The 72,089-nt window shown below is 32.6% G+C and overlaps 1 protein-coding gene and 1 long non-coding RNA gene across 2 annotated transcripts; one reads left to right on the forward strand and one right to left on the reverse strand.

Moving 5' to 3' along the window:
- The first annotated feature begins 1,790 nt into the window (after window positions 1-1,790).
- Window positions 1,791-4,538, forward strand: LOC134719577 (uncharacterized). Its single transcript, XM_063582571.1, has 2 exons — window positions 1,791-2,029; window positions 3,993-4,538. The coding sequence occupies exons 1-2, from the start codon at window positions 1,943-1,945 to the stop codon at window positions 4,449-4,451; spliced, it is 546 nt and encodes a 181-aa protein (XP_063438641.1). The 5' UTR covers window positions 1,791-1,942; the 3' UTR covers window positions 4,452-4,538.
- A 35,126-nt stretch (window positions 4,539-39,664) lies between these two features.
- Window positions 39,665-51,115, reverse strand: LOC134718758 (uncharacterized). The gene is made up of 2 exons (XR_010107435.1): window positions 50,467-51,115; window positions 39,665-41,509 (listed from the first exon to the last, which is right to left on the reverse strand). It is a non-coding gene; the product is annotated as an uncharacterized LOC134718758 (long non-coding RNA).
- Between the last annotated feature and the right edge of the window lie 20,974 nt (window positions 51,116-72,089).

Consider the following 72,089-nt stretch of genomic DNA (forward strand, 5'->3'; position numbering starts at 1 on the left):
CATGACAAAAGCAACTAGAGGCCCTACAAGCACGAGTCGCTCATCTAGGTCTAGGTATGTCTTCGACAATGTGGAGAAGAATAGAATTCATGACAAAAGCAACTAGAGGCCCTACAAGCACATGTCGCTCACCTAGGTCTATGTGTATCTTCGACAATGTGGACCAGAAAAGAATTCATGACAAAAGCAACTAGAGGCCCTACAAACACGCGTCGCTCACCTAGGTCTATTCGACAATGTGGACTAAAAAAGAATTCATGACAAAAGCAATAAGAGGCCCTACAAGCACGTACGCTCACCTAGTCTTATGTGTATCTTCGACAATGTGGACTAGAATAGAATTCATGACAAAAGCAATAATAGGCTCTACAAGCACGTGCGCTCACCTAGTCTTATGTGTATCTTCGACAATGTGGACTAGAATAGAATTCGTGACAAAAGCAATAAGAGGCCCTACAAGCACGTGCGCTCACCTAGGTCCATGTGTATCTTCGACAATGTGGACTAGAAAAGAATTCATGACAAAAGCAACTAGAGGCCCAACAAGCACGAGTCGCTCATCTAGGTCTAGGTATGTCTTCGACAATGTGGAGTAGAATAGAATTCATGACAAAAGCAACTAGAGGCCCTACAAGCACATGTCGCTCACCTAGGTCTATGTGTATCTTCGACAATGTGGACTAGAATAGAATTCATGACAAAAGCAACTAGAGGCCCTACACGCTCGTGTCGCTCGCCTAGGTCTATGTGTATCTTCGACAATGAGGACCAGAAAAGAATTCATGACAAAAGCAATAAGAGGCCCTACAAGCACGTGTCGATCACCTAGGTCTATTCGACAATTTAAACTAGAATAGAATTCATGATAAAAATATTTCTCGTTGAACTTATATAAAAAAGGAAGATGTGGTACAATGTACATGCATGAGTGCCAATGAGACAACTCTCCGTCCAAATAATAATTTATAAAAGTAAACCGTTATAGGTCAAGGTCCGGTCTTCAACATGGAGCCTCATTTTTTTTGTCCCCCAAACAAAAAAAGGCATTAAAATTATCATTTAAGAGCTATAACTCTTTCAAAGATTCTACTAAATGTTTCGACAAAAATTTGAAGTAAATAAATTTCCGATAACATGTATAGATAAAATTCTGAATATATATGGGGAATGTGTCAAAAAGACAAACAACCCGACCGTAGAACAGACAACAGCAGAAGGTCGCCAATAGGTCTTCAATGCAGCGAGAAACTCCCGCATCCGGAGTATTTATACTAGTTCAGTGATAATAGACGGCATACTAAATTCCAAATTATACACAAGAAACTAGATTAAAAATCATACATGTATAGTTCTTCTCAAATTGTTAAGTTAAGGTGGTACCCAACACTTTCACTAAAATTAATTTGGCTCTTTTAATTTTCATAAAATTTTGTCAAAGTAAATTAACAAAAATATAAAAATTTCAAAAATTTTGAACCAACCGTTTTGTCAAAAAAATACACTGGTTACATGTATATAGCAGTTTGACAAACACCAATGTTGATCATTGAGAAGCTTCATATTCCCTTTATTACAACACAACGTAATTAAAACGTTAAGCTGACTTTACAGAATTATCTTCCTGTAGTGTTAGGTACCAACTGAAAGAGAGTCACATTTAACATTCAGGAAATGAACAGGAAATGATGCCGTAATAATTATAGGTGGCCAAGTATTTGTTTACATTTACATGCAATGCAACACTTATATAACCACGTAAATGTGAAATGGAGGGTGGTAGGACGACAATACCTTTCTTGTACGTCACATTATGTCATACAAATAATAATTACATGTATTTATTACATATCATATCAATCAATGATAATTAATAAGTATTAAACAAAACTACAAGTACAACAAACTAAAGAAGGATACACAACGGAATACACCAAAATCTGGGATGGCTGTGAGGAAATATTTTACTGTTTGTGCAATCATATTTGTTGTTGGATTTGAGTTTGCTACGGCTGCGTTTATTCCAGACAAGGTAATTTTATATATTTTTTTATTTGTAATGAGATCAACTAATTATTCAAGCAAAAAATATGGGAGCTATCAGAGATATGTCTCTGGTGCTATCAAGACATGTCTTTTTTCAAAAGAAATTACAAAAAGTAAAAATACAGATCTGGTAATCTATTGGTATGATTTTTTTTTTACATAAATAAAGTATGATCACGCCGGTATTCGATTCCGTGTAAGAGTCCCGAGGAGCAATTATATACAAGTCCGCAAACAGCAAGGAGTCCAATTTTGATCCGGTTCGCCAAGTCCTATGTAATAGTTATTTTTGGATGGAATTAAATGTTATGAGAAAATTTGTCTATGGTACTGGACAGGACAAAACTTTTCTCATGCCAAGTATTTCTTTTTTTATTTCAAAGAAAGATAGATTCTGCACAACTTTGAACAGTGCAAATTTAAAAAAGACTAATAGGGTAAATCAATGATGGTATTACAACTATAAGAGATGATAGAACATACCGCTTCATGGGAATCGGATCTACATTTTACTTCCTGACCGTTTAAAGTATCTAAAAAATGGTTCGAACGATCTCTCCGCGGATTTCGGTTTGGGATACCTTATGTGATGAAATTTTACTACAAAAAAGTTGTAAATGTCAGTACTTACATTGACCGATGGCAAACTGAATAGATTAAACTTGCTACAACAATTTTCTTGATTAATTCTTCCATATGAACAAATAATCGAGTCACAAACTGATGCTTATAAATACAGAAACCATTTAAAACTCGATAAGTCCGGGAAGTGAAACTTAGAACGCATTGCAAAAAAGACCATGAAAAGACAAAAAAATCTTAACTGTCATGATGAATGCCATTCGGCAATCCTCGGTAGAATCCGCTACTCTCGTTAGATGAGGGTACGGAATTGGCCGAGTTGAGACGAATGGATGAATGTTTGAGATCATTCTTATTGCAAAATCGCCTGTTTTTATTGTTTTGCATCCGATTATTTAATATGAACTGAAACGATGGGTTAAAATTTATACTGATTGTATAAGTAAGAATTTGATAGGGGGAAACTTGGATCAATCAGAAAACTAGAAACGAATTTCGAACTCCACATGCAATCACTTATACTCAGCGTATTCCCATACAAGCAATTATTATAATAGAAAAAAATAAGTCCCACACTAAAATCCGTAACATCTAAGGGTTACAAAAAATGTATCCCTGTAAAAGTAGGTCCGAGACCACAATTATTTCTTAGTGCATTTCTTTTAGAAGATAAATGAAAATTAAAAAAATCCGACCTGCGCTTTTTCAATGAAATTTTTACAGTGATTTGTACTGCTTTTTGGACAAGTTATTCAAAATGATAGAAAACTTCATCGGCTCTAACTCAAAATATGGACAATTTTATGTTTAGGGCCTCGTGAAATCTTTTGACAGCTTCCGAAGTGCTAATTTTAAACCTGTTTCAGCCGGATCACATCACTTCTATCCTTTCAAATTCTGGACTTAAACGTTTTTACAGTGTAATGTCACCCCCTCCTTATTTGCAATTTGAGGCATTAAACATGGAGAAATAAATTTGGAAGGGATATAAAAATTAATGGCAAGTAACCCACTGTCAACACTAGGGACTATATTTAGGGACGACAATTGTGGTCTCGGACCAGTAAATAGATATAAAAAAAAGAGGCATGAGTGCCAATGAGACAACTCTCCATCCATGTTCAATTTTTCAAAAGAAAAAACATTTTAACACGGAGCCTTGGCTCACATCGAACAGTAAGCTATAAAAGTCTCAAAAATGACTAGTGTTAAACCATTCAAACGGGAAAACCAACGCGCTTATCTATATATAAAAAAGAGAAACACTTATGAACCACATCAACAATCGACAACTACTGAACATCAGGTTCCATTATGTACATTATAAATGAAAAAAATATTTATGTATTTTTTTAATTCAATTTCAGGATTTTCTTCAAATGCAAGATCATCACATGCCAAACTACAAGAATATATTTGAACAATACACAGGCCTAGCTGATGGACCTGATAACAGTTTATTAAGAGTATATGTTCGTCCGAATACTCAGATTGTCTACAGGAACGAGCGGAACGAGCGGCACGGAAGACTCAACTCCGAATCATTTGGAGATCAGAGACTACCGAGAAATAGATGGCAATCGCATGAAGATACTGACAGTTTTACAAAACATTATGATCATAGCATTATCAAGCCAAATAAAATAACAGAGCGTAGAGATAACACATTTCAAACAGTTGTTTCAGAAATGGAAAATCAGTTCAAGAAAAGTTCTAAGTCAATATTTTCCAAGGCTAATGACTTATTTTCTGATCAAACCACTGAAAAACGAGTATACGGAATCAAAGATTTTGTGCATGACTTTTTAAAGATTGTTTCAAACTAATCTGTTGTTAAAGTTGAAAATGTAAATTATTTATATTTTTACATAAATTATTTATTTCTGATAAATAAACGTATACTTAAATCTTCAGTTATTATATCGATAAAATGGATAATAGAAATATGTATTACTTTCCTCTATAAAAGTAAATGTATGTGGTACGATTGCTAGTCAGACAATTTGAACTACAAATACCCACCGACACAGACCATGTAAATTTAAAATTTTCGAAATGAGAAAATGCCAAAGACAACAAAACAGCCTTATTTATGCAATAATAATAATAACAAATAATATTGACAGCAACCAACAGCAAGTCAACATACTTGCAACTTACTTTGTTTATACTGCAATAACATATAATGATACTTGCCTTGGGTACACAGGCAAAATTTGCTCACATAAATTTCACATGAATCTCACATCGTCAATCGAGCTTATACATAAAACTCACGTGAAAATTTTCATGTGAATTTCACGCAAATTGAGTTTCACGTGAACCTGATGTGAAATTTTTCACATGAATTTCACGTGAAATTTACAACAACAAAAATTGATATTTTTCATGATCTAAATTAAATTTGAAAATTTTGATGTTATTTGAAATACTCTATTTTTAAAATTCATGTGAATTTCACATACACATTTTTCACGTGATCTTCATGTGAAATTCACATGAGTTTCACATTAGATTCACATGAAACTCACAAAAACTAATTTCACGTGAGTTTCACGTATAAGCTCGTTTGAGGTGAAATTCATGTGAATTTCACGTGAAATTAATGTGAGTGAAATTTGCCTGTAGATTTGTCAATAGAACATCAGCAACCAATGCAAAAAGCACCATACATCGATATGCCAATGCACACGTACGAATGTACACATGCTATTAGTTGCGGGACCGTAGCTCATAGGTCTGCAAATAGACAAAAAAAGAGATAAGGACCTATGAGTGAGGTACGGTTCCGCAGCTAACATGATATAGTCTCAAACAGTATAGATAAAAAAGAGGAAGGATATCCCAAAGGAAGATTTAAAACTCATAAGTCAAACAAAACACATATCAATAAGACGAAGGCAAAACATATTTTATTAAAGAAATCGTTAGGGAGCTACCATTTGATTTTTAGGGGGTGGGGGTGGGGGGCTAGGATGAAATTTGAAAAAAATAGGCAGGACAGGAGTTTTGAGTAAAAAAAAAAGTCAGGATGACAATTTATGTAAAAAAAGTCAGGATAAACTAAATAAATGGTAGCTCCCCTATATATATATATAAGTACAAGAAAGAGACATAAATACGAAATATACAAAAGATTCAATAATTGGGATTAGGAAACAACAGCCGTGCTCTTATATAAATCCGTCTTCCTAAGTTCAAAAATATAATTACAAGCTATGAATACATGCTAAATAGCAAAAGAATAAAATGTAACAAATACAGTCAATGATTACAATAACAAAAGCAAAGTGCATAAGAAAAAATATATAGTTAAAGAAATTGCAGTCTACATATAACTACACTAAAAACTATGAAACCAGAACACCACAAAAACATGAAGTGAAGTCAGGTGCTCCGGATGGGCACACATCTTCACGTGAAACATCCACTGTGTTGCTCATTATGAGGTGTTCATTCTCATTCGGTGATTTGACAACCGAAGAAGGAAGGACGACGGTCGGTCAATGTATGAAGGCTCCGATTTAATTAAACGTTCGTAGTAATGACTTCAATTCCATAATAGACAACAATATATGAATAACACATAGCTGAGAGGGTGATAGAGCAGATTGGTACCCCGAGAAAACATTGTCAACCGCGGCGAAGCCAAGGTTGACATTGCTTTTTCAAGGGGTACCTATCTGCTCTATCACCCTCTCAGCTATGTGTTATTTAATTTATTATACTGAACGTCCTACCATTTTTGTCTTTTACGGATTAATTTTATTTCAAAAGGATTTTCTATGAGGTCACTTACATTACAACGTTACGAGTATTAGAAAAAAAAAAATTAATCCAGATGTTTTTTTTAATTTTATTTTGACAGTTAAATGATAAAATTTAAGCCAAAACGTAAAACTTAAGCATTGTATTCAACTACTTGATGTAAATTCGATCCATTGTCCTTTAAATTGTCGATTTTTGATTGGTTTAGACGGGAGGGTAACATTAAAAAAAATTGTCACCCTCTCAGCCATGTGATAGAGTAAATTGACACCTTCATATTAGCCAATCAAAATATGGCATTTTAACGTGAAGTATAATAAAGTAATATATCTAATGAGGGTATCCTTTTTTTGGGACAGACTTGTGACTATTGAGTAAAGTTTTCCAATTCTGTAGAGCTCAACCCTATTATATGGGCGTTTTATAATAAAAGCGTAACTTTCAGACCTAAAAAAATGGAAAATCAACTTGGCTAAAATTTAATTTCAAGTGTTATTTTGAATACCTCTGTCATAGACCTGTTTGTAAACAAAAAGTGCAATCTTAAATAATCTTTAAAATGATATTATTTTCATAATGTGTGTACTGTTTCGTAGGGGACTAAAACGAAACTGTTTCTAAACACACATATTTTTGCAATTTTAAATGTTTCCTATAGACATTCCAGTTAGTTTACTTTATATACTAGAAAAATCTCATTTTTTTCTGAATTGGAGAACCATTTTTGATCGATAAAGATTAGACAGTACTTCACATATGAAGGTACAACTCATGTTACGTAGTGGACATTTTGATGCGTTTCGTAGTTGACAAAACCGTTTCGAAGTGGACAAAAAGTTTCGTAGTTGACATCAACCATATTCTATGTTAATACACACATAATAAAAATTAACTGAAACTAACCCTTGTTATTTGTTTAGCACGAATATAATTGAAAAAAGAGTAAAAAAAGACTGCGTGGTAGAGGTAGACTAGTGTCCACTACGAAACGTTTTCCTCCCATACTTGTTTCGTAGGTGACCGTTTCGTAGGGGACATGTTCACATGTTTTATTTTTTCCCCACAATCCCTATATTGCAATAGTAGCAAGACTGATTGTATTAATCAAAACATACATTGTATATTAAGCTGTACACTGATTTTTTTTTCATGATTTTAAAACCAGATACTGAAGGAGATTTGACCCGTTTCGTAGTGGACATTAACAAAAATACGGTATCACTCTGGTCCATTTGATGTGCTCATTTTCCCTTACCAGCAATTTTATTGCCGTTATAAAAGCATCACTTCTTTTAAAACACCTTAATGTTTATATCTCTTGCAAGCAAAAATTACATTGATTTTATAAAACTGTTTATTAGCAAATTTTAATGATTTAGTTTCGTTGTGGACATTTTGTCAGGGACACACCTTCTGAAATTAAAAATCCTATGTAAAAAGCTGTTTATTAAAATATGTTGGCTCTAAACATACTTTTGAAATATTAAAGAACTTATATTAAGTATACATAACATTAATTTTATTTCTACATCTTTTTACGATATTTTAAAGTATGAATGTTGAACAGGCGGTCTAGGGACATGTCATTTTGGTTGTTTTGGACCATTCAGGAATCATTATCTTATCAATCACTCTAAAAAATAAACTCTTTCTTTGCTTAAAATTTTAAAATCTTATTCAATGTACTGACTGCACAAAAAAATACTTGCAAAGATCAGACACATTTTTTTATAAGTGGCTGGGACAAGAAAGTACGTTTTTATTGACAAAAACCCATATAATACAATCCTAAATTAATGCGAAAATTTTATAGAGAAAAGAACTAGATATTTATGACAATAATAATGAAATGACACCTCAGTATAGGACAAAAATTAAATACTAGTTGTCAGTTTAAAAAATAAATATTCGTTCTAGCTATAGGTACTTTAGGACGAAGACGTTTACAAAGTACAACCTATTAGATCTCTTTTATATCTTTTTTTTTAAATAGATTATTTGTTTGCAATAACAAATCCCATCTTTTCGATATGGAGACTTGTGCTAATAGAATAGTCTCCCTTTGCCCACTATGAATTATATTTCGTTTTTTTCTTTAGTCTGCAGACGGCTTTATTAGTCAACATAATGCTTTTGTATATATATATATTAGTGTTTCGTTGCGTTGTCCGTTTTTAAGCTAACTAAATATAAGTTTAAGTATTTGATTTATCAACTAACAAATGTGAAAAACTATCAATAAAACAAGATTTTGGCAAAAAAAAAAAAAAAAATAAGTTTAAGTATTTTTGAACGTAAAATGATCGGCAGTATTAATGCCACTGGTGGTTGACGTTTCGTCTCCGAGGGTACCACCAGCCCAGTAATCAGCATCTCGGTGTTGACACGAATATCAATTTATTATATAGTCATTTTTATAAATTTCATGTTGCCAAAACTTTGCTTGATGACAAATTATGTTTTAAGGAATCCTGTAACATACAAAACATTAAGTTCTACGAGAGAAAGATTAATCAATGAGATAGTGTCGAACTAATGTATCTAAATAACAGAAAACAAAATTTAAGTATGTTTAAATTGGAATAAAAAATTGTTTAACGAGATATTTCATTTAATTCCAAAGGGACAAATATCTTCCTACGATCTGTTATAAAAGTACATTTCGCCACATTGACATACTTTTATTTAGATAGTCATTAACATTGTGTTTCGTCGAACTGGTGTTATTAATATTAGAAGCAACATTGGTGTAGACTGTAATGCATACAACATGTACATTCTGAAGGTCATTGAAAAAAGAAAATTTAAACATATTTGTCTGCGCAGTATGGTATCGATTGGTTTGGCGGTTTTTTTAATTGCATTGTTGTTCTTGAAGCTGAAGAATGTAGTTTGTAAATTTCAATTTGATAAATGTAGTTTGTAAATTTCAATTTGTTAAATGTAGTTTGTAAATTTCAATTTGTTAAATGTAGTTTGTAAATTTCAATTTGTTAAATGTAGTTTGTAAATTTCAATTTGTTAAAAGGAGTTTGATAAATCAAATATATCACATCTTTTAATGTCTATTACATGGTATTCCTTCTAACTATTTTGAAACATTATTGGGTCGTGGTGTCATTGAAATAGACCGGACCAATTGATTATGTGTGTTAACTAAACATCCAGTAATGCCAGTAATAATGGTATCCGAAGAATATGAATACACAAAGTATCATTACTAATGTCGTGGCGTTGTCTTTGTTGTATGTTTAGATCAGTGTACTGTCATAGCGTTGTCTATGTTGTGTTTTGCAGATTAGTGTTTGTCATTGCGTTGTCTATGCTGTATTTGGTAAACTTGTATTTGTCATGGTGTTGTTCATGTAGTAATTGACATGGTGTTGTCTGTGTAAGATTTGTCATGGTGTTGTATTTGTAGTGTGTGTAATGTCGTTGTCTATGTAGTGTATTTCATGGCGTTGTCTATGTAGTGTTTGTCGTGGCGTTGTCTATGTTTTATTTTGTAGATAAGAGTTTGTCATAGAGTTGTCAATGCTATATTTGGCAGACGTTTGTTTGTCATTGCTCGTTGTCTATGTTGTATTTTTTAGATTAGTGTTTGCAATGGCGTTAATTATGTAGTATATAAAATTAGTAGACAGGAATTTGTCATGGCGTTCTCCATGTTGCATTTTGTAGTCTTGTGTTTTGTCATGACGTTGTCTTATTTGTATTTTAGAGACTAGTGTTTGTCATGGCGTAGTCTATGTTGTATTTTGTAGACTAGTGTTTGTCATAGAGTTGTCTTTGTTATATTTGGTAGACGTTTGTTTGTCATGGTGCGTTGTCTATGTTGTATTTTGTAAATTAGTATTTGTCATGGCGTTAATTATGTAGTATTTTAAATTTGTAGACAGTAATTTGTCATGGAGTTCTCGATGTTACATTTTATAGTCTTGTGTTTTGTCATGACGTTTTCTATATTGTATTTTGTAGACTAGTATTTGTCATGGCACTGTTTATGTTTTATTTTAGAGACTAGTGTTTGTCATGGCGTAGTCTATGTTGTATTGTGTAGACTAGTGTTTGTCATAGAGTTGTCTTAGTTATATTTATTTGGTAGACGTTCGTGTGTAATGGCGCGTTGTCTATGTTGCATTTTGTAGATTATTGTTTGTCATGGCGTTAATTATGTAGTATTTTAAATTTGTAGACAGTAATCTGTCATGGCGTTCTCGATGTTACATTTTATAGTCTTGTGTTTTGTCATGACGTTGTAAAATTTGTATTTTAAAGACTAGTGTTTGTCATGACGTTGTCAATGTTGCATTTTTGTAGACAAGTATTTATCAAGGCGTTGTCTATTTTGTACTTTCTACATTTTACACTAGTATTTGTCATGGCGTTGTCTATGTTGTATTTTGTAGACCATTGTTTGCCATGGCGTTGTCTGTGTTGTATTTTGTAGACTGATGGTTGTCTTGACGTTATCTATGTTGAACCTTGTAGACAAGTGTTTGGCATTGGGTGGTAAATGTTGTATTTCGTAGACTTGTGTTTGCTATGGCGTTGTCTATGTTGTATTTTGTAGACTATTGTTTGTCGGGGCGTTGTCTATGTTATATTTTGTAGACTCGTGTTTGTCATGGCGTTGTCTATGTTGTATGTTGTAGACTATTGTTTGTCGTGGCGTTGTTTATGTTGTATTTTAGAGACTCGTGTTTGTCATGGAGTTGTTGATGTTGTATTTTGTAGACTAGTATTTGTCATGGAGTTGTTGATGTTGTATTTTGTAGACTCGTGTTTGTCATGGAGTTGTTGATGTTGTATTTTAGAGACTAGTGTTTGTCATGGAGTTGTTGATGTTGTATTTTGTAGACTCGTGTTTGTCATGGAGTTGTTGATGTTGTATTTTGTAGACTAGTATTTGTCATGGAGTTGTTGATGTTGTATTTTGTAGACTCGTGTTTGTCATGGAGTTGTTGATGTTGTATTTTAGAGACTAGTGTTTGTCATGGAGTTGTTGATGTTGTATTTTGTAGACTATTGTTTGTCATGGAGTTGTTGATGTTGTATTTTGTAGACTCGTGTTTGTCATGGAGTTGTTGATGTTGTATTTTGTAGACTAGTGTTTGTCATGGAGTTGTTGATGTTGTATTCTGTAGACTCGTGTTTGTCATGGAGTTGTTGATGTTGTATTTTTTAGACTAGTGTTTGTCATGGAGTTGTTGATGTTGTATTTTGTAGACTCGTGTTTGTCATGGAGTTGTTGATGTTGTATTTTGTAGACTATTGTTTGTCATGGCGTTGTATGTTTTGTATTTTGTAGACAATTTTTTTTTTTTGATTTCGTTGTCTATATTGTTTTGTATACATTTGTTTTTGTCATGTTATTGTCTCTGTTGTATTTTGTAGACTAGTGTTTGTCATGGTGGTGTCTGTGCTGTATTTTGTAGACCAGTGTTGGTCATGTCGTTGTTAATGCTTAATTTTTGTAGGCTTGTGTGCACTAAGACATTCTGAATATAGTTCACATTGGCACTAATATTGATTTTGTCATTAGCAAATTAAAACATAACTAAATTTCATTATCTTTTGAGGCGAGATGTATAGGGGACACAGCCACGTTAACTTTTATTTCTATAGAAGTCGCTCTTCACTATACTACTACCTGTCGATACATTTATTTTTGGCATTGCACAAGTCATGTCCTCTTTGACTATTAATGACGTTAAAATACTAAATCTCTGTGATGTGTTTTAGTCGATTTTAGTCTCTGATGCATGATTTTTTACTATTAATTGGTTTTGGCTTTTAACTAGCTGTCAGTAACTGCGAGTACTCTCAAATCGTATGTTCTTGTCAATTCGACCTGTTGATACTGTTTATAATGCTTTTTTGTCATTTTTTATTTATATGGATCTTGGCTGTATACCAGCTTTGATTATTTGTAATATCTTCAATTTTTCACTTATTCTTACAACATTTGTATAAACTTCAAGATTATAAAAAACCGGTTTTTTTCTAAAGTGAACATTGATTGGTTAAATATTTCTCAGTGTGTTTGAATTTTTTTGTTAGCCTTTTGGTCATGAATGTTTGTCTCTAATATTTAATTAACTGTGCATTTGTATTCAGATATCGCAGATCAAATTTATTCGTTCATTGTGTATTCATACGTTTTTTGATTGAGTTAAGTCTGCCAATTGATATTTTATCGTATGTTTTTATATGTTGTGATGTTATGCTATTGTTTCAGAAAAAGGGAGAAGGTTTTGGGCCCATTAAAACGTTTAATCCCGCTGCAAATGTTTGCACCTGTCCTAAGTCAGGAATCTGATGTACAGTAGTTGTCGTTTGTTTATGTAATATATTCGTGTTTCTCGTTTCTCGTTTTGTTTATATAGATGAGACCGTTGGTTTTCCCGTTTGAATGGTTTTACACTAGTAATTTTGGGGCCCTTTATAGCTTGTTGTTCGGTGTGAGCCAAGGCTCCGTTTTGAAGGCCGTACTTTAACCTATAATGGTTTAATTTTTAAATTGTTATTTGGATGGAGAGTTGTCTCATTGGCACTCACACCACATCTTCCTTTATCTACTAAGACATTGTCTATTTAGTAATTTGTAAACTGGTGTTTATCATGGCGGTCAACGGTCAGTTGGTCTTCCGTTTATAAGTTAAACCTTGATCTTTGTTTTATCCGCCTCTTTTATGTATCATATATTAAATCATTCTAAGGGATTTCGGCGTTCAATTATTGCATTACATGTACAGTAGTTTCTTCCAAGTATAAATGCCTATTATATGTATAAATTATTCTATTGAAGGCCGTACTTTAACCTATAATGGTTTACTTTTTAAATTGTTATTTGGACGGAGAGTTGTCTCATTGGCACTCACACCACATCTTCCTATATCTATATAAAGTTTTGTTAGTGTTAATTACCTTATTAATGATGCGGCGAAAATAACAAAAGACTCGCAGGTGATGTTCGAGAGAAAGTACGTTTATAGATTATTGTATCATGAAAATCTTAAGATACCTTGCTTTTCCTTATTGTACATCAGACGCTCGTTTCGTCTACCAATGAAAGACTTATCACTGATCTCATCAGTGACGCTCGAATAAAAAAAAGAAATAAAATGTTTATTCTTAGCACAGCCCACAACTTCTGCTGAATATTAAACTAGAAATAGTCATTCATGGGGAATTAATTCCCAGCAAACTCACCGGGAAAGAAAATGGATCTATAACATTTACAAAGCCATTTATCTGATTTATAGACAATAGTGTTTTTAAAAGTCAATTTCCGTTAATTTACTTCATTGGTCGTTGACATCTCAGCAAGATGTAATCTAAACCGTAAAAGTCTTAGTCATAGCAGATCTTTTTAAATAAATCAGATTTTTATATGAGAAAAAACGTTTTGGTGATTAAAAGTCAGACGCCAATTATTTGCCATGTTATACAAGAACTGAAGGAAGGTCCTTGTCCTGTTTTAATAGTTCAGAAAATGCCAATGGCAAATTTTAATATCCATACATATCTGTATATATAATGCATGATCCTTCTATCAAGTTTAACTGTATAAAAAGATAAAAATTCAAGGTTGTTTTCCTTACGTAATAGTTGACAGTTCTATGAGGAGCCTGATTGGGAAAAGGGATGGGAGGGAGTCTCATCATGCTTCACGTGTTTATTTTTTAGTCAATCACGATCGGTGCAAAGAAAATAAATTTATATGATGATCACAGATCACGAAAATATAAAAAAAAATATAGAAAAACGGATCACGAATGTGAAAATGCGCCGATCACAAAGATCAAAATAACCCATCAGGCCCCTCTTCTATAGAGCATTTATTTATGGTATTGGCAGTGTGAACAGTTGAAGATCATAGCTGATAGACTTCATCATGGTTATTCATGTAAGGTTTTGTTTATTTTCCCAGAAAGCGATAATAAAACAGAATTAATTGTTTTCTGAGTATTTAAGATCATTGAATGTACCGAAATGCTTGATTCTTGTTTTTGATATTATTTCAAGGAGAAGTGGAAGGAATTTTGCGTTAAGCTGAAATATATCAAATTAATGGCTAGAAATCAAATATTTAAAAAATTCCCAGGAGACAAATGGCTTTACATGGTTCTTTATAAAAGTTTATTTCATTTAATAACGCAACATTTGTTGTACTTTTAGGAAATGTTGGTAGTTCATATTATATAATATTCCAAGTAATAAATCATTAATAACGCATTTGAATTGGACAAAAAAACACCGCTTCTGGAAAACTTGCCATTTTAGAATTTATTTGACCATTCTATTTTATAGACATTATACTACATCATATACCATGATAATATTTCACGAAATAAACCATTGATAGGGCATTTGAACATAATATAACACTGCTTTAGGTATACCTGACATTATAACATTTATTTTATCATTCGATATTACATGTATACTACATCATTATCTTATAATATTTAAAAAAAACCGTTAATAAAGCATATGAGTTTTACATGATAATTAAGAAAAAATTCATGGGGGCTTGAATATATCGTTATTTTACCACGGGTTGGCCCTTTATGACAAAATTTTACCCTGAGCGATAGCGAGGGGTAAAATATCGGCATAAAGGGACAACCCGTGGTAAAATCTAGATATATTCAAGCCCCCATGAATTATTTCGATTCTAATAGGACAAATACGGCAATTGTTTTGGATCGAAGCGCTCTAGGTGGAGGCCATTATTTGCCGTTCTCACAAATTAACTCACTTTTAGATTGGCGTAAAAGAACGGAGCAAACAGAAAAAGTGACATGCTCAAACTATTCACAAAACTTATTTAGATAGATTTGGATGAATTTAAATGATAATTAACTTATATGTCTTCTGTGTATACAAAAATGGGCGTATACCACATTTTAGCATCGTTTGTTGGCGTTTCCTTGTTGTGATGATTTTCGTTATCAGAAGCGTGTATTTTCCCGTAAAATGCTAAAATTATAACGTCATCATTCTATGACGTCGGGTATTTCATTCATAAAAAAACATATGACGTGGGAGTACGATCGGAACAGCCAATGCAATATATTCATATTTTACCACGGGTGTGTACTCAAAGCGTTTGAAGGACGTCATGTTAGAATACTCATTTTAGTATACCTGATATTTTAGAATTTGTCAAACCATTTGTTTACCACCACTTTCAGCCCTCTGCGCCTTATCATTTTGGTATTGGTTGATTGAGTCAGTCTACCCGAGCTAAACACCAATCTTTAGCTTAATTCTGGCAATTCTATATATAATGTATATCGAATTCAATTAAACTCATCATAGATACCAGGACTAAATTTAGTATATACGCCAGACGCGCGTTTCGTCTACAAAAAATCAAATCAAATACGTCTTCATTTTCATCCATTCGATTCATTTTTTTTTCCAGTTTCGAATTAATTTCCATTTCTCATTTTAAATTTGTTAGTTTATTTCATTCAACCTTTATTGTTTAAATAAGAGAAAGACAAAGGATCTGCTATATCTATTCATGACACAAAATCAGTAAATGCACAACAACAACAAAATATAACACACACACAAAAGGCAAAGGAACCGCACGTTCGTTACTGTTCTTCGTCTCAAAGCCTGTGTTTCTTATGTAATTCACATTCAGGTTGCTTGTAGAACGTATATTTAGTTCTTTTCTGCATGAGTCTAATTAAATGTTTAACAACATATTATGAGTACAATTAGTTTATACTTAACTTAACATAAATTAAAAAAATATATAGACAGACAGATGTATAATTGAATATACATAAAAAAAAAGGATATATATCTAAATTGTATACAGGCACCATTCCAAATAGCAAATATATGTTACAAATCAAGTGCGATTCAACTTAAGGTGGACTGATACCCAACACTTGCACTAAAATTAATTTGGCTGGTTTTATTTCCATAAAATTTTGTCTATGTACTTACTTTGACCCTTTAACAAAAATATTAAAAAATCAAAAATGTTGAACCAACCGTTTTGTCAGAAAAAATACACTTTGACAAACATCAATAATGATCATTGGGAAGCTTAATATTCCTTTTACAACACAACGTAATAAAAACGTTTAGTTGACTTTACAGAGTTGGTTCCCTGTAGTGTAAGGTGCCACCTTAAAAGCAGTCATTTTTTAGCTTCAGTGCTTGAACTATATGTTTTCCTAGTAAATGATTATAAGGCAAGTGGAATAAAAACGCATCAATCGATGTCATTGCTATTAATTCGCTTTAATCCATGGTTCTTTATCAGATTGAGTACTAACAGTGAACAAATTTCAATGATATTTGTCTAATTAACAATATTTGCTTGTCATTTTGAAATAAAATCGTGTTGTTTGTATGTTGGTGAGATATGTTAGATGATTACCAGCAGTGTATGATAACACTATTTAAAGGTTCTAATTGGTTATATAAATAGCGATCACAGTTATCAACCTACATGTATCTGATCGATGACTGGTTACCATTAACTGGTTACCAAGGATGTGTTGTAAATACAGAAAAGTAAAGAATATAAAGATATGAGGGTTCTACATCTTAGAATCAATTGCCTTACTAGACAAATTGGAAGATCTAGGATAAGACTTACCCCCCCCCCCAAAAAAAAACCAAAAAAAAAACCAAAAAAAAAACTGAAGATCTAGGATAAGACGTAACCCCCCTCCACTCCACACCCCCCCCCCCCCAAAAAAAAACCAACAAGTTAAATGAAATAAAAAGCTTCTCACGAAAGCCTTCATAAAAAAAAAATCGGAGCCTAGGTATTTTCTACATGTTCTGGTGTTGATATCGATGTACATGTTTAAATTGTAGGCTATTGTAGTTAACATACAAACAAAGAGATTAGAACAGTGTCAGAAGTCTATTGAAATCTCATTGATAGCATATTAATGAAGGTGTTAAGGCAGCAACCATTTGATTTTCTAAGGGGGGGGGGGGGCTATGATCTTTTTGGTAAAAAAAGCTTGTTTCCAGTTTTTGGTGAAAAAAATTAATTTGTTTTGGACCCAGAGAAAAAAAAATGTTTGTTTCACCCTCAGCTGCCACTATATGTAATGCTAAAATTGAAAGAAAAAAATGTTTTCGATTTGTCGCTAAAAATCAATGGTTGCTGTCTAAGTAATATGTTACAAATGAACAATTAATGTGTACATGTGAATACATGGAATAAGGCCAGATTTAGTCGAAAGTTCAACAACATAGTCAGAACATTTCAAAATCAGACATATACAAGAGAAAATTTTGATTACTAAGGAAATTGAAGCTTCTTAACTGATGAAAGAAGATTCCGATAATCTTTCATGTAAGTTAATGTCTGATTAAGCGTAAACTTTGTTTTCAAAGTGTAATAAAATGAATGTTATTTCTTATTTATGAGTTTTTAAATCGTTATAAAGTTACTTCGTTCACAAACGGTTATAGAAAAAAATATAGATATGACAGACGTCAGAAGAATAATATCGACACGTCATTTCTCTACAGGATCAAGATGGCATTGACATGTGTCAGTTTTCTACAAATATAAAATAAGTATATCAACGACTGACATCAGAAGAAAAATAGCGACATGTGTCAATTCTCTACAAAATGAAGATAGAATTCGAAATGACACGTCAAAAGAATAATATCGATATGCCATTTCTCCTTAAAATAAAAATATCAACGATAGACGCCAGAAGACAAATATCGACATGTGTCATTTCTCTACAAAATAAAGATAGCAATGACAAATGTCAGAAGAAAAATATCGACATGTGTCATTTCTCTACAAAATAAAGATAGCAATGAAATATGTCAGAAGAAAAATATCCACATACATGTATTTCATTTCTCTTCAGAATAAAAATATCAACGATAGACGGCGGAAGAATAATATCAACAAGTGCTATTTCTCTACAGAATAAAGATAGCAATGGCAGACATCAGATAAAAAATATCGATATATGTCGTTTCTCTACCAAAAAAAATAAATAATAATGACAGACATCAAAAGAAAAATATCGAGGTGTCATTTCTTTACACAAAAAAAAATAGGAAATGATATCAAGATGTGAAATTTGTATTCAAATAAATTTATATTTCTCTACAGAATAAAATTACATGGCGGCAATGACAGACGTCAGAAGGATATCGACATGTGTGTCAAACGTTCTTCTTGTCAATGTTTCATTGGTGACTTTTGCCAACAAGCTTTTCGTAACAATATCGATTTTTCACAATATTAAAATGTCAAGCCACAATTTTACTACTACTTCTGATTCATATCATGCAATTTGTTTTTATGGTAAAGTTGCATAATATTCCAATGGCGTATAATATCAAGAGATTATTGGTCTCTGTATTTGATGTTTTCTGTCTATTTCATAGAATATCAAGTTTCAAGATTTACAATGTTGAATCATTCATTAGGGTCTGAAATGGCGGCGTTCTGCTATTTTCTAGACCAATTTTTCTCTATGATTCTTTATAAATAAACATAAAAATATTTCCTATTTTAAATTTCTGTCTTCTTTTTTCTCGTCTAAATTATCCCCTTTTTGAAACCCTCATCCAGACATACAGATATTTACATGATTTAGTAACCTTTTTAATTATTAACGTTAATACTTCGATACATTATTCACAAAGAAAATGCAAGACGACGTGGCTAACAAAATAGTAACCCGCGGAAAATGTTGCATTGTGGGTATGTTGCTTTAGATGAGATAAAAGCTCGCGCAAATTGATGCAATGTAAGTATGTTTTGCCGGGTGAGATAAAAACACGTGTAAAATGTTGCATTGTGGTAAGATTGTTTTAGATGGGATACACGTGTGTTAGGAGTGATCGATTACCTTTCAAAACTAAGTTAACACACCACTGTCTATCCTTAAACCAAGTCAAATTAAGAGCATGCATTGTACCCATATATTCCAAAGTGAATGATTTCTTTCATCATAAAATCATGCAAGAGATTGTCAACCTCAGAGGCGGATCTAGAGGGGGCAGAGGTCCCGGGTCCCCCCTTTTTGGGAAAAAAAATGGTTATTTATATAGAAAATCACTAAAGCATGACTGGAGCGGGCCCCCTCTTAGGCAGTCAGTAGGCCCCAACTTATGAACATTTCTGGATCCTCCACTGAACTTCAACGTAGGGGCTCAGGGTCAACGGGTTAAAACCCAAATAGAAGAAGCCTACGACTCTCTTATAAATTTTATATATATCATATATATATATATTTTCGTCAGTACATCGATATATTTCTTTTTTCTCATGTGGAGATAAATTATATTAAGTAAGAAGTAAAAGAAAACAATTACCGTGAGTTGATGAATATTAACCGAAGTCGCGACTTTGATGTCAGGACTCGTCATTTACTACAAAGTGGCTCGTTAGGTAGGCAGCCTTATGGAAAATATAATTAGTGTTTCAGTGTACTAGGCAATTTTGATGTTTTTCGCATCATGGGTATTACCATTAATCAACATTTAATCAGTAAAAGGAAAATAAGTGACTCGTTCTGTAATGTTAACGCACGTTAATGGTAAATGCTATCAATAAATTTCTGACTTTTGCCTTAGCTTTAAATGTATTGCTTGTCTAGATTAAGAAAACATCTGACTATATAGAAAAGAAGATATGGTATGATTGCCAAATGACACAGATATTAACAACTATAGGTCACCTTACGGCCTTCAACAATGAGCAAATCCCATAGCTCAAAGTCAGCTATGAAAAGCCCTAAAAATGACAATGTAAAAAAAATTAAAAGAGAAAACGAACGGCCTAATTTGTGTACCAAAAAATGAACGAATTTCAAAAACAAATGTGTAAGGGAGCTTCCATGGGATGAAATTTGATAAAAAATAGGCAGGACAGGAGTTTTGAGTAAAAAAAAGGCAGGATGAGACACTTGCAAAAAAAAAAGTCAGGACGACAATTTAGGTAAAAAAAGTCAGGATAAACTAACAAAAAAAAAAGGCAGGACCGAACAGAGTGAAAAATAAAAAGGCAGGACAGAGATTACAGCTATAAAAAAAAAGGCAGGACAAAATTTTTCATCACAGAATGTGGAGGGATTAAATATGTTAGCAGGATCAGACTATTTCATAAAATCTAAATATATGTATGCTGATTCAGCGACACAAAGTCATTCACGTGTCAATCAATGTACTCATTTATGCTATAAATATGTATATTAAATATGAAATATGAAAACAAACAGATGAGTTGATTACCCTAATTCTCAACAAAGATCCTTAGATTATACAATGTTAATAAATATTTTGCTATAAATGATAATAAATATTATCAATTATTTACGATCTTCAACATTTAGCTGATAATATTGTAATAAAATGTAATAAAAATGGTTAATTGTTAATAATCTTATCGCATGGGAGATATAAAATACACATTGTGTAAATCAGCATGGATCAGCAAGTTAAAGTTATATCATGGTGTATTGATATTAGAATAAGGGGTATGTGGTAAGATAGCCAATAATGAGAGCACGTACCACTAGAGACAACGCGGGTATAAGGAACTAACGTTATGAAGATCACCGATTGGTTTATCTACAATGAGCTAAACTTATACCGTATAGTCACCTATAGAATATCATGCCATGTACAATTGTTAAATTATTCAAACGGGAAATATAATGGCTTGATTTATATTAAGTCAAATTTAATAAACGAAAAACAATATGACAGACAGAAACCAACGACAACCACTGAATTACATACTCTTGGTGCTTTCTGCAGATAAGTCATATTAAATATCCTTTATTAAATATACTTTGTTATTTGCAGTATACCTCATAGTCAAATGTGGGAGTGCTTAATTGCTTTGTTTTTTATTGGGTTCTTTTTGTATTATATTTTTTTTTTTTTTTTTTTTTTTTTTACATTGACATTTCTCCGCACAAACTACTAATGCCTCATGTTTGTCTTTTCAAAGTGAAGATACACTTACCGGGTGCACTTGAGTCATTTTCAACATAGTTTTCATTGAATAATAATACATTGCTACTATTTTGCTGAGTGTATTTTCTGTGGTATATTATTTTATTTTATTATTTTTATAACACCTGTTACATATCTTTTACTGTGTGTGTATTGCATATGTTATTGTTTATAATAATATTGTCTGTATCATATGCCCTCCTGGGGCCCTAATTTAGTAAATAAAAATATTCTATTCTATTCTATTCATACTGTAAACCAACTTATTTTCGCGGATACTTTATTTCGCGTTTTACCCTTTCTTGACTTCTTCTCGGCTATTTAATTTCGCGATTTTCTGATTTACTTGATGAAGTTTAATAAGGAAAGATCCAAGGTTTACATATTCGCGATGATTTATATTCGCGTTATTTTTCTACTCGCGAAAGTCGCGAAAATAAATCGCTCGCGAATATAAGTTGGTTTATAGTACCTTTGACTTTGACATGCGTAATACTTAGCCGAATGTAGTGTAACGTGTTTGGCTTATAAACTATCTATTCGTATCTGTTTTCAACGAATCTGAGATACTCCAATATCAGTCTTTTAATTAATTTAAAACATAACTACAGTACTGTCAACTTGGAAGTTTTACTAAAAACCACGAGATAAACCTTTAAACTTAAAGAAACAACAAAGTTATACACAGTTAGTTTTGTTTATAAAATGACTCTAAAAACTATAACCCCAATTAACCTTAATCCGAGGTCCAAACTGATTTGCTAAACACAATTGTAACCTTTGAAAAACTATAACATGAACAAGTTTCAAAACCATAAGTTCCAGAGACACCTAGTTCTGCGACACCTACTGACAGTTTCCGGGACACCTAGATCTGCGACACCTACTGACCTAGTCTCCGGGACACCTAGATCTGCGACACCTACTGACAGTTTCCGGGACACCTAGATCTGCGACACCTACTGACCTAGTCTCCGGAACACCTAAAACACATACATTTGGTCTCCGAAGCACATAGTTCCTAAGACAACTAGTACAGAAGCACCGAAGTCACCAAACTATTACAAACTACCTGTTTGAGGGACTGCAACCATTTCCGTGTTACTGTTCCCAAACAACCCGGTAGCTTCTACCCATCGTAAAGATTTCTCAACCGCTTGCTTCAAACCACAATTTTTCAACTCGAAGTTATTGGTTAACTAACTTCTCAGTTAATCCTTCTTAGTTTGCTGGTATTCTCTTTCTGATGCTTAAACATCAATATCCAAATAACACATGAACGAACTTGCACAATATATAGCTGTCTTTATATTTATATTATATTGTTATCATTTTGCGTAGCCGGTTATTACAATATTACAGTCATTTCTTATTATTTAATTCTGAATTCCATTTCAAACCGCAAAAAAACATGAAAAAACGTTGATGAAGTCACGGTCACATGACTAAATTATGTCTGTAACAAAATAAGGTCAGCCAATCAAAAGAGGCGTTACATCTAAAATTAAATGATAATATATTGTTATTATTTTGTTGACGTGTTTAATTCCTGTAGTGTTTCCTTATTATACGTGTTACATATATATTGTCTGTGTATTGCGTATGTAATTAATTATGATGATACTGTTTGTATGCTTTATGTCATTCTAGTGCCTTAAGCTGTTTTATTCTATATGCTCAAAGCGCTGTCCACGAAGCGAGCACCCTAGTGCCTTAATTTGGTGTTATATACTATATACCAATAGCGCTGTCCACAAAGCGAGCATCCTAGTGCCTTAATTTTGTGTACTATTCTATATACGAATAGCGCTGTCAACGAAGCGAGCACCGAAACAAACAATGAGTCAAATACAATGTATTATAAGTCTCTAGTCACATATAGCAACCAATGATAAAGAGATGGGTTTCCGTATAGTTTCGTTATTGTATCGATAAAGCGGGTAATTTATTGTGGATTGAGATTATGGATTACAAATGAATTGAACTACAAATATGTACATGTATTATGCTTAAACTGTATTTTTTTCACAGATTCAAGATTTAAGATTTGTTGGAAGTAATCACGTCCATGAGGTATTGGGTGGCTGTTGGTTCTAGATTGCAGACTATCGGGTGTAATTGCTGGATACGTATTGGATGGCTGTTGGTTCTAGATTTCAGACTATCAGGTGTAATTGCTGGATACGTATTGGGTGGTTGTTGGTTCTAGATTGCAGACTTTTAGGTGTAATTACTGGATACGTATTAGGTGGCTGTTGGTTCTAGATTACAGACTATCAGGTGTTATTACTGGATACGTATTGTATGGCTGTTGGTTCTAGATTGCAGACTATCAGGTGTAATTGCTGGATACGTATTGGGTGGCTGTTGGTTCTAGATTACAGACTATCAGGTGTTATTACTGGATACGTATTGGATGGCTGTTGGTTCTAGATTGCAGACTATCAGGTGTAATTACTGGATACGTATTGGGTGGCTGTTGGTTCTAGATTGCAGACTATCAGGTGTAATTGCTGGATACGTATTGGGTGGTTGTTGGTTCTAGATTGCAGACTTTTAGGTGTAATTACTGGATACGTATTGGGTGGCTGTTGTTTCAAGATTGCAGACTATCGGGTGTAATTACTGGATACGTATTGGGTGGCTGTTGTTTCTAGATTGCAGAATATCGGGTGTAATTGCTGGATACGTATTTGTTGGCTGTTGGTTCTAGATTGCAGACTTTTATGTGTAATTACTGGATACGTATTGGGTGGCTGTTGGTTCTAGATTTCAGACTGTCAGGTGTAATTACTGGATATGTATTTGGTGGATGTTGGTTCTAGATTGCAGACTATCAGGTGTAATTACTGGATACGTATTGGGTGGCTGTTGGTTCTAGATTGCAGACTTTCGGGTGTAATTGCTGGATACGTATTTGGTGGCTGTTGGTTCTAGATTGCAAACTATCAGGTGTTAGAAAATCAATCAACCGCCTATTTCCACAGTATATATTTATAAAAATCAGTATGAATCCAGTTAAGGATGTTCGCTTGTCATGTTTTGGACTTTTTGTCAGATCCTCTGATTTCATCCATTTGAATGCCTTAAAAAGTTTTGCCAATTGACCCCCAGTTTTCTTTTTATAAATCTTTTGCACGTATTATTATAAGCCATTTGTGAAAGTCTTATAAAATCTTGCTAATATTTAAATACTTTTTTAGAACCTTAACTTGTCAATAACAAAGTTATGAAAAATCAAGAGAGACCATTTTCCCGCCTCAATTTCAATGTCTTATATCTCGAAAACAAGCACATTGACCTCTATATTTTTTTTTGCTTTTTTGCCTCCTTGACTAATCCCTATCAATATATACTAGTTTTATAAAATGGTATGTATTATGAAACTGAGTTAGCAAACTTCCTTAAATACGAACAGAGGTGATTAAGATATTTTTTTTCATTTCTAACAGCCCCTTCGTGATGTGTTGAACAGGTCACAGTGTTGTGTTTTCACTTGAAGACTTTAAACATATCGACATTTATAAAGATATCGTGATCCTATAGCTACAGTGGAGATCAGTTCTAATCTCTCATGAGAACTGTCAGAATAATCTGTCATAGAACTGTTCTAACCTGTCCTAGAACAGTTCTAGCTAGAACAGTTCTACCCCAGAACTGTTCTAGGTAGAACTGTCAGGATCAGTTCTAGGTAGAACTGACTAAATCAGTTCTAGGTAGAACTGTCAGGATCAGTTCTAGGGTAGAACTGTCTAAAACTGTTCTAGGTAGAACTGACCAAATCAGTTCTAACTGTAGAACTGACCAAATCAGTCCGGACTGAAGAACAGTTCTAAATGACGTCACTGCAGAAAGGGCACTTTAGAATTTAGAAGAAAAAATCAGTTCCAATTACTTTACTTTATATGATAGCGGATTTTTCTATATTTTTACTGATCAAAATTTACATGTACAAATATCGAAGTGGATAGGAGGTTATCCAACTTATCGGAGAAATATTTTTATAACATTGCAAATGAAACATCATTGTTTACGTTTCTTCGTTCCCCGTTTTTAACAGTCTCTTCATAAATATAACTCTGCATTTAATTCATGGAAATTTAATCTGAATTTACCTTGTTTGCCTTGGATTTACATTCATGATTTAGGATTCTGTTTTGACAAATGTTCAAACGAAAATTGTACAGTGGATGGATTATGGGATTATTGAAATCAGTGTTGTTAAACGTAAAAAAAACTATGTACATTTGCATTAGCTCGTTGCCAAACTTATCCATAACGATTATGAATAATATCTGGGAGTCCTGAAAGTCTGAAAAATATACTCGATCTGAACATAAATGAAATATTTGCCACTGGACGTAAGGCTACAAACAAAACCAATCATTGTCCTTCTCCTATATTTTAAAAGTATAGTCAGTATACTATTCCAAGAAGAGAACTTCTCATACATGTACATGTACTTTTCATTTTAAAATAAAGTATATGAATCAGTCATGTGAGTGTTGGATTATGCCTTTAAATAGTTTTGTTTAAAAAAAACATCATGAACTACTGACTTAAAAAGTCACTTTTGTGACGGTTCAATATTTAATAATTTAAATTTTGTTATCAACACCCATAGACATAAGTTAGTCATGTGAACGTAACATCATCAAAGTTTTTTTATGGTTTGCCAAGGTTTAAACATTTTGTTAAAATGAAATTTAGAATTAAATTATAAGAAATGACTGTAATATTTTTTCTGTCTATTCGAAATAACGTAAAAAATGTGGTGCACACTGTTAAAAAAACCGCTACGCGCATTTATCAGTGTGCACCAAATTTTTTATGTTATTTCTTCATAGACAGAAAAAATATTACAGTCATTCCTTAAATAGTAATATTATCGATACAGAGAGGAAATAATGGCGCTCTAAAATGATGTGGATAAAATTTGGTGTCCTCTTTATCATACAATATCTGTCCTGACTTAGAAATATTATTGGTTTACAATGAAGCCATATATATTGGCATGATAAAGAATATATAGATATAGGAAGATCATGAAGATGTGGTGTGAGCGCCAATGAGACAACTCTCCATCCAAATAACAATTTAAAAATAAGTAAACCATTATAGGTCAATGTACGCCCTTCAACACTGGGTCTTGGCTCACACCGAAAACAACAAGCTATAAAAGGTCCCATATGTTCAGTTTTGGTTGATGCGGTCAAATAATTTTGTTATTAAAATGACTCAGTCTGATATATTGAAACTTCTGAAATTTGTTTACAATTCAATATTTTGAATAAAAAGAGGACACGCTGTCATTTGAATTATACAATCCATCGTGATCGGTTGTTGTCTGCTCTTTGGTTGGGTTGTTGTTGCCCAGACACATATTTTTGTTTTGTTCCATGAGTCAGTCTGAGGTATGAAAACTAGCTGATGTTTGTTTCTGATGGATATTTTGAATAAAAGTAGGAAATGATGGCACTCTCAATCAATGCGATTTTTTTTTGTGGTTGTTTATTTCCAATATTGCAGTTATTTATAAACTACAGTCCCTCTTGACCTAAAATTATAACTGATATACTCTCCAACTATATAGACTTGCATAAAAAAAAAGAAAATATGGTCATTTTTGGTTGATGCGGTCAAATGATTTTATTACAAGACTCAGTCTTAAGTATGGAAACTACTGATATTTGTTTACGATTCAATACTTTGAATAAAAAGAGGATATGCTGGCACTATAAATTCATGCGAACAAAATTTTGAAGTCATTGTTTTCCAATATTGCTGTAACTTGTATATTATAGTCCCTCATGACCTAAAATTATAACTGAATTACTGTGCAGCTATATACTAAGCAGATTTGTAGAAAGAAAGAGCAAATAAGGTCAGTTTAGATTGGTGCGGTCAAAATATTTTATTACACAACTCAGTCTGAAGTATGAAAACTACTGATATTTGTTTACGATTCAATACTTTGAATAAAAAGAGGTCATGCTAGCACTTTAAATTCATGTGAACAACATTTTGAGGTCATTGTTTTCCAATATTGCTGTAACTTGTATATTACAGTCCCTCTTGACCTAAATTTATAACTGAATTACTGTGCAGCTATATAGATTTGCAGGAAAAAAGAGCAAATAAGGTCAGTTTAGATTGATGCGGTCAAAAGATTTTTGTATAACAGGTCGGTCCGAGGTATGAAAACTACTTGTAAAAAGATATCACATTTGTTTACAATTCAATATTTTAAATAAAAAGAGGACATGCTAGTACATGTACTATAAATTGAGTGCAAATAAAATTTTGAAATCATTAATGTTTTCCAATATAATTGGTATCCTTGCCTAAAGATAAACTGGATTCCTGCAGTTTGCAGCTAAATGTATATAGATTTATATGATGAAATCAAATATGATCAGTTTAAGTTAATAGTGGCTCAATGGCAGATCCAGAGCGGTGAGGGACCCCCTTTTTTTGACAATCAATGCATTTGAATGAGGACATTTAGTTGGACCCCCCCCTTTTAAAACTGCTGGATCCGTCCCTGATGGTTTGGGCCAGAATAACATATTATACAAAGATTAAGGTCAGATAATTTTTTTATGTAAAATGAGCCATCCTGACTCCCCAAATGACAAATGTAAAACAATTGAAATAAAAATCCCCCCCCCTTTTTCCCAATATTAACGGCTTAATCTATGTTCAAAAATGAAAGAAAAACAAATAATTTATGTAACACATCAACAAAAGAAAATCACTGAATAGCAGGCTCCAGACTTGGAACAGTCATATACATGCAGAATATGACGGGGTTAAACATGTTCTCTTGCCGACGAAAAATTTGAAATAAAACCGGCAAATAGCAAAACTCTTTATAATATTAATCGCTATTTTGCCGAAGCTTTTATATTTAGACAAAGAGTTCTTAAAACTTATAAATCAATTCTAGACGTAGAATTTAGAAATCAATTTTAGCCGTCGGATTTAAAAATCAATTCTAGCCGTAGAATTTAGAAATCAATTCTAGCCGTAGAATTTATAAATCAATTCTAGCCGTAGAATTTATAAATCAATTCTAGCCGTAGAATTTGTAATCAGAACTGTTCTAGAAGTAGAACTGACTAAAACTGTTCTAGAGTAGAACTGTCAGGATCAGTTCTAGGTAGAACTGTCCAAATCAGTTCTAGGGTTGAACTGTCAGGATCAGTTCTAGGTAGAACTGTCCAAATCAGTTCTATGTAGAACTGACCAAATCAGTTCTAGCTAGAACAGTTCTAACCTAGAACTGACTAAAAGGTGTCAGGCTGACAGTTCTACGTACTGTCCTAGAACAGTTCTCCTGACAGATTCTGACAGATTTAATGAGAGGTTAGAAGTGATCTCCACTGTACACCGGCACATAGCAATTTTGTATTGATACAAGGTACTCCCGCGGCTGAGTGGTATTTTAATTGTTGTATCACTAACGTGCCAACCCTTAGGTTGTCAGAAAGAACCTTGCACGTTCAATTGCGTTTGAGTCCAAATCTTAATTAGCAGTTCTCTTGTCGAAGGTTGTTCGTTCCCTCTTATCATTCCGGCTTCCTCAACTCAACAAAAACCTGTTTTCAAAAGTAATAAATTGATATACTTGAAACTCGAGTCGTCTTCGACAGTTTTGATACATTTAAAATATTGATAACATGTTACAAAAAGTAAACAAACATGTACTGTTGTTTGTTTATCTCTAATAGAACCATGCAATGAGTATTGACAGACTAAAAATATAAGTTGAATGCTTTCTCTAAATAGACATTATCTTGATTAAATCGAGGGAAATGAGATAAATGTAAACATAATCAAGTAAATTAATTTCATTTTCTACTCATGACACAAAGCTATTTATTTGTCTTTCATGTATCAATTCTGTTTTACAACACATGCTAATAGTTATCAAGGGTACCAGGCATATAATTTTATACGCCAGACGCGCGTTTCGTCTTCATAAGACTCATCAGAGACGCTCAAATCAAAAAAGTTATAAAGTCGAAACAAGTACAAAGTTGAAGAGCATTGAAGACCCAATATTCCAAAAAGTTGTGCCAAATACTGCTAAGGTAAGCTATGCCTGGGATAAGAAAATTCTTAGTGTTTCGAAAAAAACATACTTTGGTAAACAAGAAATTTATAAAAATGACAATATAATTGATATGTTTGTCAACACCTAAGTGCTGACTACTTGGCGGATGATACCCTCGGGGACGAAGCGTCCACCAGCAGTGGCATCGACACAGTGTTGTAAATAGTTATCAAATGTACTAAGCGTATAATTTATTACGTCAGATGCACGTGTCGTCTACATAAGACTCATCAGTGACGCTCAGATCATAAAAGTTATTAAACCAAACAAGTACACAGTTGAAGAGCACTGAGGGTCCAAAATTCCAAAAAGTTGTGCCAAAAACGGCTAAGGTCATGTATGCCTGAGATAAGAAAATTTAAAGCATAATTTATCGACAGAAATTGGTGGTGATTTTTTTTTTTTAATATATGTTTGATGTTTTTGCAGTTATGATAAAGCTGTGTATGGTTATTTAATGCTCTTTACTATCTGTGCTGATTTTTCGTACTTATTTGTTAATTTAATGTTTTTTATTCGAGCGTCACTGGTAAGTCATCTGTAGACAGAACAAAAAATATAATGTATACTGTAACCAATTACAGGGTTGTTTTTTTATATTGTAGAGGACAAAACACAACAAAAATAGGAGAAAAAGAGCATCGCCCTACCTTTAACCCGGAAGCAAAACCTTAAATGGAACTAGTGTAATTACAATGTAATCTCTTTTAATAGACGCAATTTATATAAAATCTTATTTTAAACATGTCGTCAAAAGATTATATTAAGAATCCAAGATCACATATAAATGTTCATCTTACAAAGAAAAAAAAGAAGTTTATGTTATTAAAAAATCTTAAATAAGATTGTCGAAGAATTGTAGCAATTACTGCTGATAAGCCTCATGTAAAACCAATCTAAAGAGATAAAAAAAACTCACTGAGCCAGACAAATTGTATTAAATTCTGTCTTCTTGATTTAATTCTTGAACAGAACAGATATCGTTTGCAGTTTTGAAACTTACAATTAAAACTTAATAACCTTTCATGTTTTCAAGCAATTTGTACCAAAATGACAGTTCCATGCTATAACTGTTTCGGTTAAGATAATAATAAAAAAAAAATGTTTTTAATTGGTTTCAATATGCATAATCCCACTCTATTCTCTTTTATAGCGTTATATGGTATTTTGGAATGTATTATCGTTATTATAACAAAGTAGATACGAATTAATGCAATAATAAGATATACATGATACAATGTATGCTGAAAACAGAAAAATCTCTATAGATATTTGCCTCGAACTTTATATACCTGGCAGTTCATACATTTTGTATTTCATCATTTCTTTAATTTTAACATTGTTGCACTGTCAACAAAGGTTACAAAACGCACGGCAAACGACAGCTTCTTAAGTTAATTCATCTTCTTTCACTTATTTTCAAAATTGGGTACACATTTCAAAGCCTGCATAGTATCTTTGATTATTTCATTTTTGTCAAACATTTGTCCAAACATGTTGAAAGATAATAACAGAATCAGATGATATTTTCAAGAATAGATAACATTAGCTGGAGTTTGCAAATTCGCCCTCAAAATAAAACCAAACTTCCCCTTAATCATCATCCTAAGGTTATATAGTTCTTGAAAATGTAGCCGATGACCCTGCTCATAGTCCAAGTTGACCACTATGATAAAAAAAAGAACTGGGGTGAAGTTTGGCTTATATCTCGAAACTAAAGCAATGTTAATCAACTTCGTTCTGTATTTGTTTTTTTTGTGTTCTTTTTTTACTTTTTGAATTTGAGGTGAGGTCATCGACCTTGACTTCACATGATGGTCTTACACGGTCATGTGTACATGTAGCCCCAAAATTCAAGATGTTTTAAATGAACTTATGAAAAAAAAATAAAAACTAGTCTCAGTTTAATAGAAATCTATTCATGTACTTTTACAGTCAAGATTTGACGAGTATACAATGCGATTTCCACAATAATGTCCCCCCAGTTTATTCAAATTCAAGTTAAGTTCTTTTGTTATACGTAGCCTTTGGTCTCATTTGTGAAAATTATTTCAGGTTAATGTTTCATTAAATACCTGTATAAATGATTTGGACCCATCAAACGCATTAGCAATTTATTACCAGGAAATAGCTTTGCAACAGATGGTGCACAGTGCAATTATATTTAAATCAAATGGTTATTTTTATATACAAACATGTATAATGGACCTAAATATTTATATTTATATATGCATAAGGCTATGTAATTAATAAAAAGGTTATATAGAAGCTGTTGACGCGTTTTATCAAAATGTATAAAAAAGAAAATAATTATTATGAAATACATCGCACAGTGAAAAAAAATATTTAAAAGTAAGTACATGTAATTATTTTGAAAATACGGAAGAGAATGAGTGACACACAAGCTTTTATTTTATATTCGTCGCTATGTGTCTAAGTTTTCGGAACGGTTTTTGTCAAAACGAAAACATATGTTATGCCCCACCTTTGATAGTAGAGGGGCATTATGTTTTCTGGTCTGTGCGTCCGTCTGTTACACTTCAGGTTAAAGTTTTTGGTCAAGGTAATTTTTGATGAAGATGAAGTCCAATCAACTTGAAACTTAGTATACATGTTCCCTTTGATAAGATTATTCTAATTTTAATGCCAAATTAGAGAATTTATTCCAATTTCATGGTCCAGTAAACAAGGAAAATGAGAGTGCGAGTGGGGCATCAGTGTACTGTGGACACATGCTTGTTTTAAATCGTAATTGTTTTATTATCCATTCATTTAATGTTCATCTCTTTTAATTAGTGGACTGTATTCTTTTATAACAAGTTTGATATTTTTTTAAGGAAAAATTAAATGCTTCATACGGGAGGCGACACTATCATTCGTTCTAAATTCAAAAAAATGAAAAATGAAAAACCAACATAAACTTTTCAAAGCCTTGCTCTTTAATGTTATATGATTGTTTTGATTTTTTTTTTGTTAGTTTAAAAACTGTTTATCAGCGTTGTTTTGCTGTATCCAAATAAACATATGTTTATAAGTAGTCATATATACTTTAAATCTATGGTCACCTTTTCGATTTTTCTGTACTCAAGATTTTCACTTGAATGGAAATGTCAGTTTGTAAAGTTTGCGTGTCCGAATCACCTTTCAATATTAACTTTCATCAGGAAGGCTCAAACTCAATACTCTAAAGAGTGCGATATACAAGAACGTAGAAACGCTAGGATTCTATGACCTAAAATGGACCAAAAAAGCAGCACAATTACAACTTTTAGTCCTTCATTGTCACAAAAACTACATCATTTGTTCCAAATTATATTGCGTACATTATAAGGAATTTATGGGAGACAAATCTGTGTTAAAAAGTGTGAAATTCCTTGTGTTTACATAGGTTTTGTTTTTTGTCCATGGATTTATGAGTTTTGAACAGCGGTATACTACTGTTGCCTTTATTTAAAAGACATCAATATAAATACATATAATGCTTATATTAGTTTTCATTCTGTGAAATGAAAAATGTAAAATAACAAAAATACCGAACTCAGAGGCATATTCTTAACGGAGAGTCCAAAAAGTTCAAAACCATCGAACGAATGGACAACAACTGTTGTATTCCTCACTTGGTACAGACATTTTCTTATGAACAAAATGGTGGATTACACTTGGTTTTAAAGTTAGCTATAGCTAAATCTGTCATCTGAATGACTGTCGGATAAAATTCGATTATATTGACATCGATGTGTGCTGAAAAAAAATAATATAAGGCTGTACTATTTGTTAAATTCCATGACATTTTTTGCTCGATTGAAATTCATCAAACCACATAGATATTGAAAGATGTGGTACAAATGTATGAGTGCCAATGAGACAACTTTCCATCCAAGTCACAATTCAAATCCTGTCATCAATATGTAGTTCTTATGTATTGATATCTCTGACTTTCAAAATTATATTAATCAATATCTCCGTGTCAATTTCGGTGTGAATGACTTCGTGTAACCTTCCACAGTGATCTTTGCAAAGAAACAATACGTTTAGAGGTCGCAAACATATGTCTGTTGTTTCTGGATTGTGACGGCAAAAATAATGTCAATGTAAAATTGAGAATGGAAATGGGGAATGTGTCAAAGAGACAACAACCCGACCATATAAAAAAACAACAGCAGAAGGTCACCAACAGGTCTTCAATGTAGCGAGAAATTCCCACACCCGGAGGTGTTGTTCAGCTGGCCCCTAAACAAATATATACTAGTTCATTGATAATGAACGCCATACTAATTTCCAAATTGTACACAAGAAACTTAAATTAAAAAAATACAAGACTAACAAAGGGAGGAGGCTCCTGACTTGGGACAGGCGCAAAAATGCGGCGGGGTTTAACATGTTTATGAGATTTCAACCCTCCCCCTATACCTGTAGCCAATGTAGAAAAATAAATGCATAACAATACGCACATTTAAAATTCAATTCAAGAGAAGTCCTAGTCTGATGTCAGAAGATGTAACCAAAGAAAATAAACAAAATGACAATAATACATAAATAACAACAGACTACTAGCAGTTAACTGACATGCCAGCTCCAGACTTCAGTGAAACTGATTGAAAGATTATGATTTCATCATATGAATATCAGGCACAATCCTTCCCGTTAGGGGTTTAGTATCATGATTTTATTACTACCACTGGGTCGATGCCTCTGCTGGTGGACTATTAGTCCCCGAGGGTATCACCAGCCCAGTAGCCAGTACTTCGGTACTGGCATGAAAATACGGATTTTTTGTGTTATTAAAATTTGCTGTTGAAAAATATTAAAAATTATTATAAATTAAGGAATGTATCTCCCTCATGCAAAGCTCTGATTCCTTTCACGAATTTGGCTTTACTTTTTGGACCTTTTTGATTATAGCTCTTCATCTTTTATATAAGCTTTGGATTTCAAATATTTTGGCCACGAGCATCACTGAAGAGACATGTATTGTCGAAATGCGCATCTGGTGCAACAAAATTGGTACCTTTGATTTTATAACATATATGAGAAGAACATACCCCGTGTCATACCAACAACTGGTTTTTGAATAAATGTGTTTAGTTCTGATGCAAAGATCCTATAAGTGAATCAATTTTAACGCCAAAAAAAGCAATCTTTAATGACCTGGCAACAGTATCGTAACTATATCCCTTCTTAATAAGTATATTTAAAGGTTTTGTTAGTTTCGGAGGTGAATACTGACATTTTTATGCTTACAGAATATTTCCATAAAAATGTTCATGATTTATCATACCTTTATCCAGCGTGTCTGCGTGTTGATTGTTGTTTTTGAAACACGGATATAGATGTAGGAAGATGTGGTGTGAGTGCCAATGAGACAACTCTCCATCCAAATAGTATATTTAAGGGAATGATACCATACGTAATTTAGTAATACTAGTTCGACACCACTGCTGCAGGATGGGTATTTTTACGATACACCAAACATACAGAATTTGGTAAAATCACTGAAGCCACTTAAGGCTTCTATAAAAAAAACCGCATAATACGGTAATCCAACACTTTAGAAATCGTTTTATTTTTCTTTCTGTCTTAAACTTTATATTTTGAACATCGAATTTTAAATCTAAACTTTTCTGTCTGGACTTTAGTAAGGACAATAAATGTGGATTTTTCGCAATGTGGTATGCAATTATTGCGCATTTCGTTATTCCATAAGTCACCATTTATGAATTTGAAACATTGTGTGTGGTATATTCAGAAGCGTACATTTAAACGTTGAGCTAGGGTCAAACTTATTTGACGTATTTTAAAAGTTCACATTGTATTCTGAAAATACATGCTAAGCCCGGTATAAATGTTACTTCAACGTCATGATGACATAACTTTATACTGAGATTGGACGGACCAACGGCACACTAACCGATAAAAGGAATGCCTAATACTAATGAAAGCGAGGCAAAAAACAGTAACATGTACATGATGTATGAATAGAAGCCCACAAGGAGGTACACGTCAGGCGTCTATAGTTGAAAAGGTTGTCGTTGGATTAAGTCTGTCATATTTGTCTTTATAAACTGTCGTGTATTATTTAGGCTGTTAGTTTTCTCCGACTGTTAAATTAAATGCAATATATTAGACAGTATCTGAAAAAGTCTAATTTCCATGTCCTACACTTTACCAGCAATTATTTTTTTATTCATGCATCTTTTTGGAAAATCTTTAGTTACAGTATTAACTAGAGTATATAATGCACCAACTGCAACCAATTTAACATTCTTTTTAATATTTCTTCTAATAAAATATTATAATTTAAATGGTCAACCCCCCAAAAAAATCATGTTGTCCCCTGTTATTTTCTGAAAATTAAATCATTCAAAGAATATCTTAATTAAGTAAACAGCCTTCCGATTTTTACAAATCTGATAGATTATATAAAAAACTTCTCCATTACTGGTCTGGTTTTGTTATAACTAAAGCATGTAAGAAAATTTTGCATTTTTAAGGGTGTTTTAAATGTTGTCCCAAAGGGTGATCTCCCTCCAGTTACCGCTTGTTTTTTTTCCACCTGTGGACATGTTTGAAAGACCAAAACAAAAAATTATTTCTTGTAATGCAATGTGAAGAGCATTATTTCCTGAATGTATGACTCCATATGTTTAGGTGAATAGTAACCAGTTTAAAAAATCTGAACTCGCCAAAGATCAGAATTTGGAGAAAAATAATTGTGTTGTTCTCTCATGTCAATGCCTTTCTGTGTACCTTCTTAGAATATTTCATTGTTAGCAATATAACAGTACATGTGTTTTTGTAGTATCTTATCAAATTGATACATTGTATGTAGATGGAAGAGTAAACTTCTGCACAATTTGAGTAAATGAACAAAAACTACTGCATGCGTAATTCCTTTCTGTTACCGTTCTGTCATGTCACCTGATAAAAAGTAACAGCATAACCATAATCAGTAACAGGAAGGATGTTCAAGACAATTTAACTGATGAATCAAAAAGTTAATCTACTATATGCCTACCATTTCATTTAATTTAGTTATCATCACCATATTAAATAAATTTAAAAATAATATACAGTATATTGATGAAAAAATAGTTTTTTTGTTTTTGATAACAGCAGAGAACATTGTGCAATTCTAGTATAGTAGATAGTAACAGAAAGGAATTTATTTTAAAAATTTTCATTACCTATGCAGATTTTCATCTTGCAAATACAGTTTAAAGGATAAATGACATTCTTTGCTATTATTTTTCATTTGTGACCCATCTGAAATAATGGTTTTATTTTCTTAAACTATAAAATAAAAAAATGATGTTACCAACTCTGTCCTGTTACCGTTGTCCTGTTACTCAATATTCTTCCATGTTACTGACTATATTTTAGTATATTTCTAAACCTTTCGCATTGCAAATGCTACAATCAATAATTGGCATTTAATAAACTATTGCAGGATATACTAGTCACCACAAAAAGTGACTTAAACTTATTCCTTATATTCCCATTAGAAATTTTATAAAATTGATTCTCTTTGGTAACAGAAAAGAACTGGATTTTTTTTTCGTATATTTTTTTAATTGCCATTGTTTCCACATTAAACAATTGTTTGAATTACAGACAACAGTTCCTAGATCATCAATGTGTGTTCTTCGATTTGTGCTATAAAAATACCGGGTCTAAAAAGTAAAATCACAAAAATACTGAACTCAGAGGAAAATCAATTTGGAAAGTCCATAGTCACATGGCAAAATCAAAAAACAAAACGCATCAAAAACGAATGGACAAGAACTGTCATATTCCTGACTTGGTACAGGCATTTTCAAATTAAGAAAATGGTGGATTAAACCTGGTTCATTAGCGCTAACCCTCTCACTTTAATAACAGTCTCATCAAATTCCGCTTCATTTACATGATGCGTTAAATAAACAGTCACAATTAATAAAATAGTCAAAATATGGGACATTTTTGTTTTTTTTCTTATTGCCCAAAATTAGACTTTTTTCAGATATTGTTTCATATATGACATTCAAAGATCTTTTAAAATTTAAAAGAACACACACATTACGCATAGATAAATTTGTCATTCCGTTAGCTTTTTATTGTCATGTTTGTCTCTCCTAAGGGAATCAGCTCTCACAAATGGTTCTCTATATTTCTGAGTCAATTACGGATTAAGCAGATTGATTCCAAGGTTGTTTCGAAAACACTTTGATGGAAATTCATTGTTCACTGAAAATTGTGTAATTCATTTATATTGCACCCACAACCTGCCAATTATTACTCATTATATATTTAATCTCAGTTTATTCATAAAAACACAATCTTCCGGGATTTATCGTATTCTACGAACAATCATCCGGGCACTTTAGTATTCTGCGAACATCATGGCTGTCAACTCTGTATGTACACCGGTAATCTTCAAATATCTAATGACAATAATTACAAATACAACTAATTGATCATGGCAAATTAAATCTTCTTAAATCTGATAACAAATTGTTTTCTGACATCATTTTATGTAAACAAGAAGCTTCGAAATAGAAAATCTATAACGAATTCGTTTCCGTGTAATAACTTAATTATTGTATTGTTCAACCAATCAATAGATATGAAATTCAATAAGCATGTTGCTACGCGATATTTACTATATGTCGCTATATTGTGTTGACAATGTTTATTTTTTCTTAATTTACTTTTAATAAGAGGACTGATCAAACGAAGCATAAAACTGGTAGTCAATATTGATCAAAGGAAAGTTGTTTTCAGGTTATATTGAAACAGATCTGTCTTCTGAAATCAGCTGTTATAATTACTTCTAGAAGAGAAATAAACAATCAAAACAAAGGTTAATTAAGGAATGACTGTAATATTTTTTCTGTCTCTGAAGAAATAACATAAAAAATTTGGTGCACACTGAATAACGCGCGTAGCGGGTTATTTAACAGTGTTAATTCGAATAGACAGAAAAAATATTGCATTCAATGTTGATGACGTCACGGTCACATGACTAAATTATGTCTATGGGCTGATAACAAAATAATGTCAGCCAATCAGAAGACGCGTTACATCCAAAATTGAATTATTTGTAGTTATATTAAGATCCACAAGGTAAATCAAATAATGAAGCTGTGAAAAAGGCATACACTTACAAGTGGAAAGTTGTCTCATTGGCAATCATACCACATCTTCTTTTTATACTTATTGGGTTTTAGTACGTGTATTTTAACTCTGGTGGATGTTTGCGTCAATGTCAAATATACCGTATGTCCTAGTTTCTAAATTAAATAATTGTAACTGGACGAAAAACAAACATAAATTGGCCAATTCAAATACCGTCAGATGATGACTTATATTGTATCTTTTTTGCAGAGGCGGATCTATACCTGGGATTACTAAAAGGGAGCGTAATACATTATGATTTTTTTTATGATTGTATTCTAAAAACAAATAAATTGTAAGAACATGATCATTACTTTTCAGTTTAACGACCATAGGGATACGTACATCTTTTATACATACGCTTTCCATTGCATGGTTCTGTCCCTGCTTGATCCATCTCTTATATATAGGCAAAGTGTGTGTACAAATGTAAATGAAAGTGGCCGCATTCGTGTTCATCCATAATATTGAAATGTAAGTTGTATTTGATGATAAAACATAATATATATATAAAGGTTGAGGACGAACACCGATTCGGTCACTTTCATGTTTGACAAAAACAATATGACAAGTGACGATTTTTGGCATATTTGATAGATTTCTCATATTTAAGCTTGAATCGGAGCGTTTGTAATGACGTAATCGGTTAAAATCTTTCCCATAAACTAATCGAATCAATTGAAATAGACACTTAAGTGTTTAAAAAGTGTCAAAATTCTTTCGTTAAATTAACCTGAAAAATGTAGGTCAAAGTCAGGACCTACTCCTTTATAATAATAAAAATAAAATTTCCCGCTGATGCTTTGTAGTTGTGTAAGTTAAATGGTACTTGATTCACTGTCCACATTCGAAATATGTCAGTCAGGTCTCAACATTACATTGTGTATGAACTTCATAGAAATCTCGTACAGACAGACGGGCGGCCAAGGGTAGCACATAATGTCCCCGTTGTCTATGGCAAGGGTGAGTTTTCCTAAATAGTTGGGGGTTGTGTATGAAGTTAAGTGCAATAAAATAATTTAATAACAATTATATATGCATCATGTAACAACAATATGCAAATAGGCACAAAATATACAAACACAAACATTTTGATTGTCACAATAAAGAAATAAATTGTACTAATTGGAAATGAACAGTGGCAGGACTTTAAAATTGAGTACACAAATACTGAAATTTACCATTTTCATAATTTTAAGAATAGTGGGCAATTTCACTGTTAAAATAACGCCACGTCATTGGTTAAATATACATCATTTTAACCAATCACAAACGCTTTTGAAAGTATGCATTAGATTATAAAAACTACAAATTACGAAAAAAAAAAGAAGTTCACAGCTGAATTTTGATTCATAGAAAATAACATTATTTGATATATCCTTGGGAGTGAAAGAGCTACTATTATACAAAAAAAATGGGGGATCAAATACATTTTTGTACATGTATTGGAACAGAAACTGGCCTGAATGGTATTTTAGTAAATGAAAGTTAATCATATGATCTTTTGAGCGTTAAATGCAAATTTTGTATATTGTTACTTTTGCACAGATTTTCCAACTGTTTTTATAAAATTATTTACAAATCATTATTCGAGATATCCATTTCTTTCTTTATGATAAATTGAAGAAAAGAAATGCAAATAGCTTTAAATAATCTGTCTAGATAAGCGAACTTTAATAAATACAGAAAATAAACTTAATATGGTTGAAATTTACAACCTATATGAAAAAGGAAAAGTGGTTTGATCTTAAGGTAACATTTTTTGGCAATATATTTCTTACTTTTAAGGGATGTATAGGAAAATTGTTTGAAATCAGAGTTCTACATTTCAATTACATTGTAGATTGTTCTTGTGCTGTAGCAACAAGGACACGATACGGTTGATTTTTTTATTTCCTGAAGGCAAATTAAAGGAGCAACCGTTTCTTCTATAACGATGACCAAGGCACGATACTTCTTGCAATACACCTTCATCACAATAGTCACGTGATATCCTACATTATAGGCATTGGTTGCATATGTTTATAATCTTGCTTAATATTTTAGGCCTTACATCAGGAAATAACTTTATAAGTCAGTTACGCGTTTGAAATAGGTAAGTTTCGTAAATGTAATTTAAGCATTTACCTGAAACAGATTGGAAATAGTCTATGTATCCGAGAAGCTTGGATAATATTTATGAAATTGGCTGTTACAAACATAGTAAAGATTTTAAGAGTTATTTCCCTTAACCTAGATATAAAACAATGGTGAGAAGGAGGGTTCTTTGCTGCACTTGAATTTAATGACTTTAAATATATTTTCAGGGGTAAAAATCGAAGTCTAAAATACAGGTTTTGTCAATTATCATCTAAATCTGTTTATACTCGGTGTGTTTGATTTTTATATAATTTATACAGCAGGTGCATTTATTTCATATCTATTCATTTTTGTATATTTGAAAATAAGTCTTTTACATCATGATATTCAGCCATGTTCTGTAATTAAAACATTGTAGTAACCAAAATAACATAACAACTGAAAACAGTTTAGCGTCTATTCTGGACTTAAGTGCTAAACTGCTAGGAAAAAGGCACCGCTTATATGTAAATCCCTTATGGAAAGTACAGAAGTGTTCCGAACCGCAACATTCATCATTCGAGTTACAAATTCCCCAATAAGGCGTACAACATTTATACTTCCGGCCACACTGTAATCCATCTTCACACATATAATCTGCGTAGCATGGTTGATTGATTTCACTTTTGGAACATCTCTTGTGTGCACCTTCGTGTGCTCGCTCACAAGACTCCGAACAACAATCCTCATCTTCGTAACATCCCTCATTTGACCATCGACAAGATGCAGTCACTGTAAAAAAAGATGCAAGTCAATTTAGTGAATATCATATAAGAAAAAGACATGATAGCTTGAACATTGTTGATTTCAAAAATGATATCAAACTTATCATGATTGCAGTAAGGGAGTTGAATACATGATTGCAGCAAGGGAGTTGAATACATGATTGCAGCAAGGGAGTTGAATACATGATTGCAGTAAGGGAGTTGAATACATGATTGCAGCAAGGGAGTTGAATACATGATTGCAGCAAGGGAGTTGAATACATGATTGCAGTAAGGGAGTTGAATACATGATTGCAGCAAGGGAGTTGAATACATGATTGCAGTAAGAGTTGAATACATGATTGCAGTAAGGGAGTTGAATACATGATTGCAGTAAGGGAGTTGAATACATGATTGCAGTAAGGGAGTTGAATACATGATTGCAGTAAGGGAGTTGAATACATGATTGCAGTAAGGGAGTTGAATACATGAAAGCAGCAAGGGAGTTGAATACATGATTGCAGCAAGGGAGTTGAATACATGATTGCAGTAAAGGAGTTGAATACATGACTGCAGTAAGGGAGTTGAATACATGACTGCAGTAAGTGAGTTGAATACATGACTGCAGTAAGGGAGTTGAATACATGACTGCAGTAAGGGAGTTGAATACATGACTGCAGTAAGGGAGTTGAATACATGACTGCAGTAAGGGAGTTGAATACATGACTGCAGTAAGGGAATTGAATACATGATTGCAGTAAGGGAGTTGAATACATGACTGCAGCAAGGGAGTTGAATACATGATTGCAGTAAGGGAGTTGAATACATGACTGTCATTTAAGTTAAATTAATATCTTACCACGGGTGTGTACTCAAAGCGTTTGAAGGACGCCATGTAAGAATAATCTATTAATCTATTATAGCTATCTCTATATATACATGTATATCTTACTGCAGGAATATAAATATATAGTATACGGTTCCCAGCTTACAGTTAAATGAAGCAAGCAAACAGCTGCTATTGAAATGTTATAACAATAAACCTCATCATATCGTTTTCAATACCGGTGTCAAATGACTCTGACATATATATATATTGGCTATATCCGTATTAAGATAGAAACCTGAAACCTTTTTTATTTAGTGTTTAAGATTTATAAATAGTTTAATCATACGATGATCCCACATTATTTAAGATGTATAGTTATTCTTCTCGGATTATTTATGTGCTACAGGTTTCTTAGAAACGAAATTCAATATAAATTAAAGATGTCGAAAACAGAATGCTTACTATAACTGTATATTAAGCATTGACGGATCCAGGGTGGTTCAAGGGTTGCATCCGTATCAGATTTTATTCCGAATGGAAAGCTATAAAACAAATATTTGAAAGCCAATGGGGTATAAGAACTAAAACACGTCAAGACTTCTGAGTTATATGACCACAACGGACCTAAAACATCCAAATCCATCTAAGGTTAAGAATTCCTGAGGAACATCTCTTGTGTGCACCTTCGTGTGCACGTTCACAAGATTCCGAACAACAATCCTCCATCTTCGTAACATCCCTCATTTGACCATCGACAAGATCCACATCCATCTAAGGTTAAGAATCCCTGAGGAACATCTCTTGTGTGCACCTTTGTGTGCTCGCTCAGAGATTCCGAACAACAATCCTCATCTTCGTAGGAGGTGGAACCTAAGTTTCTGAAATTTCTAAATTAATCAACTAACGGTTCACGAAAGTTATTTTATAAAATCATGACAGTTCCGAACCATTGACTGTTCTCACAGGCTATCAGCAACGGTATCAACACAGTACTTTAACATTGAAATAACAGTTTGTGAACCCTATTCTGGATTATCTTCTTAACAACACACATACACAAAAGTGTTTGTAGTTGATAGTAGATACAGTATTATAGTAAAACATATCATTATCATATACGTTTTAATGATAAAGTACACAATTATAAGTAAAATATAAACACAAGGATTAAACCATGGCTTAAACACGGTCACGCTTATCTTAGAGTAAACTATCATTGAAGAGAAAGTAATGTAAATTTTTTCTTTCATTTTTTTTTACATAAATAAGGCCGTTAGTTTTCTCGTTTGAATTGTTTTACATTGTCTTATCGGGGCCTTTTATAGCTGACTATGCGGTATGAACTTTAGTTTAAACATATTTATTTATAGTGGATTGGGAAACAAGTTTTGAAACTTATATAAATCCCTTTCCACTTTGCGGGTGCGAGTGCTGCCTTGTAGCGGCATTAGCCTACTCTTTTTCGAAATCTACAAGGGTGTCTTTAACGTGCAAGAGATATGGCTCTCTCTTTGCTCATTGTTGAAGGTCGTACGGTGACCTATAAATGTTAATGTGACTTTGTCTGTGTCATTTGGGTCTTTTGTGGATAGTTGTCTCATTGACAATAATACCACATCTTCTTTTTTTATATCAACTAATTGTACCTAGCATGGGGAAATGTATTTCTTTATTTCTTTATAAATATCTAATCTCATCTGCCTGCCTTGTATTCATTTGGACAGATCAACAGTGGTAACCAGGTATGTTATGTAGGTGATGGCTTGGGATACAGATTTATATAAGTTTTTTCCAAACTTGTTTCCGAATCTTATATTTGAAATTCATGTAACATTGTTATACTTTATTCTTGTACTTATTTTTATTAATAAATACTGTTTAAACTAAGTGATGGCTTGAACGTATTTTACTCTTAATAAACAATATTTGATTGATTAATTGATTGTTGGTTGCTTAACGTCTAGTGGCAAATATCTAAAGAGCCGTGGTGTAGTGGTTAGTGCATCGGACTACTAACAAAAAGGTTCCTGGTTCGATTCCCGTTTGGGATGAAAATTTCAGGAACTCAATTTTCGGCTCTCCCTTGACACCATTTGCGAGTATGGTCTTGAGGAAACGATGATAGTCCGTCGGACGGGGAAGATAAATGGCTGGCCCGTGTTAAGAGAGAGCCATATCTCTTGCACGTTAAAGACACCCTTGTAGATTTCGAAAAAGAGTAGGCTAATGCCGCTACAAGGCAGCACTCGCACCCGCAAAGTGGAAAGGGATTAATATAAGTTGTAAAACTTGTTTCCCAATCCACTATAAATAAATATGTTTAAATTAAACATCTCATGCATGTTCAAGACGATAATATAGTTTTTGATTTGACAGTTATGTCGTTAATTTAGCTTTTCACTTTCATATTTAACACCGGTATCGTTATGAACTACATCAAGGTTGTTGTGGAGATTGGTGTGGTTGCAAAACAATTGACACCAAACCGTTTAACAATAAGGCACCAACCATTTGATTTTCTGGGGGGGGGGGGGGGTCGGGGGGGGGGGGGGGGGGGGCTCAATGTTTTTTTTCTGTACAATCTATTTTTTTCGCGACAAGTCGAAAACATTTTTATTCTTTCAATTTTAGCGTTACATATAGTGGCAGCTGAGGGTGAAACAAACAATATTTTTTTTTCAGAATTCAAAATTTTTTTTTTTTTACACGGATGTCCAACTCGCACTATCATTTTCTATGTTCAGATGACCGTGAAATTGGGGTCAGAACTCTAATTTGACATTAAAATTAGAAAGATCATATCATAAGGAACATATATACTAAGTTTCAAGTTGGTTTAACATCAACTTCATCCTAAACTACCTCCACCAAAAACTTTAACCTGAAACGGGACAGACGAACGGACGAACGAACGGACGAACGGACGCACAGACCAGAAAACATAATGCCCCTCTACTATGGTAGGTGTGGCATTATAAGATTGACTATGCATCGTAAACGTATATATGTTATTTTATGATATTTCATTTATGTCTGAGGAAATTGACTATAGCCTCTTAGAAGCTTGAAAAAATGTGATAAAAAGATTTTTTGAAACTTGATTCTTCTTAACCGTTCCAAAATAAACGGAATAGAGCTGACCGATGCATTTATCGATAATTTTGCTTGTGTATTTTGTGGGTATAAATGTAGATTGTTTAAGAGTCAGATGGATGATACTAAATATAATCAAACTCATAAGGGAGCAACCATTTAACTTCAAAAAAGGGGTGTATAGTTTTGTGTCGGAGTCAGACAATTTTGTTAGTTTTTTAACGCCATCAATCAAATTACTTTATTTAAAAGTTAACACTATAAGGTATGGGGAAAATATGCACCCAAAATATTTTGTTTCCACTGCTTGAAAAGAAAATTTATTTTCAAATCCTCAATTTAGGAATCAGAATATTTTTTTAGGAAAAACAAACATACCCCCTTTCCCCCTTGAAGTTGAATGGTCAAAACCGAACTGACAATGCCATGTTCCTCCATTAAAAAAAGAGAAACAAACAAATTTAAAGACAAACATCAGTATACAAAATACAATATAGAAAACTAAAGACTAAAGACTAAAGAGGGATTGATATAAGTTGCAATAACTTGTTTCTCAATGTACTAAAAATAAATATGTTTTAACTAACACGAACATCACTAAGAATCCGTAGTACATATCATGTGCTACGGAAGGGTTAGCATATCCTACTTATATCATGTGCTACGGAAAGGTTGGTAAATTATCCTACTTATATCATGTGCTACGGAAGGGTTAGCATATTCTACTTATATCATGTGCTACGGAAGGGTTAGCATATCCTACTTATATCATGTGCTACGGAAGGGTTAGCATATTCTACTTATATCATGTGCTACGGAAGGGTTAGCATAAATTATCATACTCTACAGGTGTCACCTGTCGTAGTCCTATTCAATAATGTTATCCAAACCTATACTTTATGGTTAGTTAGAAAATGTCGGAGTTTATTTTTTATTTATATTTTGTAGATAACGTACAATTATGTGTCTAATTTCTGTACATTATCCAGTAGATGTACAGACTGATGACTGTTTCGGATTAATATCTTTTAAATTGATTTAACAGTGGTGACTGTTTCGGATTCATATCTTTTAATTTGATTAATAGTGGTGTCTGTTTCAGATTCACATCTTAAAAATTTATTAATGAAGTTTCTGTGTTGTTTAAAAGGTCACCATATTATGATCATATTATGCAGCCGATCACGTATTTCATAAAACTAAATCTGATGACTTGTAAACTTCATTTCAGGAATAACCTCTTAAAACAACATAAAACTTGAAAAATGTTGAACAATTCATGCAGCAACTGATATGATTTTTACAATGGATAGAATGAATGAAAGCAAATCAATTATGTGTATTGATTCAGTGACGTTTAAATAACATAAAATTTTATTGACATCAGCCTTATTTCAACTTGATTTGTGTTTAGTGGTCACAAGCCATACCCGTAGCCAGGGGGGTCGGGGGTCGTCCAATTTTATTGTTAAAGTCAACAGTGTGTTCAAATTGTGACTGTTAAAGTTGAGTTCACGAGTCCAATGACCCCCCCCCCCCCCCCCCCTTTGGAAATGCAAGCATTGTGTATACGTTTCGTAACATTTCCTTTCGTCAAAGTGAAGTAAAGAGTGTGGCAACTCTATGCACTATTTTACTATACAAATCTACTTCAAAACACGAATAATTTTAATTAAATGTTTTAAACATATAAAATATTAAAAGTGGTTCAAAAAATTTGATTTTTGTATGGTTATTTCACAACATGAATCTGACACATATATTGTATAAATAGATATATAATGTATTTTCAGGAAGGGATAGCACGCTTAGTAAGCTACATACGGGTCATGCATGCTAGACCACGAAATACGTACGCGTGTCGTAAACACAGAAATACGTGTCGGACACACTGAACAAGAAATACGTGTCGGACACACTGAACAAGAAATACGTGTCGGATACACTGAACAAGAAATACGTGCCGTATACACAAAACCAGAAATATATGTCGTACACACAGAATTAGAAATACAAATGTACGTGTCATACACACAGTACCAGAAATACGTGTCGAACACAAAATACCAGAAATACGTGTCGTACACACATACAAAAAATGTAACCAAAAATACGTGTCGTACACACAGAACCAAAAATACATGTCGTACACACAGAACCAGAAATTAATGTCGTACACAGAGAACAGAAATACGTGTCGTATACAAAGAACCAGAATACGTGTCGTATACAAAGAACCAGAAATACGTGTAGTATACACAGAACCAGAAATACGTGTCGTATACAAAGAACCAGAAATACGTGTCGTAAACACAGAACCAGAAATACGTGTCGTACACAGAGAACCAGAAATACGTGTCGTATACAAAGAACCAGAAATACGTGTCGTATACAAAGAACCAGAAATACGTGTAGTATACACAGAACCAGAAATACGTGTCGTACACACAGAACCAGAAATACGTGTCGTACACAGAGAACAAAAAATACGTGTCGTATACAAAGAACCAGAAATACGTGTCGTATACAAAGAACCAGAAATACGTTTAGTATACACATAACCAGAAATACGTGTCGTATACAAAGAACCAGAAATACGTGTCGTAAACACAGAACCAGAAATACGTGTCGTACACAGAGAACCAGAAATACGTGTCGTATACAAAGAACCAGAAATACGTGTCGTATACAAAGAACCAGAAATACGTGTAGTATACACAGAATCAGAAATACGTGTCGTACACACAGAACCAGAAATACGTGTCGTACACAGAGAACCAGAAATACGTGTCGTATACACAGAACCAGAAATACGTGTCGTACTCAGAGAACCAGAAATACGTGTCGTACACAGAGAACCAGAAATACGTGTCGTATATACAGAACCAGAAATACGTGTCGGGCACACTGAACCAGAAATACGTGTTGATCACACTGAATCAGAAATACGTATCGTACACACAGAAGCAGAAATACGTGTCGTACACACAGAACAAAAAATACGTGTCGTATACAAATAACCAAAAATACGTGAAGTATACACAGTACCAGAAATACATGTCGGACACACTGAACCAGAAATACGTGTTGATGACACTGACTCTGAAAAACGCATGGTACACACAGAAGCAGAAATATGTGTCGTACACACTGAATCAGAAATAAGTGTCGGACAAACAAAACCAAAACACACGTGCCGAACACACTGTACCATAAATATGCGAAGACCACATTGACCCAGAAATACGTGTCATGCACAGTGGACCAGAAATACGTGTCGCAAATTTGTACAAACAGAACCAGAAATACGTTTTATACACGTTGAATTTGTTCATAAATTTTCCTTGCATATAGTTGAGTTAAAGCCTTGCATCACTTAAATATATATATATATATATAGCGGGAATAAAAATGGTGGTTCAAATTCAATGTTATTTTTAATAATGCGTGATTTTAAAATTGTCAAATGAGTAACGGTAATGTTATTCTGTTAAAGCAACTAAGGGAAAATTTATACGCAAAATTGTTTTCTGAATCGAAGCCGAGACTCTACGTGTATAATCATGACAATACAGGTTATAATACAACTTTGGTATGTATACTTCTAAGACTTATGTTAAATTTTCGTATTTTGCATTAAACTGAATAAACGTTTATTTCTAAACCTTTTTTTATAGTTTATTTATAATCGTACAATTAACCGTTCACTTTAATAATAAAGTTATAAAATCATGTCATATAAATTATAGCTTCAATAGTTTATTAAAGTCTTACCATTTGTATAACATATACATTCCAATATACATATGAAACATTAAGTATAACATGAAATATTGGCTAACATATATACATGATATACAACATATTGTATATTAAAAACTAACAGTAAAAAGTCATTAGCTTAAAAATACTAAAACATATACAAGTGCCATTCTATTCAGAATTCTGAGAGACTAATTATTAAAGGATTAATTATATGCAATCTTTAACATAATTTTAAAACTACATATATCTAAGATTTAAAATACATCATTAGATATATACAAATAAAATTGTTATATCTATTTGTGATGAAACAGCAACTGACCTTAAATGCTAATCACGTGATATCAATTGTCATTTGAATACGGTGGCCTCGATGGCCTAGTAGTCTGCATAGTTCAAGCACTACATTTTCACTAGCCTGTAAACACCGAGGTTGTGACTCCACTGACATTTTTTTTTGTTTACCTTTGTGGGCTCCACATATTCTTCAAAGTGATAATTGACGTGATTGTACGTCTAATGTATTACAGAACTTAAACTTCTTTTGCCAGAGCTAAAATTGGTGCATGATAGACCATGTTACCCTCAAAGTCAGTGGTCCGTCGAAAGAGCAAACACTGGAGTTTACGTCAGGAAAGATGTACAATTGCTTTTGTGAAGTGTTGGCCAAGGAGCTTCTTGCGTGATTTGCGCTTGTCTCCAATCTTAATTGTCTAGAATTGTCACTTTTTGCTACAAAAGACATGTGGTTTTCTCAGTGCACTCCGGCTTCCGACACCAATAAAACTGACAACGATAGCAGTAGTGTTGAAAGTGAAACCATCACCAATCAATCAATCAATCAATCGTTTTGGATACTGATGAAAGAAGATGGAGGGTTAACATCAATGAGACAGCAACCCAACAACAGCAATCATAAACTGACCTCGATCAACACTTAACGGATGTTCATATAGATACAATCATTCATGGTTACTTTTTTCTCGAAAATACGTGAATGGGCAGGGGCGAATCCAGCCATATTAAAAAGGGGGATTCCAACGAGGTCCCCATTCAAATGCATTGATCGACCAAATAAAAGGGGAGTTTCAACCACCAGATCCCCTGGATTCACCAATAATGGTGTTACTTATTTGAGGGGATCACGCAGATTAGAATTTTGTTCAAATTGCAGTCTCCTGTCTTTTATCTTTTAAGCAAATGTCGAACTCGACGGGAAAAATTAAGATATATAGAAAGTAAAACGCCCCCACTCTTTCAAACAAAATCTTTGCTCTTGAAATATTTAACAGACATACCTTTGTACACAAGTGAATCAAGGAGCAATAAAACTCCAAACCATTTTACAAATCCTATGCACCTCATTTTACTCCATAGACGTTTACTCCATTGACATACTATTACTCCATTTCACGTAGCTCTCACGTCCACTTGTAACATTTTCCAGAATTAAATTTAGCTTTTGTAATTCAATATAATATTTATATAATACTCGGCATGCAAGATAATAAATTCAATATTGGATTCTTATTTTCCATAAAAGACAGATCCAATTTAAAATGTAATCTTTTAAATATTTCCAAAGTGATTGAAATGTCAAAAATCGTCATGAAATATTGACTGCTTTACAGACTTTCAGGTTTGATGTTTAAATCTAACCGTTTCTCTCATTAATTGTCGTCAAACAAATTGATGTCCAATAACCCAATATATATTGTTCTTATATCGCTGAAATATGAACTATTGATAATACCTAACACTTCGCAGTTTTGCCACGCAATACCTCAAGCAATCGATTGCTCAAAACAATAGCAATAAAGTTCAAAATCTAGGTCTAACCTGTCAATCAACACTATTACGATCACTATAACATGAAAGCAGCACTTTAATACACATTTTCTGTCAATCATAATCAACTAAACGTTTGAAAGTAATAGGGGAGATCAATATAAAACATTGATTGGATTAAGATGAGAGAACTATTACGTAACAGTATGAGAACCTCACACGTGCAGACGACTAGAGTACAAAGGTCAAGAAACCATTAGGGAAAGCTTTATTCAATAAAGAATGTTAAATATATTGTTAAGGGAGCAGAATGAATTGCATTTTGTACATAAAGTTTTCACTTAAGAGAATTCTTCGCTCACGCTAACCCTATAATCTTATTTAACAATAACATTTATCATAACAGGAAGGGCATTGTGTTATGCATCAGACTCACCCAAGAGATTTAGTATTGCATGATTAATGTTCACTTTGTCACGTGATGTAAGAAAATATATACTTTGTGAACTATTTGATTGTTCCATGTGAGTATTATATTCTTACTAAATATATTGAACCAAAAAATAATTATTTCCTCACACAAAGACTTGTAAGGTGGTACCTAACACTACAGGGAGATAACTTTGTAAAATCAGCTTAACGTTTGAATGACGTTGTGTTGTTGATGGAATATTAAGCTTCTCAATGAACAAAATAAGTTTTTCTCAAACTGCTATATAACCAGTGTATTTTTTCTGATAAAATGGTTGGTTCAATTTTGTTGAAATTTATATATTTTTCAAAAGGATCAAAGTAAATACTATTTTATGAAAATTAAACGCGCCAAATTAATTTTAGTGAAAGTGTTGGGTACCACCTAAATATTATACTTTTGAATATCTGAAAATCTTGCCGGTTTTTCACCTCCTTTGATAAGAGTTACTTCCCTTTTTAAATTTAGAAAATTAGTTTTTCTTTATAATTCACAACAGAAAGACAATGAAAAAAACATCAGATAGTACTCGGAGTTACTGACAGCTAGTACCCCCCCCCCCCCCCCCCCCCCCCCCCCCCCCCAAAACAATAAGGGGCAAAAATCATGCGTTTAAGACTAAAATATCAATCAGTACACATCTAGCATCCAATGAATTTATTTAAAGACGTCATAAACAGGCAGAGAAAAACATGACATTGTGCAATGCCAATAGTTATCCAAGGTACCAGGATTATAATTAAGTACGCCAGACGCGCGCTTCGTCTACATAAGACTCATCAGTGACGCTCATGTCATACTATACTGAACGACTTTAGAAACGCAACACTCATTTTGTTGATTTTTTTTAACAAATCTTGTTTGATTTTCTTACAACTACTTTGCATGCTTATCATATTTCTTTCTCCGTACAAAAAAATCAAAATCTGACTTACCTGTTGTTATTGAATATACCGATTTTTTGAAGTCGCACGAATTTCTTAAAGCGAAATTTTGGACCCATAAAATATTGTTTCATTTGTTTTGCTTTGTGAAACAGTTCTTTCAATCCTTTGCCTCACTTTAACCAGTTTAAAAATGTTGCATCTCCATTTTGCCAAGACTGAGAAACAAAAAACTGAATTAGCCCTTAAGAATACTGCAAACATTAAACATAGACGTGCTGCAACCATACTGTATGACTTCAGAAACTCGTCTTTCTGTCCTTCCGACAACGATACGAGTAGGCAAGATTTGTTGCTGGCCATCAATGAACAGGTAAACGTTTAGTGACAATGAAATGTCAACATAATTTGATTACGCAACGTCATTTGCCAGACATGTTTACGGTCGCAACGTCATCTGCTAATCAAATTGCCGAGTGCGATTGAGTACAGATTTATGCCATAAATGTTTTCCATCAACTGAATTGCCAAAGAATCGACTGAAGGAAATTTTTAAAAGCCCTCAAGTTCCAACCGCATTTTTGCCAAAACCAATTAATAGGTTGATCAAATGCAAAACCAGAAGGTGTAAAACAGAACCCGAAACATGTCAGACAGAATTTGTTAACCTTTCTGACAATTATTTTGGCGTCTGTAACATGCAGTCATCGCTTTTGACGGGGACACATTCATTTAAAAATAACACAAAAATAATCTAGTGTTGCGTTTCTAAAGTCGGTCAGTATAGTAATAAAGCCAACCAAATACAAAGTTGACGAGCATTGAGGACACAAAATTCCCAAAAAGTTGTGCAAAATATGACTAAGGTAATATAACAATATTTCTTTCTACCCTTATGACAAACTTATCATAAAATGACTATCTGAGATGCAGATAAAGCACACGCTAAACTAAATTATACACAAAACTTTTAGATATTTTCTTTATGCATTACAGTGTTTTGGTCATATTTATTTCAATGTTATTCCTTTCTACAAACAATTTGTTGAAATTTGTTTCAAAATCTGGTTCATTTTACACAATAATTTGAAATATTTTAAGTTGTAATTTTATAGTGTACCCGTCAAGGTTAAAAACTGACCTGTTAGAATAACATTTTATATTATTTTACTCGCGTAGTGGTATAAACCATATGTGGATTCTTAAAAATCCTAAAGAACTTCTGGAAAATTTAAAATCTTGGTCTTTTTCTGAAATTAGTTCTAATAAAACGTTTGATTGTTAAACCCTGTATACCATCATTCCCCATGTGAAATTATATTTTATTTGCAAATACTTTGAACGATAAAATTATTTTTTATTTCTTCCTGTGTGCCGTTTACATTTACTGACTTCAAACACGCAAATCAATGAATTTGATAGGTGTTTTTTGTGCTTCTTGGTTAAATTGTTTTTAAGAGTGCGACACAGTAATGATTGCTGTACCCATAGTTTTACAATTCTATGTATTATGTCCATTTTGTTCACGCATCGTTGTAAACATAATGGAATTTAATTCGACTGTCATACAAGTGAGAGGCTTAGCGCTATAAAATCAGGTTCAATCCCTCAATTTATATATTTGAAAATGTCTGTACCAAGTCAGGAATGTGACAGTAGTTGTAGAAAAAAAATGACATATATATTTCATTGAATTTCGGTAAATGTGAAAATAAACTCATCATAGATACCAGGACTAAATTTAGTATATACGCCAGACGCGCGTTTCGTCTTCAAAAGACTCATCAGTGACGCCAAATACAGCTAAGGTAATCTATGCCTGAGGTAGAAAAGCCTTAGCCTTTCAAAAAATTCAAAAATTTGTAAACAGTAAATTTATAAATATTACCATATCAATGAACAATTCATGGCAGCACAAAAAAGTATTGACTACTGGGCTTGTGATACCCTCGGGGAAATAAATCTCCACCAGCAGTGGCATCGACCCAGTGGTTGTAAATAAACTCATCATAGATACCAGAACTAAATTCAGTATATACGCCAGACGCGCGTTTCGTCTTCAAAAGACTCATCAGTGACGCTCGAATCCCAAAATATTAAAAAGCCAAATAAAGAACGAACTTGAAGAGCATTGAGGACCAAAATTCCTAAAAGTTTTGCCGAATACAGTTAAGGTGATCTATGCCTGAGGTAGAAACGTCTTAGTATTTCAAAAAATTCAAATATTTGTGAAAGTAAATTTATAAATATAACAATATTAATGACAATTCATGTCAGCACAAAAAGTGTTGACTATTGGGTTTGTGATACCCTCGGGGAACTAAATCTCCACCAGCAGTGTCATCGACCCAGTGGTTGTAAATAAACTCATCATAGATACCAGGACTAAATTTAGTATATACGCCAGACGCGCGTTTCGTCTTCAAAAGACTCATCAGTGACGCTCGAATCTAAAAAAAGTTAAAAAGGCCAAATAAAGAACGAATTTGAAGAGCATTGAGGATCAAAATTCCTAAAAGTTTTGCAAAATACAGCTAAGGTAATCTATGCCTGAGGTAGAAAAGCCTTAGTATTTCAAAAATATTCAAAAATTTGTAAACAGTAAATTTATAAATATAACCATATCAATGACAATTCATGTCAGCACAAAAAGTTTTGACTACTGGGTTTGTGATACCCTCATGGAAATAAATCTCCACCAGCAGTGGCATCGACCCTGCGGTTGTAAATAAACTCATCATAGATACTAGGAATACATTTAGTGTATATACGCCAGACGCGCGTTTTATGGGGGGGGGGGGGGGGGGTGGGTGGGAAATAACGCAAAACTAAATTTGTTTAAGTGATTCTAATAGATACGTTACGTTATATTGGCTATAAATATTTTTCATGCCTTTCATCAAACATAAAACTAAATTGTCACAACACTTTGGTAAATACAGTTTTTGTGCTGCAATTTAATCTATATCAACTAGAGTTTTGTCTATGTCATTACATGATTTGTATCAGATCAGCATGAGTTATAAAAAAAAAAAGAACTCTGATCCCGAAATTCAAATGTTTAAAAAAATTTCATTGTAACTGCATGATTTGGTAAGGTGCAAACAAAGTTGCTAATGATGATAACATTTTCAAGCTGCCAAAAATGCAGCACGAATTATTTTGAATAAGTGCAATAATATGACAATTTGGAAAATACTTTTTTGAAAAGCTACGATTGAAGCCTTTTCATATGGATTTGTTTGATGAAAAGTAATTTTAGTTCTTAATGTACTTCATCTTTATTAAATAAATCCGGAATATCTCAAAGTATTAACATATATGCATCATGTAAGTTCTAGAACACCTAGACAAGATAAGTTCTTGAACATTGTGATATGCTTTTTATTTATAAAACTCAACTTCAACTTGAACAATTGATACGGTCTTTGTTGATATCTGGAATTATTTTTTGTATCAAATTTGTCTACATGTTTTAAATAGTGTAACACACTAAATCGTTTACATAAATATGTCATATTATTTGTTTTTATTTCGACTTAGGCCATTGTAACTTTTTAGGACTTTCTTATGACACATGTTTGTATATCCTAACTGTAGGAAAATATCTATGAAGTATCATATTTTAAGAGACATTCGTTACCCTGACGAAGGACTAAAACGTGTCTGAAGAGCATCCTATGACACGTCCTAGACAGCTCCGTTGACTCGGACCCTGGTTTGCAAAGTTCTTTGGACTTCATTTTTATATAAACTTCAGTTTGAATACCGTTGATTTGAATTAGTTACTTTGTCCCTTTGATAAAGTACATGTTTCTCTTCCTGTCTTATAAATTATTTAAACTAAATATAACACAAAATCAACTAAACAAGCAAATATGCATTATAAAACAATAATAGTAAATCTCTTTTTAATGCGACTCATGGAAAAGTGTAAAAGGAATATTTGAAATTTAATGGAATCAAAACTGTATGCGAAGACATACAATGAATAGAGATATTATGTAGAAAGTGTACTTTTTAAAATTCTATTTTTATCCTATATCCTGTGCATTAGTAAAATCCGGAGTTTATGAAAACTATATGACGTAAGACATGACTGAAATGTGATTGGTAGGTACCTTAAATGAAAAGAAAAGATGCTTTATCTAATGCTGATAGATTTACTCTGGCCCACTCTGTTGAAAATTTCAACATGAACATAATGTCGAACATAGGATGTATCTTATTTTTCCTTTGTGTTGGAATTTTTTCAGTTTACGAAAGCACCAATCATTAGCTCAAAGTTACCCAAATGGAACACTGGATCAACCACGTTCAATTGTTTGGAAATATTGGATTAACAATTGTTCGTTCTGTTGTTGAATGCATGGCTCAGTGTAACAAAAATAAGCAATGTCTCTCATTTTTCTACAACCAGAAATTGCGTAAATGTGTCCTACATCGAAAACATTTCTATGAATCGTATTCTTCACCCGAAATGTCAGAGGAAGGATGAAAATATTACACAGCAAAATATGATGGTATGCAATCTAGCTGTTATCTTATCTTTATATTAACGAGATTTCAATTTTAATTCACTGGTTATTTTTCATCAGTGAGTATATGGAATTGGTTAGCATGGCGGAAAAATCTTTAACAGTGCGAGACAATCTTTACAAGTAAAAACAAAATGACACCTATATAGAGGTCATTGTGTGTTCTGCAACAATGTGAAAATACAAACATCGTATGCAAGAGTATATTTGTGTATAAGCAACGCTATTTATCAATTGAAAAAAAAAGTTTATCGATTTTTTTTTTTACTATATCGTAGTTTAGTCTCATTGGTACTGATTCATTTTATGAAAACATATACAAAGTTGTAAAAACAAAACATATACAATAAACAAGAAACATTCACCACCAGACATTCTTTATGATTTTGATATCAGTCATGGTTTATAAGCTTTACAACCAAACATTTGCACTTAAAAAAACATAATTCCGCTTTAAAGTATACATGTTTTTATAAAGAATATGTGATATGGTTTCCAATGTTACAACTTTTCACAAGAGACCAATTGACACAGAATTTATCAACTATAGGTAACTGTACGGTCTTTAACAATCAGTAAAGCCCATATAGCACAGTCAGCTATTAAAGTCCCCGAAAGGACAGCTGTAAAACAGTCCAAACGAGAAAAAAAATCTACAATAAAGGCTTTTGCAATACCACTCAATGTTCCAATCATCAGCTAATGAAGTTCCCATGGTAGAGCTCTTAGAATTGTATTGGAGTATTATGTTGACAAAGATAGGATGATAAAATAAACAAAGACATAGTTTACATGTTTTCTATTAATTTTGTTGAAAAAATTTCTTGCTGTAAAATTGCTTGTTTGACGCTCTGGTTAATCTTAAATAGCGTTTATGTTATCCATAGGTACACAGAAATGTTCGTACCGTTTCACTCTCTGCAGGGAATTGAATTACTGTTATAAGATTTTAATTGGAAGAGGAAAAAATATTGGTAGCGTAAAGTCGTACTGTTACTCAATTGGAGGCAAACTTTCTGCAATCAACAGTCCTGAGAAACAAGATTTTCTGGAATATGTTATGGGTATGTTAGATAATTCATGTTGTAGTTTCATTGTTTGAAACTTACAATTTAAGTTTGGTCAAATTGTACTGTTTTAGCTAAACGGTTACTTAGATAATCGTTCGACCGATTAACCGGTTCATCGATAGTTTAAGTTGATGTTTGAAGTCCTTATTCATAGTACCCTTCAAACGTATGTTTTCATAATACGATGAATTGAAGTTTGTCCTTTGGTTTAATCAGGCTTGTCGGTGAGGATTCCCGGCGAAGTTTAACTTTGTATAATCCAATACTATGTATCTAGTATCTACTATGGCGTTTGTTATAACTTCAGATTGAAAAAAATTACAAAACCTTCTTGATCCCGTGAAATTTAAAATGTCTGAAACCAATGATTGTTTCTTTTTCCTGATATCTCAGAAAATAATGTGGAGTGTTTCAATTTGAAATGATTAACATGTTACTCGTACAATGGAGTATATATTAATTGTTTCACGTCGATTTGCATTTCACAATTTGACATTTTGTTTAAAGTATGACAAAACATTCAAATGTAGGTCTGTGCAATATAAGATCAGAAAATAAAAATGTTAAGTAAATCGTAAGTTTAATAGGATTACTGATTTTATGTTACTGTTTAAAAAACAATTATACTATAAATTATGTGAACGTAAGATCTTGCCCGTGCTGATAAAAAAAGTAGTTTAAGTTCTACTTAATTTTATGTTTTTTTAATTAACAATAGCAATCAATATGCTGGATAATTCATTTGTCAAATTAATTACCATGACGATCATTTGTAAATAGAACAAAATTAATAATGATTTCAATACACATTTAAATCAAATCTACTAAAATTGAAAGAAAATGGTTAACCGATCATAGTTTTTTTGTATTCGATATTTGGTCCTTTCGAAGGTTAACCGATTAACGGTTTAACCGTTGGCAATTCTTACAAATATACGACATGGTAAAGACAACGACATCCCATATGAACCTTAAATCCTTAACTTTAAAATACTTGTTTTACCTCTTTCAAAATTACTTCTCCTTGAAACAAAGATACACGTGGACTATGTGCTGCCATTTTTTTCAGTAATTGTCTTCGAAGTTACCTATGATAAGTATTTTTAATTTTCTTAGTGTAAATAATCATTTTCGTACTGCGTAAAATTATATAATATTAAAATTTATATATTTTTAGTTGGTCGTCCTTATGGTCCAGTCTTGATTGATGGGGAAAAACATCTTGATGATACGTGGCGACAAGAAGATGGATCCCTGTTAACATACTCAAACTGGTACCCAAACGAACCAAATGGGGATGGAAACTGTATTGAACTATGCACTGACGACAAGTGGTGTGATATTCACTGTAGATTGGTTCAAGATGTGTTATATATGTGTGAAGAGTGATTTATTTGTTTTCACTTATTTCTTAGACTTCACATTAAATTGGTTGTAATAGTCAATAACGTTAAAATGTTGGTAAAAGTCGTAATTTGGAGCAATAACAACTGGAAGGAACTATCTAAAATATCTTATCTTGCTGATTTTTTTAAGTTTCTATCTATCTTTAATTATTATAACAAGATAATCATAGGTGACCACACACCATATGGTAAAAATCATTAATGGAAAAAGACTATAGAAAGCAAAAAAGGATGATTTCAACTATCATGATATATTTGTAGATTTTGTCTTGATGATCATGTTTGGTATATAAATGTTTATCGTCCTTGTTATCTGTCTAATATTATATATTTCACGATTTATAGGTAACATTGATTCAAATTGATAAAAATCGTCATTAAAGGACACAAAAATCCATGTGGAGTCGACTGACGATTTCAGTCATTTGACTTATTTGTAGATCTTGATCAGTTTCAATATATTTAATTTTCCGTTTAACTTTTATAAATTTCATGATAAACATGATAACAGGGTGAGGGGGAATAATTGTAAATTCGTTGTTATAGGCAATAACTTGTTGTTGTGTGTGAATTTAGATGTCAATAGACAATAAGTAAATTTCATCATTCATTACATTGTGTCTATGTCAGCTTTTCCTTAAGTAGAGCGGTTTACTAAAATAGATACAACGTGCATTTTACCCTTTTAGCCCATGTTCCAAATCTCTCAAAGTTGCCGTAATAGAAATATATTGTTTGATTAAAGAATCTAAAATTGCTAATAACTTGAACAAGCTGAAGGAAAGTGAAGTTTTTTCTTTTTATTATGCATCTAATATTTAACATGTTGAAGATATTGGACCAGATTTCAGCACCAGCGAGTTCTATAGGTTTTTTTTTCTTTTGTTCGCCATTTTCTAAGTTATTGTGCAAGCGAAGTTTATAGACATGTGTAGACTGTCAAATGATTTACAAATAATGAATACATTTTATATATGAAATTAAGCCGCAATATAGCTCTTTTACAAAACGCCTATATTTAGAAAATGGCAGGTTTATATAAAAATTAATAGTCGAGGCATTTTTCTAAAATCCTGTCCGATTCAGGCATTTTATAAATATTGACTTTTTTTAAATGCCTGGAACAAATGAAAGGTATTTTATTAAATGCGTGAAATTAATTTATGCGATGAAATGTCTATGTTTTTATTAAACAAGTAGTTAAATTTATGATTATTACTGAGTGTGTAATCATGATCGTATATTATAAAAGTACTCCACGAAATATGAATAAATATTTCATTCTCTAAACTAGGTAGTTGTTTGCTGTTTCATGTAATGTTGGAATGGCAGAATTTTTGACACATTTGTTCTATTATATATTTGTTTCGACATACATCATGTACATTGTTTGCTGTTAAATTTTGTATACAGCCTCATTTTGAGAAATATGGGCCATATAGAATTCATCTATGTCAATTCGTTCTCGGACAAAACACTCAATATTCAAAAATATTGTGTTTTGTAAAACTGCACACACATTCATATAGTTATGCATGCACAGCACGAGTCATTTATCATACAGACGCCTTTCGTCTCGCTTCCTATGGACTGTCTCCTATTTCCTCCCGCCCCCAGTTTTTGTTCTCCTTTTAGTCGATCAACGATTCATATCGGTAAACTATTGTCGTCTTAATTCATCAAAATATGAGGATCCACGAATTATTGTGAAGTCTTTGATGGTGAATATACCTATTTACTTTGACCATTATAGCACAATAAACACTCCTTTGTATGGAGAAACTCGTGCAATAAAATTGTTAATAAGCAAATTAGCCATTAGGAATAATTAAATAAAATAAGCCAAGCACATATAATACACATTTCAGTTAGCAACAATTAAATAAGCACTATATTTTAAATAAATATAAAGAAAAAATATAACAACTAACATAGTTGTATGCAGCGGGTGGGAGGGTAAATAATTTCAAATGTGCCGCAAACCCCGAAACAAATTAGCGTCCTATAGTAAGGTAACAAGTTAACTAATAATAAAAAAATATCGGAATATCTACTTCTGCATAAGATGAAAACAGTGATCAACGTGGTAATTATCACTTTAACGAATTTAAAGTGGAAAAGATAATGCTGTTTTAAAGTACATGTATAAGATTTATATGATCTGTGTTTGCTATATCACAAAAGGTATCAACCCTTAACCACGTAGAACTCTTGATATTATATCAGTGTCTTGGGTTGACACATGTTTAATAATTAAAAGTAAAACATATGGATATTCTTTAGTTTAATGAAACATTGTCAGTGGATAATAGTTTTAAAACGCAGCTGGTTAATTTTGGAAAACTAAACTAACAGTAAAACAAAGATGAAGAATTTATCTTAGGTATCAATGTTTTTAAACTTGACGTTTATTTACAAAATTAGTATCAGTGACCATAATGTACTTTTAGAAAAGAGCAGATGACTAAAAATACTCCGATATCAAATACCATGTGTAACTTGTAATCCTTTAGTAGATGAAAACTGCTAGCCTGTCAAATTATTAATATTTTACGTAAATTAACTATATGATAGTATCGCAACAGATAACTGCTTTTTCCCAAATCTGTCTGAAAATGAAAAACATGTAGTCCTGATAAATCCTTCAATATACACCAAGTGAAGGGAACAGATTCCTTTATAAAACAGTTTTTAGAGCTGGGGACATGGGACTTTTATGTATTTTTAATTGTATATATATTAATGTGTTCAAATCATTTTTGTTGTTGTTGTTGTTATTATTTGTATTATGTCATAATTATCATTGTTTACTTACATGACAGTACATAATTACTATTTTTAACTAGTGTCTATATGTTATATAGGAACAAAGAAATGCTCTAATGGTTACACCCACTACAGGTACTTGGAATTATGTTATCGTCTGATGGCTGCATATACAAATATTGCCGATGCAAAAACGTCGTGTAACTTATATGGTGGTAAACTTTCCGCAATCAACAGCCCTGAGAAACAAGATTTTTTGGAACATATTATGGGTAATTTTGATGGTTTATATTATAAATACGTTGTTTGAACCTGATAAAAATACACAGTAAAGACATTTGAGAATAATCTTAAATCCTATACTTTTAAATAATTTCTTGAAGATTGACTATATTTTTTCTCGTTTACTTATTGAAACAAAGATACATGTGGTTTGCGTGCCACCAAGCTTTTTCAGTAACGTTCTACACAGTCTATCTTCAACATAAAGGGAATGTTTTGTCAAATCCCACATGTTTAAATAAAGTTCATAACGTTTTTATTTTCATCAAACTATTAGTATGGTGTATGGTGACCTATAGGTGTTAATGTTTGTGTCATTTTGGTCTTTGTGGATAGTTGTCTCATTGGCAATCATACCACATCTTCTTTTTATAGCTTTAAAAAAATGCATATTAGTCGAACGTAAAAAAAAAACCCATATGTTACCTATAATAAGTAATTTTGAATTTGTATGTTTAAATTATCATTCTTGTACTCTGGAAAAATATTACAAATTGGAATTAATTTTCAGGTGGTCGTTCCTTTGATCAAGTTTATATCGATGGAGTAAAACAACCTGATGATACGTGGCGACAAGATGATGGGTACCTGCTTACATACTTCAACTGGTTCCCAGGCGAACCAAATGGGGATGGACACTGTATTGAACTATGCACTGACGACAAGTGGTGTGACGTTCGATGTGATTTGAATCAGCGTGTGCTTTTTAGCTGTGAAGAGTGATTTATCTCTTTTGAAATGTTTCTGAGACTCTCATTAGAAGTGGGTTAGTTGTCAAAAACGACTAAAAGTTGGTAAAACTCGCCATCTTAGAGCAATAACAACTGGATGGAATTAACTTAAAGATTTCGGCAATATCGACTTTTTGTATATGTTGTCTTGCTGATGCTTTTGGTTTTTTTTTTTAGTTTCTACATATCTATAATTATTGTTTTTAGATACTCATAGGTTACTTCATACAATATGGTAAAAATCGTCATTAAAGTACAAAGACTATAATAGGCAAAAAAGAAAGATTTCGGATATGATGATTTGTTTGTAGATATTGTCTTGCTGATCACTTTTGCTATATAAATTTTAATCTGTCTAAGATATATTTCAAGATGATATGAAAAATGTATTAAAATTGATAACAATCGTAATTAAAAGACAAAAAGTTCCATTTGGAGTGGACTGACGATTTCATTCATTTGACGTACGTGTATTTGTAGATGTTGATCAGTTTTATTTTAAAATTTTCCGTTTACCTTTTATAACTCTCAAGATAAACATGATAACATGGGGAAAATAATTGTCAATTCGTTGTTATAGGCAATAACTTCTTTTGTCGTCTTTCCCTTCTCATATATTACCCTGGTCTGTCGCTCCGTAATTCTCGTATCAAGTCTTCAAAACGAGACGAGGCATTATCAGCGACGTCAAAATGTGAGAGGAAAAGTAATCAGCGACGTCACAATGTGAGAGGAGACGTTATCAAGCGTGCTTTCGTAACGCGAATAAAACTATATTAGGAAGAGGAAAAACACCAGTGAAAGACAATAAAAAGATTTTCGGGTTTTCTTCGTATAAAGACGAATAATCTCCGATAATCTATTTCAATAGCATTTTACCCTTATAGACGTTGTTCCAAATCTACCGTATTTGGCACAACTTTTTGGAATTTTGGGTCCTCAATGCTCTTCAACTTTGTACTTGTTGGGCTTTATACATATTTTGATATGAGCGTCACTGATGAGTCTTGTGTAGACGAAACGAGCGTAGGGCGTACTAAATTATAATCCTGGTACCTTTAATAACAACGCTTCTAATTTCTTTTTGCTTTTGGGATTTACCCAGATAGCTTATACGAAATACGCACAAAGAAACATAATTGTTTCATTGAAAGTATCTAGAATTGTGTATATCTTTCAAAAGGTGTTTCTTAAGATATTGAGCTGGGTTTCAATACCAGCGAGTTCTGATATATGAAATATTTATTTCTGTTCCCATTTCTTACTTGTTATTGTGCAAACGAAGATTAAGAAGACTATCAAATGATTTACAAATAATAAATAAATATATATATACAATGGATTAATAAAATTAAGCCGCAATTTTGCTCATTTACAAAATTCCGAAATTTAGAAAACTGCCAGCTTCATATAAAAATTTAAATTTTAGGCATTTTTTCTAATTCCTGACCGATTCAGACATTTTTTATATATTGACAGTTTTTTGGTAATATGAATTATAAGTATTGAAAGGCATTTACTCTACGCAAAGACATTTCTAACAGGAACAAAATGAGCAACTGCAAAAAATGTTATAATTAAAAAAAAAAGAGTAGTTGTTTTCATAATTATCATCGAATTCTAGCACTGAACTAGACAATTATTTCCTTTTACATATAAGATGCAGAATCTTACATCTTTTTTAATAACACAAAAATAGAAATACATTTAATGAAACACGGACATTAAAAATTCATCGCACACTGTAGAACATCGTCTTTCTCATGTGTTCCTAAAAAAATCAAAGATACATGTATATTGTCATGATTAGGTTGACCTACATCTTATCGTTTACAGAGAATTTCAGAATCTAAAGTCGATCATGAGTCGATTTTCCTTGTGACGCACTTGGTATCCCTTCTGATGATGTTCATGCAATTCCGTAAATATTTGTTTGCTGCTGTTATTTTACTCTTTTAAGTCAATTTACGAGAATTTAACGACGGTAAACTACTGCCGCCTTAATTCATCCAATTGGGAAGATAAACTTATAAAACTTGAGTTTTGAAGGTGACTATACCTATTCACTTTTAACATTTCATAACAACTTGATGTCTTGTAGGTGACTATACCTATGTATGTATACCATTTCATAACAAAAAAATACTTCCTTGAATTGAGGAACTCATGCGATAAAAGGGAATCCTTTTAGATGAGCAGGATGCATAAATTAGTAATCCTTCAGAATGGAAACTTTCATATGATACAGTTTTTTTTTCTCTGCTTCATAGCACCCACTTCGGTCTTGAATCCAGAGTTACTGAAAAATTGTAAGTTTTGTTCTCATGTGAGAACAAATGACTATCTGAGATGCAGATAGTTTATATTAAGCTAAAATATACGCGAAAAAAACAATTGAAAACATAATTATTTTCCAAATTGTGTTTTGAGGAATAAACTTAATGGTTCTTAACCATCAATAGATATTTTCTGTACCAAATGATGCTATCGATCATACATATCTCAAAGATATCCGTTCTATATAAATTACTTAAAATATAACAGGCAATTTGTTTGAAGATAGATATAAGAAGATGTGGTATGAGTGTCAAATAGACAACTCTCAATCCAAGTCGAAATATGTAAAGTTTATTCAAAGTAAGGCCGCCAAACAGAGCCTTGGCTCACACCAAACAACAAGTTATGAATGGTAAAATCATTACTAGTGTATTAGCATTAATATTCAAACAGGAAAACCAAAAGGTCTTTTCTATATTAAAACCGAGAAACAATAAACAGATATGAACCACATCAACAAACAACAGCAACTAAACATTCGGTTCTTGACTTAGGACAGGTGAAAAGGAATGCAGCGGGTTTAAACGTTTCAAAAGGCGCACAATAGTGTAATATCACAACATCGAAAGACAAAAAGTCTTGGTATTTTTTGTAACTTTAAAAACATATCATAAAATTTTTTCATTAAAAAAACATTAAAATCAAACTAAAATATTCTGGTTCTGTATGGTGAAAGCATTTTTGTTAATCAAATGGCAATAAAGGTCTGCATTGCAAAGTTCTTTGGACTGCAACGTATAAATGAAGTAATAGTTGGATACATTTGTTTCTTCCATTTTAACCATGGCCGTATTTGAATCAGCTTTTTTGAACTTTTGGTCTGTAAAACTTTGTACTTGTTTTGGCTTTCGAACTTTTGTATCTGGGCGTCACTAGGTAGTTTTGTGTGGACGAAACGCACTCCTGGCGTATTAAATATTAGGCCTGGTGCCTTTTGTTATCTGTTATTCGTCTGTTTCTTTGTCCAATATGTTCTCCTATTTATTTGTATTATAGTCCTGCTATGTTGTGTTGTCATTTTAGTGTTATAATCAACATTGCCATTTTAAAGCGCGACCAGGTTAATTCCACCATTTTTTCTATTTTAAAAAAAAAAATGTCATGTACCAAGTCAGGAATATGGCCATTGTTATATTATAGTTCGTTTCTTTGTTTGTTACATTTTAACGTTGTGTTTCTTTTGTGTCGTTTGTTTCCGCTTATATTTGAGTGGGAATTCACATTAGTAAAAGACGTGTCACGGTACTTTTCTATCCCAATGGCATATTCATGTATTTAGTTTTGATGTTATATTTGTTATTCTCATCGGATTTTGTCAAATGCTTAGTTCGTTTTCTGTGTGTGTTACATTTTAATGTTGTGTCGTAGTTCTCTTATATTTAATGCGTTTCTCTCAGTTTTGGTTGGTAACTCGGATTTGTTTTGTTTTTTTCTATCGATTTATGACTTTTGAAAAGCGGTATACTACTGTTGCCTTTATCTAAATAATACATACACATTTTTTTCTCTGTCGCGTATTGTATATGAAATAAACACCACTTTAAACCCATTAAACAAGCAAATATCATTTTTCAAAGCAAAATAGTTATTTTTTTTCTGTCGCTCTTAGAAAATTGACAAATTGAAATATAATGCATAAATTTCATATCTTTATAAACGCATTGTATTTTTGTATAAAGTGCAATTATACATATTTGTTTTTATCCTATATCCTGTGGATCAGCTTTATTTATTAAAAATTCATTTATATTACATATAAGAGATGACTGATATATGATTGGTTGGTTTTAAAATTAAATGACAAGGTACTTAATTGAATGATGATCATAGATTAACAATGGTAAATTCTTTTGTAAATTTTAACTAGTGTTGTCAAATCGTACAATTTTGACTAATCGGTTACTCGGATAATCGTTCGACCGATTAACCGGTAGTTTAAGTTGGTGTTTGAAAGCCTTATCACATAAATACAAGATGCAGTATGCGTTTTTTTACTACCTTTTATCCAAGACATAAATACGCTTTCAGAATTGAAGTTTTTCCTTTAGCATTATAAGGCTTGTCCGTGAGGATTCCTGGCGTAGTTTGACTTTTAATTATCAAATATCCCGTATCAGCTATAGCGTTTGTGCCAACTTTAGATTGAGAAAAAAATTTAATCTCGTAAAATTGAATATGTCATATGTCTGAAACCGATTATTCTTTCCTTTTCTCTTGTTGTCTCCGAAAATAATGCGGTGTGTTTCAATTTGAAATGATTATTTATAAAAAGATGAGATGTAGTATGATTGCCAATAAGACAATTCTTTACAAGAGACAAAAAATGACACAGAAATTAACAACTACCACCGTACGGCCTGTTTCTTTACTGTGTTTTTTTTCTTTTAAGAGTGTTACTCGTATTTGAGTACATTCACATTGGATTGCATTTCACAATTTTATTTGATTTAAAGTAAGTCTAACCTATGCGCTACCGAGATTGCACATTTAGATGTAGGTTTACACAATATTAGATCAAAAACGAAATAATGAAGTAATTAGTAAAGTTTAATCTCATTACCATTATTACTGATTTAAAGTTACTGTTAAAAAAACATGTATACTAATTATGTTTCTTTAAGATCCTGCCCCGAAATCTAATCAATTTTATTTTTATAGGATTAACAATAGCAATCAATTTACTTGACAATTGATCTGTCAAATTAATTACCACGACGACAATTTATATGAGTTCAATACAGATTTATATCAAATCTATCAAAATTGAAAAAAGTCCGGTTAACCGGTTAGCGTTTTTGGTAACCGGTTAACCGTTGACAACACTAATTTTAACATGATCATACTGCAGAGCATAGGATTTATCCTGTTTCCCCTCTATTTTGCGAATTTTTAAAGCACTGATTAAAAACTCAAAGTTACTTTAATGGAACAATGGATCAGCTATCATGCTCAGTTTTCTCTAAATATAAGATTAACAATTACTCGTTCTACAGATGAATGTATGGCTCAGTGTAACCATAACAAGCAATGATTCGCAATTTTCTACAACCTGGAATAATATAAATGTGTCCTACCAAGTAAAACTTTTCTATCCTTCATTTGAAGCACCCGAAACTGTTCAGCAAGGATGAAATATTATTATTCAACAAAATATGATTGTATGAGATTTTGCTGTCATTTTATCTTAGATTTTAATTTATGGTTTGTGTGATCTTTTTTCCATCATTTAGTATATTGAACAAGTTATTATGGCGGGAAAATGTCATCCAAACACCTACCTAGTCACGTCTTCTTTGTGTGTTAAATGTAGTTATATTTGTATCCATCTGATGAGTAAAGATTTTTTTTCAACTGAATTGTATTGTCTGTTCTTATAACATACAGTTACACCACTGTCCGAGGTTAAGGGAGGGTTGGGATTCCACTAATATGACTAAAGCCGCCATATTTTTCATGTACGTGTCTGTTCAAAGTCAGGAGCCTGTAATTCAGTGGTTTTAGTTTGTTAATATGCAAAATATTTGTTTTTCATTCTTTTTTTTGTACATAAATCAAATTCAGCAGTCAGTTTTCTCGTTTGAATTATTTACATGGTCATTTTGGGGGCTTAAAAGCTGACTACTCGGTATGGGCTTTGGTAATTGAAGGCCGTATGGTTACCAATAGTTGTTAACTCCTGTGTCATTTAATCTCTTGTTGAGAGTTTCATACTACATCTTCTTTTTATACTTTTTATATATGTTAACAAGCACTGACACCTAGAGAACATTGTACGTTCTTCAATAACATGAATAATGGCATATTCGTACGCAAGAGTATATATGGGTATTTGCGACGATATTTATTAAATAAAAAGAAAATTGTATGGAAAAATCTTATCATAATGTCGTATTGTAGTTTTATTTGCAGTGATTTATTTGACGTTAAAATATACTAAAAAGTAAACTCACAAAAATGCTGAACTCCCGAGGAAAATTGAAAACGGAAAGTCCCTAATCGAAGGGCGAAATCATATGATAAATCACATCAAACGAATGGACAACAACTGTCATATACCCGATAGGCATTACCAAATGTAGAAAATGGTTGATTGAACCTGATGTTAAAGCGCAAAACCTCTCACTTGTACAATAGTCACATCAATTTCCATGTTATTGACAATGATGCGTGAACATAACGTCACAAATAGGGGTACAAAAACAATGTCACAAATAGGGGTACAAAAACAAAACAGACCACACCAAAACCTAGGAGAGGTTTCAGTTGCTCTAGAAGGGGAAGTTGATCCAGCTCCACATGTTGTACCCGTCGTGTTGCTCATGTTGTCACAGAGCTGGTAAATAGTCCAAATGGTAGGTTACATTCAAGAAAAGGGTAAGAGATTATAGTTACGACATAAGAAACATGGCCGATATCATCTGTATAACGTATATTTCAAAACAGTCAACCAACTCGTGATAGCGTCCATAATTAGTTGTAAAAACAATATTTTCTGTCTGCTTATATGCAATTAACAGCAAACATTTGCCATCAGTTATCCGTTATAATGTCCATATCATTCATAGTGTGTTTATTTACGTGTTTTGATTGAGTTAAGCCTGTCAATTGATAGTTTAACTTATGTTTTTCTATGTTGTGATGTTAAACTATTGTTTCAGAAAAGGTTTGGTTTTTGGTGCCATTAAAACGTTTAATCCCGCTGCAAATGTTTGCACCTGTCCTAAGTCTGGAACCTGATGTACAATAGTTGTCGTTTGTTTATGTAATTTATACGTGTCTCTCGTTTCTCGTTTTTTACCGATTAGACCGTTGGTTTTTCCGTTTGTATGGTTTTACACTAGTATTGTTGAGCCCTTCATAGCTTTTTGTTCGGTGTGAGCCAATGCTCCGTGTTAAAGACCGTACATTGATAAACAGAATAAAGTTAACATGTTGTATAGGTACACAGAAATACATATACGGTTACACCCACTGCAGGTTCTTTGGATTACGTCTGTAACGTTTATCTGGATATACAAGTATTACCGGTACAAAAAACGTCGTGTAAATTCCTTTGTGGCCAACATTTTGCAATCAGCAACCCGGAGAAACACAATTTAATTGAAGGTATTAAAGGTACGTTAGTGTGTTCTTGTAGATTTTTTCTCACTGAATGAACCTAGGTAACTGACTTCAAAACCATCTGTTGAAAACATTCATTAAGCAAACAAAAAATATATTCTATTGAATTTATTTACAAGTTAAAATCTGGTTATACTAAAATACGCTGTTTTATATTAAATGTGCATTTCATGACACTCTTTAACATCTCGGATACTTCTCCGACGAGGACAAAATAATTTGATTACTTCTTGTCGAAAGAGGGAGCCACTTAAACAGTACAACATAAAGTTTAAAGAGTTGTCTAAATAGGATAAAACATCAAATATGTCAAAAAATCGCCAAATAAAATTGTCATCATCATATTCTATTGAATTTCCAATTGTAATCAGTGTGATGCCAGATGGCGACGTGAAAACAATAAAGAAGATATTCAACATTATCAAAATAATTGTCATTGACGAAAAGTTTGAATTTCTAGACGAACTGTTGTTTCTGCTGGAACTGTTTCGTTGGATACCTTTTCTAGATTTGATCACTTTAATAATTATTAGCATATTTCCAATAAGCATAAACACAGAAGGAAAAGCAGAATAAAAGCAAAAGTCTATTACTGACCAATAAACTTGAAAAAATATAGAATAGTCATTAGTTATATAATCACAGGAGGTGCCATTGAACAACGGATAAAATACAGTGATACGACCATATATGATATGGCTGTTTAGTAAGGCTATAAATAATGCTACAAGGAAGATTTTTATTCTGGCAGCTCGTTTTGTAAAACGGTAACGTGATCCATACGGAAGCCATATGCAAAATAATCTCTGAATTGTAAATACAATTCTAATCCAAGCAGAACATTGCAGTGAGACATACGTTAGCCACATGTGTGTACCACAAATGGCGGGAAAGTATGATCTAATGTCAATACCAAGGAGGAAAAATGTAAATTTTCGCACGAGACCAGTATACAACACTATTAAATCTACTATCGTCAAATATCGTAAATACACGGCGCTTACGAGATTACGAAATCCACTTCTACACAATACTACCATTGAAATAACATTACCAATGGTACCAAATATCAGCATAAGAAGGGTAAGTACTGCTCCCGCGTTCATATTTGGTTCATCTCACTTTTCTGTTCTTTACAGGTATTTTACTCCGTTAAATATCGGAGCACTCCCACTTGGAATATATCACTTTAAGCTGAATTGATTATCAAAACATACACTCCCACTTGGAATATATCACTTCAAGCTGAATTGATTATCAAAACATATGTTGCCAAAAAGCAGCAATATTGTGCGTGTCAGAACTGATATTGATTGATTATTCCCAAACATATCACGACAACGTTTATTGGTGCATTCCCATAAAGCATCATCGTCAAGCATTTTTATAACCTGAAGTTGACTATCACGTGTTTTTTTTAAGATTTCTCTTCTTTCCTTTATCTCAAAGTTTCTGATTTATTTATTGACATATCGTGTGATTACAATGATATAGTACTAAGATGAGATTTTAATTAATTATTAGAT

This window comes from Mytilus trossulus, chromosome 5 (assembly GCF_036588685.1).
Source record: "Mytilus trossulus isolate FHL-02 chromosome 5, PNRI_Mtr1.1.1.hap1, whole genome shotgun sequence".
Classification (NCBI taxonomy): Eukaryota; Metazoa; Mollusca; class Bivalvia; order Mytilida; family Mytilidae; genus Mytilus; species Mytilus trossulus.

Bases quoted from the DNA above. Each gene is read 5' to 3' on its own strand.
- LOC134719577 (XM_063582571.1), top strand. From the start codon at position 1,943: ATGGCTGTGAGGAAATATTTTACTGTTTGTGCAATCATATTTGTTGTT. The intron at 2,030-3,992 runs GTAATTTTATAT...ATTCAATTTCAG, and splicing joins CTGCGTTTATTCCAGACAAG to GATTTTCTTCAAATGCAAGA.